This window comes from Myodes glareolus, chromosome 5 (genome assembly GCF_982192425.1).
Source record: "Myodes glareolus chromosome 5, mMyoGla1.1, whole genome shotgun sequence".
In the NCBI taxonomy this organism is placed as follows: Eukaryota; Metazoa; Chordata; class Mammalia; order Rodentia; family Cricetidae; genus Myodes; species Myodes glareolus.
In genome coordinates this window covers 22,819,379-22,891,467 of record NC_142030.1, presented here as the reverse complement: position 1 = coordinate 22,891,467, position 72,089 = coordinate 22,819,379, and the positions used below count along the sequence as shown (strand labels likewise).

The 72,089-nt window shown below is 41.0% G+C and overlaps 1 protein-coding gene across 1 annotated transcript; it reads left to right on the top strand.

The window, feature by feature from the left end:
• The first annotated feature begins 24,706 nt into the window (after positions 1-24,706).
• On the top strand, positions 24,707-59,318 carry Cd48 (CD48 molecule). Its single transcript, XM_048448913.3, has 4 exons — positions 24,707-24,866; positions 47,413-47,712; positions 50,504-50,770; positions 54,975-59,318. The coding sequence occupies exons 1-4, from the start codon at positions 24,791-24,793 to the stop codon at positions 55,052-55,054; spliced, it is 723 nt and encodes a 240-aa protein (XP_048304870.3). The 5' UTR covers positions 24,707-24,790; the 3' UTR covers positions 55,055-59,318.
• Positions 59,319-72,089: the final 12,771 nt, after the last annotated feature.

The window sequence follows — 72,089 nt, the reverse complement described above, 5'->3', positions numbered from 1 at the left end:
AGTTTTGTGCATGGTGATGAATATGGATCTCCTTGCATTCTTCTACATGCAAAGATCCAGTCTGATCAGCACCATTTGTTGAAGATGTTGTGTGTGTGTATTTCTGGCTTTTTTATAAAAGGAAAAAAACAAAACCAGATGTTTATAGGTGTGTGGGTTGATGTCTGGGTCTTCAGTTTGATTCCATTAGTCAATGTGTCTGTTTTTACACCAATACCATGCTGTTTTTATTACTGTAGCTTTGTAGTACAACATGGAATCAGAAATGGTGAGGTCTCCAGCAGTTCTTTCATTGTTCAGGATTGTTTTAGTTATCTCTTTCGACAGCAAGAGAGAGTTGGGTAGCTGCCAATTAGGGAGTCTAACTGCTCTATCCTTAACATCTTTGCTTATTTACAAAACAGATGTCAGAAAGAGTGCTTACAATATAAACTTATCACAAAGTGGCAATTATTTCAACAGACCTCAATAATGCTTTATTGATGCTTAATACCTGTCAACTGCCCAGTGGTGTGGGAGAATTGTCTGTATTCTGTCAATCGTGTATTTTAATAAAACGCTGATTGGCCAGGCAGGAAGTATAGGTGGGTCAACCAGACAGGAAGTAGAGGTGGGGCAATGAGAACAGGAATATTCTGGGAAGCAGGAAGCTCCCTCCGCCATTCCTGCCCAGACCACCGAAGAGGCAACATGTAAGCTGACAGCTGAAAAAGGTACCAAGCCACGTGGCTAACATAGATCAGAATAATGGGTTAATATAAGCTATAATAGTTAACAAGAAGCCTGAGCTAAATGGCCAATCAGCTTTATAACTTATAGAGATCTCTGTGTGATTGATTTTCTCTGGGACTTGCCGGTTGTGGGGTACCGGGCGGGAACAGATACCCCAACAAGCCGGCCCTCATGCTACAGCCCAGGGAAGGATAGATTTTCCTAGTCATCTCAAAAGCAATTTGGTTTATCTCATATATAATATGAAATTACCACCAACACAGAAAACAGAAAGTCACTCTCTAGCCTCATCGTTATACATCCCCACCTCTGATGACTGTGCTCATGCTCATTCTGTGAGATCTGAAAGGGGTATCACTTTCTAGGCTCTACCGCCCTCCAAAAATTTGTGAAAGCTAGCCAACTGCAACATTATGGGACAGCCCTCCAGATTTTCTTATTTCTGGCATTAACTCACATGTTGAGGGACTGCCCCAAACCATAGTCAGGTTACATAATCCAGTAGAAGGACTCGCATGAGTTACAGAAAACTGATACTGTGGTTTGGGTTAATAAGGTTAGTTTATAACCAAGGTTATAAACTAAAGACTAAGGCTACTGAAGGGAAGAGACACTAGAACTGAGTTCAGGAGGGTTCCAAAGACATATATTCTAATTTCCCTCTGCTCATGAACTTACCAAGAACTTTAACGTTTTCTTTTTTAAAAAAAAATCTTATTTTGCATACCAATCCCAGTTCCTTCTCTCCCTCATCCTCCCACTCCTCCCACCTTCTCCCAGTCCCACCTCTCATCCACTCCTTAGATAGGGTAAGGTCATCCATGGGGAGTCAACAAAATCTGTTACATCACTTGAAACAGGACCAAGGGCATTCCCCCTGTATCTAGGCTGAGCAAGTTATCCCTCCATAGAAAATGGACTTCCAAGAGCCAGATCATGCACTAGGAATAAATACTGGTTCCACTGTTAGTGACCCTACAGACTGCCCCACCCACACAACTGTCATCCACTTTCAGAGGGCCTACTTTGGTCTTATGCTGGTTACCTGACTGTCAGTCCAGGGTCAGTGAGCTCCCACTAGCTCAAGTCAGTTGTTTCTGTAGGTTTCCCCATCAGGGTCTTGGCCCCTTTGCTCATAATATCGTTCCTCCCTCTCTATAACTGGACTCCAAGAGTTCAGCACAGTACTTAGCTGTAGATCTCTCTGCATCTGCTTCCATCAGTTTCTAGATGAAGGTTCTATGATGGCAATTAATATATTCATCAATCTGATTGCAGGGGAAGGGCAGTTTAGGTACCCTCTCCACTGTTGCTTAGATTCTTAGCTGGGGTCATCCTTTTGGTTTTCTGGGAGGTTCCCTAGTGCTTGGTTTCTTGCTAGCCCCACAATGGCTTCCTCTTCCAAAGTATCTCTTTCCTTGCCCTCACTCTCTGTCCTTTACCCAACTTGATCTTCCTGATCCCTCATGTTCTCCTTCCTGGTTCCTATTTCCCCTCCCCACTCCCCTACCACCCTCCCCACTCCCCCCACACTTACTAAAGAGAACTTGTCTACTCCCTTCCGAGGGGGATCCACGTATGTCTTTCTTAAGGGTCTCCTTGTTTCCTGTCTTCTCTGGGGTTGTGGACTGCAGGCTAGTTATTCTTTGTTTTATATATAATATCCACTTATGTGTGAGTACATACAATGTTTATCTTCCTGTTTCTGGGTTACCTCACTCAGGATGATTTTTTTCTAGTCCCATCCATTTACCTGAAAATTTCAAAAATGTCAATTTTTTTAACCACTGAGTAGTACTCCATTGTGTAAATGTGTCACATTTCTTTACCTATTCTTCAGTTGAGCATGTAGATTGTTTCCAGGTTCTGGCTATTACAAATAATGCTGCTATGAACAGAGTTGAGCAAATGTGCTTGTGATAAGGGTTTGCATCCTTTGGGTATATGCCCAAGATTGCTGGGTTTTGAAGTATATTGATTCCCAAGATTTTGAGAAACCACCATACTGATTTCCAAAGGGGTTGTACAAATTTGCACTCCCACCAGCAAAGGAGGAATGTTCCCCTTGCCCCACATCCTCTCCAGCATAAGCTATTATTGGTGTTTTTGATCTTAGACATTCTAACTGGTGTAAGATGGTGTCTCAGAGTCATTTTGATTTGCATTTTCCTGATGGTTAAGGATATTTAGTAGTTCCTTAAGTGCCTTTCAGTCATTAGAAATTCCTCTGTTGAGAATTCTCTGTTTAGATCTGTTCCCCATTTTTAATTGGATTATTTGATATTTTTATATCTAGTTTCTTGAGTTCTTTCTATATTTTAGAGATCAACCCTCTGTCCAAAGTGGGGTTGCTGAAGGTTTTTTCCCATTCTGTAGGTTGCTGTGTGTCTTGTTGACCCTGTCCTTGACTTTTCTTTTTGACACGTGACTGCAGACACTTATTGTCCATTACGGAAGCACACATCAAGTCTAGAGTCAGTGTTGGGATGCTGTCCTGAGGGCATTCTTAGAGTCTTACAGCTGGTCTGAATGTTCAGCCCTTCAGGAGTTTGAGCAGATAGTGTATGTGATCCAAAACCCTTACATCAAATCATTTTGCTTGCTAATTGGTGCAAATCTGTGCCATATATACACAGCTCCATCAAGCATGATATTTCAAGGACTCAGATCATTTCTCATAGTCTAAGAACAAATGTTAGTCCTCTCTTTGGGTAAAGTTATAGAGTTACTTTTTTATTGCTTTCTCCTCTTCCCCATCTCCTCCTCTTCCTTATCCTATTTCCCATCACTTCATCTCTCTTCCCCCTCCCCTCTCTGACTACCATTGGACTACATTCCCAGTCCCAAGGAAATTTGCTGTTTTTTTTAAAAAAAAGAGCAATAAGCACTCTTTTTAAAAAATAATTTTTTCTTTTTATTTTATGTGCCTTGGAGTTTTACCTGCATGTACATCTGTGTGATTGTGTCCTAGGAATTATAGATAGCTGTGGGCTGCCATTTGGGCACTGGGACTTTGAACCTAGGCCCTCTGGAAGAGTAGTCAGTGTTCTTAACCACTGTGGCATCTCTACACATAATAATAATTTATTTATTTTTATTTTATGTGTATTGTTGCTTTCCCTGAATGTATGTATGTGTCCTATCTTCCAATTATAGACAGTTGTGAGTTGTCATATGGGTTCTGGGAATTGAACCCAGTTCTCTGGAAGATCAGTTGGTGTTCTTAACTGCTGAGCCATCTCTCCAGTTCTGGTAATATTATTTACTATACAGATTCTTTAAAAGCATTGGTTAAATATCCTTTCCTCAAAAGTTAAGCATATTGAAGTTATTTGACTTTCTAAAGCAAAATGCAGTGAATGGAATAGAGTATATATAATAGAAACTTATTTTTCACAGTTTGGGGCATGGGAAATACAAGATCAAGATGATGCTAGATTCGGTGTCTGGTGAAGCCAACCTCTGTGTTCATAGATGAAGCCTTCTCACTGAGTCTTAGATGGTGTAAAAGGTCAGAGATCTTCTAGGCCTCTTTTACAAGGACATTACTCTTATTGATGAGGACTGCACTCTCGTGATCTAATCTGCTGTTACAGTTCCAGTTTCTTACACCATCAGTTATGAGGTTAGGATGTCTTCAGATGAATGAAAGGAGTGCGAACATTCAGAATAGAGTGTATGCTTTAGTTTTGATTTAGGATGCAAGCAGAGGATGTTCTAAAACTGATGGACTGGTAATGTGAATCCTGGCCCTAACTATCCTTTCTCTATTGCCATGGAAGAGACCACAAGTGTAATGCCATGTCTTCCCTGTTCCTCGAGACCAAGCACAGGATGCGAGAAATGTTTATGCTAACCAGCTGAGCTTCCCCTCCTCGATTCTGCCAGCCAGAGGGGATTAGTTCAGAACCTTGTTTCCCTCTTTGATATGGTAACTTCACCTGCTAAGGAGGGTTCTCACAGGCACCCTGGCCAGCCTATTTTTGAGGGCGACCCCTATGGATTCCTACCTTCCCAGAAACTCGTAACCGGGCACCGCAGATGAGCAGAATGTGGGTGCTTCTTCTCCGATACATCTCGCTGGGGCCTCCATCTGTGGTGGTCGTTTCATGCCACGGGGTCTGCATCACCACCCACCAAGTATGGACCGCGACTCCATACTTTCCACGAGCTCTATAATGTCCTAGGGGTTGAACACAAGACGCACACAACACAGACAGAGAGTTCGAGTCATTCCCCAGAGGAGAATGCCCCATTTATTCAAACTTAATCCAGGGTTAAATACTTTTGCCCCAGAAGTGGAGAGCCCACTCCCAGCTAGGAGTGAGATCAAGGTGTTGAGCACCTGGCGCCAGTGGCAGGAGCTTTCAGCAGGGGGGTACTGAGCTGGGAACCCTGACAGACAGATAGGAGGAGATTCAGGGCGCCTGTGAGAACCCTCCTTAGCAGGTGAAGTTACCATATCAAAGAGGGAAACAAGGTTCTGAACTAATCCCCTCTGGCTGGCAGAATTGAGCAGGGGAAGCTCAGCTGGTTAGCACAAACATTTCTCGCATCCTGTGCTTGGTCTCGAGGAACAGGAGAACGGTTTTCTCAAAATTATATTTTTAGAGTTATAAGCTCAACTGTACCAGATTTAAAATGGTTGGCCTATAAAAGGCTAACAAATTTTCTGTTGGAGGTCTTGTGCCCCCATATTAATAACAATTTTAATAATTTTATCCGGTTATGTGATGACACTCACACAGTGGATCAGATAATTATTTTCTGCCCCTCAAAAAGTTCCAGACAGAGCTAGTTCTAGAAGATGTTTTAAGGTTGGCTATTCAGCCCAATTCAAAGGTCTGCTATAGTGGCGCAGGTCAATAGGATTTACTGTTCGGAGCAGAGACCTACAGGTCTTTATAAGTTCAAGACCAGCCTACTCCAGTACTGGCTGTACTAAATTTTAACTTGAGTTTTTTATTATTCTTAAATCTTAATTTGGGAGAGAAGTTTGTTTATGTTTCTCCTAGGAATGCTGACGTCCATTTGGGTACTGCTGTGCATGCTATGGATTCTCCTGCTCAGAGGTCTAAAGGCGGAACAAACACTGGTGAGAGAGATCCAGCGACACCGACCTGTCAACTAGAGCTGCGGGGTTCCTGAGAAGCTGGCTAAAGCGATCCAGTGCCTGGACTCCACCTTCCCCCACTCTCTACCCTTGATCTATCAGTCATTGTTATACTGTCATTGCTATACACTGCTGTACCACTGGGTTTCCCCTTATCCTGTCAGCTGTTTCTGCTAAACACTGTGGGTACCTTCAAAGCAAGTTACAAAATGCCATGGCCGTTCAAATTAAGCTAAATTTACAATTGGATATTGCAGTTAATCTTTACAAACTGGGTATGGGTTTTTGACCTCTGATGGTCACAAAAAAAAAGCTTTTGCTGTTTTTTCTCGGACCCCCGGAATACAAAATTTACTAATTGGCTGTCATTTAGTCTGGCTAGTTATTCCAGGGGCTCCATTCACCGGTGCTGTAGCCCTACTCAAGGGGCTCTATTCTGAGCAGACTTTTCAGGAATTGTGTGTGCAGGTGCAATCTCCTTTGGGGATGTTTATATATGCTGGAGCATGACCTTCATGATCTCATGAAGCCGGAGTCAGGACTACTCAGGTCAAGTACTTTTGGCATTCGCCTCGAAATATCTTTCAGCATAAATCTGGCTGAACTCAATGATATTGACTAGTGAGCCTATGACGGGTAAGGGTTCTGGCAAGCTTTCCCCAACCTAAGACAGGATTGTGTTAGACCTGGACACCCTCCAGAGATGGGTAAGAGGTCTGTCTGATGCCATGCCACTTAAGACAGGCCCTAGTCATCATATTTTATATAAAAGGGGGACATGTAATGCCCTGTCTTCCCTGTTCTTCGAGGCCAAGCACAGGATGCAAGAAATGTTTATGCTAACCAGCTGAGCTTCCCCTGCTCAATTCTGCCAGCAGGAGGGGATTAGTTCAGAACCTTGTTTCCCTCTTTGATATGGTAACTTCACCTGCTAAGGAGGGTTCTCACAGGCGCCCTGAATCTCCTCCTATCTGTCTGTCAGGGTTCCCAACTCGGTACACCCTGCTGAAAGCTCCTGCCACTGGCGCCAGGCACTCAACACCTTGATCTCCTGGCTGGGAGGGGACTCTCCACTTCTGGGGCAAAAGTATTTAACCCTGGATTAAGTTTGAATAAATGGGGCATTCTCCTCTGGGGAATGACTCAAACTCTCTGTCTGTGTCGTGTATGTCTTGTGTTCAATCCCTAGGACATTATAGAGTTCGTGGAAAGTATGGAGTCGCGGTTCATACTTTGGTGGGTGGTGATGCAGACCCTGTGGCGTGGAACGACCATCACACACAAGAAAATAGTGAAATCCTGGTCAAGTTCTAATGACCTTGGAGGAAGCCATTGCTATAATTAAAACCCATGACCAAAGCAACTTGTGGGGGAAAGGGTTTGTTTGGCTTGTATTTCCACATCATTAATCCATCACTGAAAGATTTCAAGACAGGACCTCAAAAGGGGCAGTAACCTGGAGGCAGGAGCTGATGTAGAGGTCATGGGGGGGTGCTGCTTACTGGCTTGCTCCTCATACCTTACTCAACCTGTTTTCTTATAGAACCCAGGACCATCAGCCCTGGAATGGCACCACCCAAAAAGGGCTTCCCCCTTTCCCATCAATCACTAATTTAGAAAATTCCCTACAGCCAGATCTTGTGGAGACATTTCCTCAATTGAGACCCCCTCCTTTCAGATGACTCTAGCTTATGTCAAGTTGACATAAATCCAGGCTTGTGAGACACACAGCAGTATAGATCAGGTGAAGTGAGGGGGATGTAAATGTAGCCTCCAAACTCAACTCAGAGAACCAGGGGAGTACCACCAGGAAAGGATCACCTTGGATTTTTATTTGCTGCCTCCAAAAAGTCAGGATAGGGCTGAAGAGATGAGGATGCCAGCCTTGAAAGTCAGAAAAGCTGGATTTAGAAACATGCTCTACCAACCATCCCCTTCCTCTCCTTACTTCAGGGCTATGCTAGCAACTCTTCTGTGGCCCGAAGCTTTCACCAATATTTTAAAGCCTATCCAAGTTTATTAAGTGCACGTTGTTTAAACAGTCATGCCGTCTTAAGAAAGACAGGAGCAGATCATCAATAGTGAGACTGAATGACTGAAAAACATTTTTTTATGGAACAGCAAAAATAGTTCTAAAAAATACCCACAACAACAACAAAAAAGCCCCCACAAAACCCCCAGTGATTAAAAATAAAAAAGTGGTTTCAAGGCCAGATTGGTCTTGAACTTCTTATCCCAGCCTTGCCATTTCTAGTACTAAGATTACAGGTCTCTGTCGCCACACCTGAAATTCCAGCAACATCTTTATTCTAACACAGAAGTGTATACCACAGTCCGCTAATGAGAGTGATTTTGCCCTACAAGGGACGTTTGGTGATTTTTGGAGACAGTTTGGGTTATTACAGCTGGGACCCAGAGTGTGTCAGTGGCATGTGATGGGGAGTAGAAGCAAGAGATGACTCTAACATGTTGGTGAAAACACAAAATTTTATCTTACACAATTATATAAGTAGCCAGGAACCTAAAGTGCACACATGTCATGTGATGTCTCTAGCTCCTTCAGTCTTGTGTTCCTAGTCACTCTGTTTGGTATCTTTCTCTTTTAAATAATTTTTCTGATAATTTTCTCCCTTTTTTCCCTTTTTGCTGGGGAAATATTTTCTCTCTTTTCTTTATAGATGCTCTTAAGGCTTGGTTTCTGGCATTGTAGGAGAGAAACTTTAGCAGATAAACTATGATTTACCTTGGTTTTGCATCCATGGGTTGTCCATGAACCTTACTCCTTGCATGGAGGCCAGAAGCATGGCAAGACAGAAATGAAGGATGATGGGATGGGTCCAAAAGTTTTTTTTCTTCCTCTTCATACCGTGGAAAACAAGCAAACAAACAAGCAAAAAACAAACACAGTCTGGGCGGTGGTGCCTTTAATCCTAGCACTTGGAGGCAGAGGCAGGCGGATCTTTGTAACTTCAAAGCCAGGCTTGTCTACAAGAGCTAGTTCCAGGACAGGCTCCAAAGCTACGGAGAAACCCTGTCTCGAAAAACCAAAAGAAAAGAGAAAAAAATCCCACAAATTCAGACTTATTCTCTACCTATTTACTTCTTAATTCCGTGCATAATAATGTTTTTTCTCATGATTTATTTGAAATTAATGATTTATCAAATCCAAAGAAAACTCCTTTTGGAAGTGCAATAACAGATGAGATTAAGAGCACATAGGTGCCAGAGAGATTGCTCAGTGGTTAAGAGCATTTGCTGTTTTTGCAGAGGATCAAAGTTCAATTTCCAGCACTCACATGATGACTCAGAATCATCTGTAAAACCAGTTACAGGGGATGTTATGCCATTTTCTGACTTCCATTGGCACCAGTCATGCACATTGTATACATACATACATACATACATGGAAAGTGCCCATACAAATAAAATAAATATTTTTAAGCAAACATGTTTATTGTAAAAAAAAATCAAGTAACAAGAAAGCTAAAGCTTAATTCAAGCTTTCTATTATAATACTGAACTAGAAACTAGTTTTATGCAAATCCATTAGTGCTGCTTCAATGCATACATAGCCATATTAAACACAACCTTCCCTACACACATGAACTTTAACAAAAATAGGAGTAAAATGGATTTGTCTATAAACTTTCCCTAATAATCTATCAGAGATATTTCCCTGGAAGGACTCTAAAAGTCCTTGTTTATATAAGAATTTATTTATCTAACTTCTTTTTGATTGGTATTCATAGGTCATTTTCAACTTCATTATAAACTACACCAAGTAAGGCAGGTGGATCGCTGTGAGTTCAAGGCCAGGCTAGTCTACATAATGAGTTCCAGAACTGTCAGAGTTATATAGACATACCCTGTCTCAAAACACACACACATACCCTCACACACACACACACACACACACACACACACACATGTTGTATGTGAGATTGTACTTGTGCAAATTTTTTGTGTGCATATGTATGTGTGTTGTATGAATGTACAGTATTGTGTTGTATGTAAGTGCATATGCATAGGAAGGCTAGATATTGATGTTGGGTGTCTTCTTTGATCGCTCCTTTTAGTTCTTGAGATAGGGCCTTTCACTGAACCTGAAACTTAGCAATTCAGCTAGTCTAGTGGGCTAGTTGGCTAGCTTGTCCCAGTGAGTTTCAGGGACCCACCTGTCTTGGCTGCTTTCACAAAGGCTGGATTTTTAGACCTGCATTGCCACCGCAGTGTTTATGTGGGCTCTGAGGGTCCAAACTTGGGTCTACATGCGTATATAGCAGGCACATTACATCTGGGCTATGTCTCCAGGTCTATTATTGTATTTTTCTTTGGTGTGTTGTAAGTACAATGCATTACTAAAGGCAAAGTATAGTTGAAATTTCAGATAACATGAAATTTCCTTCCAAACTGACAGCATAATTTGTAATTCTATCAGTGTATGTGGTTCCTACTACCTTTACCATTATTGGAATCTATTAATTCAGTTTTTTTGAACTTGAAGGGGATAATATTTTTGTTTAATTTGCATTTCTCAAATTTCCAGTATAGTGCTTTTTCTCTACTTCCTTGATATTTTCTTATTCTGACTTGTGTGGCTTTCCCTGGGGCATGTGAAATTAACATCTGCCCAAAGAGTGACTCATACAAGATTATCACCCAGTGGAAGGCATTATCATGGGGTAAATTAAAGGACATAGGACAACTGGACAGCTAGCTACACTTTCCTAAAGTTACCAACTCCTCTGGCTGCTAAACTCTTATTTTATACGATAGTAAGTTGAAACAGAATCAGTGGATACTTCTGCTAACAGTGCTACCCAGTTTTAAAGCAGCAGAGGTGACTCCAAGAGCAGATAACATATTGTACAGATGAAACCAGACTCTGGTTAAACTGTATGTATAAATGTTCTCCATCTTTCCCTTGTCAGGGATCCTGTTGGTTTCAGAAAACATTGTCCAGCTCTGAGAAGGATGAATTATTGGTTGAAGTCTGACCCATAGAGAACCAAAACAGTGACTTGCTGCAAAGTGGAGTTACTCTGGCTAGGATGCAGGGCACTACATGTCTCACTATACCATTCTATAAATTGACAATTTAAATATGTTCCAATGCACACAGCTCCCTTACCTCATCACATCTGATCCATTTATGTTGCATTTGGCAACATCAACATCTCAGTACTTCATGTAAAATTGGTCTCCTCTCTCTCTCTCTCTCTCTCTCTCTCTCTCTCTCTCTCTCTCTCTCTCATCTTTCTATCATCTACCCATCCTTTTATCCATCTACCTATAGACAAGGTGGAACTTTCTGTGTAGACCAGGCTGGCCTCCAAGTGCTAGGGTCAAAGGTATGTACTACCATGCTCACTCAGCTGCTCTCTCTCTTCTCACCAGAGTTTGGACTCAGCTCCCATCATGTCTTTGTCCTTGGATTACTCAATGAAACACAACTAGCACTTGGTGTCATTGGATCTGAGTCCCAGGCACAACCAGTTTCTCAGGTCCATACTGATCTTTGAGGGGAGGCCTATGGGTTTTCGAGATTTAAAAGGCAGAAACTATACTTCTTTCCCCATTCTTATCTCCATACAAAACCAAGTATCGTGCTGGGCCCATTGTGCCCCTTCTCTTCCTGACATTGCCCTACTTTTATTAAGGTCTTCATTATGAATGCTGGACCCATCCTACAGCCTTATGCTCTCTCCTCATTTGTATTCTCATCTCTCTCTTCATCAACATAGTCTTTCTAACTTGTGACACAGAGCAAATCATTCTGCTACTTAAAATCACCCAATGACCTTCCCTCACAAACCTTCAGGACCAAACTGAAACTCCTATTTATTTACACAAAACCTTAGCCATGCCTGCCTTCTTTCCTAAGCTCATGTTTATTGCAGTCACTCTAAAATACCTTCGTTTTTCCAGCTGTTGAAAAGATCTGACTTCACAGACTTTATTTTTCCTTCTTCCTGTGACCAGTTACCTGACAAGAAGCACCATCAAGAAGGTTAACTTGCTGTAGTGTGAAGTGATGTAATCTTTGGTGGTTTGAATGAGATTGGCCCCCATAGGCTCACAGATTTGAATGCTTAGTCACCAAGGAATGGTGCTATTTGAAAGGATTAGTAGGTGTGGTCTTATTGGAGGAAGTATATTCCTGGAGATGGGCTTTGAGGTTTTCAAAAGTCCCAAGCCAAGCACAGGGGCTTTCTCTTCCTGCTGCCTGCAGATTCAGATATAGAACTCTTAACAACCATGTTTGCCTGTGTGCTACCATGCTTCCTACCATGAGAATAATTAACTAAACCTCTGAAACTGTAAATAAGCCATGATTAATTGCTCTCCTTTGTAAGAGTTGATATGGTCATGTGTCTCTTCACAGCAATAAAATGCTAAGAAAGAAGTTGGTACCAGGAAGCAAAGTATTGTGACAGGCCTGACCTTGCTGTTTCTCTGGTACAATGTGGATCTTGGGACTTTGGACTAGAAAAACAGTTGAGAGCTTTAAGTGGAGCTTAATGAGCCATAATAGTAGGTATATGGAAGACAGTGGCGCCAAGAGTAATACAGATTACGATGACCTGGCTCAAGAGGTTTTAGAGGGGAAGAATATTAGTAAATGGCCTAGAGACTGGTCATTCTGATATTTTTGTAAAGAATATTGCTGCTTTCTTCTCTTCTCAAAAAATCTGCCTGAAGCTAAATTGAAGAGCTTTATCTTAATGGCATTGGCAGAGGAGATTTCAAGACAGTCTCATATAGACTCTGTCATGTGGCTATAGTGGTCACTCTCATGCAGATCTATAGTGAAAAGGAACAAGATGGAGAAGAAATTTTAAAATGTACATTTCAAGAAGAAAGGGAACACCAGGAAGTGTAATAGAGCTAAGTCCAATGTTCAAAGAGATAAAAAGTTTAAAGAAAAGTCTGGTGCTAAATGGAATAAAGGGAGTGGTGACCTCAGGGTCTGGCTTCACCAAGCTAAGTGTCCAACTTGTGACAAGGAATTAAAGAAAATCTTAAACGGTGAAAGTATCAGCCGTTTAAAGCTGATGTAATTGAATGAGGGAGGCATGTTCCAGTCCCAGCAAGTAGCAGAACTTACCCGCTTTGGTCATGTGGTTCTGGCATTAGAGTCAAGGACACAAGCAAGGAGTTGTAGAATCCCCCCATGCTAAGGAAAGCTGCTGAGGTCAAGCATGTATCAGGGTGTCTCTGCATGGAGGTCTAGAGAGGTCATTGGGTAAAGGCGTGAGGTTTAAGCATGGATCGTGTTGGAAATGCCAGAGTTGTGAGTTACCTGCTAAGAAAAGCTGTAAACCACATGTGAATGAGCCCAGGAGAGACAAAAGTGTGCTGCAGTCAGCAAAGTCAGAAGGAAATGGAGATCTGAAGAGCTCTTTGACATTAGACATGGGGATGCAGAATTTGGAACTTGCCCAGCTGGTTTTAGGTCTTGCTTTGGTCCAGTGTTTCCTCATTATACTCCCTTTGCTCCCTTTTAGAATTGTAATATATATTCTGTGCCATTGTGTATTGGAAAAATATCATTTTTTTAAGTTTTATTTGTAGGGGGCTACAGTTATGAGATTGGTGTGAGTCTCCAAGAAGACTTTAGACTTTTAAACAGCACGGCGACTGTGATAGACTATGGGGACTTTTGAAGTTGGGCTAAATGCATTTTTGCCTTATGATATGGCTACAAGTCTATGGAGGGCCAGGGAGTGAAATGTGGTGGTTTGAATAATAATGACTCCCATAGGCTCAAGATTTAATGCTTGGTCACCAGGGAAATGGCACTATTTGAAAGGGTTAGAGGTATGGTCTTGTTGAAGAAAGTATGTCACTGGAGATGGATTTTGAGGTTTTAAGAAACCCATGCCAGACCCAGTGGCTCCCTCTTCTTACTGCTTATGGAACAAGACTTAAAACTCCCAACAACCATGTCTGCCTTCATGCCACCATGCCTCCTGCCACACCGATAGTGGACTAAACCTCTGAAAGTATAATCAAGCCTATGTGGTAATTTGAATGTAACTGGCACCCATAATCTCATAGGAAGTGGCACTATTAGAAGGTGTGGTTTTTCTGGAGTGGGTATGACCTTGTCAGAGGAAGTGTGTCACTGTGGGGTGGACTCTGAAGTTTCCAACTCTTAGGATACCATCCAGTGTCCCAGTTGACTGTTTCCTGAAAGCTGTAGGACTCTCAACTATTACTCCAGCACTATATTTGCCTGCATGGCACCATGCTCCCCGTCATGATGATAATGGCTGAACCTCTGAAACTATAAGCTAGCCACTCCAATTAAATGTTTTCTGTATAAAAGTCACCGTGGTCATGGTGTGTTTCTTAACAGCAATAGAAATCCTAACTAAGACACCATAATTAAATGCTTCCCTTTATTAAGAGTTACCATGATCAAAGCATCTCTTCACAGCAATGGAACATTGACTAAGGCACAATCCATCATAGTAAGGAAGGCATGATGGTATGTGGCTCTGTAGTGATAGAAGTGTGAGGCAGCTACTTGTTCATATTGTGGCTGACCAGGAAGTTGGGGAAGGGATGCCAATCTAGCTTTTTCTCCTCTCTTTTCAATCTAGGGCCCCCACTCATGGGATGGTGTTGGCAGATGTCCCTTCCTAGCTGATGTTCTCTGGAAATGCCCTCACAGGCACTGCCAGTCATATGTCCCTTGGGTAATTATAAATCCAACCAAGTTGATAATGAAGCTTAACCCTCACACTGTAACACACTTCCCTGTGTTCTCCAGTGAAGCTGCAATACTCATTCATCTTCATCTTAAGTAGTTAAGAAGTCTTCCATAGGGTTAGAGGGGGAAGGAAGAGCAAGAAGAAAAGAAAGAAGGAGAGCCTTGGTTTTGCTTTTACTAAAATGGTTCTTGTCTGGCCCAAATCATTCATGTGTATACAACTGCTAAATGCTTTCACTGAATTGGGTAAATTTCACTAGAGTGAGTTGGCTTTCTCTTACCTATCATGTCATGTCAATCATGGACTTCATAGCTCTTCTCCATGAAGACATCTGTGGCATCTGTCTTCATAGTCATGACTGTTTTTTGAGACAAGGTTTCTCATGGTCCAAGCTGGCCTAGAACTCTCTATGTAGGTGATGATGGCCTTGAACTTCTTATTCTCCTGCCTCTACCTCCTTTGTGTTGGGATCCCTGGGATTTTTGAGATGTGAATTTCTCTTAGCATCCTTTATGTCTGTCTAGCTGGTTCTTATTATCCTCTTCAAGATTGCTTTGTTAAAAAACAGGGTTATCCCAAAATACTGTATTTTTTCTCTCTTTCAGTAGTACTGCCCTATATGCATGTGCTTCAGAAAATGTTGTGTTATAATGCCCTCTACTGAAGTAGTGAGAGGTCAGTAGGGCTCCTGTCTCAGAGAAGATGACAATAACGTCTTGTAGTTCTGCTTATTGAACCCTCAAATATTTCAACCAGACACTGGGTGGCAGTCTTTTTGACAATTTCAGAAAGAAATATTGCTTTTTTTTTCCTATCTTCAACTTCTGCTTTATTACTCTTATTCCTTGGGGTCTGAATCCTAGAGTGGATGGAGTTTCTTCTGCAACCTCACTAACCTGTTCTCTTTATCTCTTTGCAAGGAGATAGATTCTATTCCTATTTTTGCTTTCACCAAACTGGGGAAATTTCATCGGAGTGAGTTGGCTTTCTCTCGCCTATCATGTCGTGTCAATCATGGACTTCATAGCTCTCCTCCAATTATTGTGCATCTGTCTTCTTTTGTCTTCAAGTCAATAGTAAACACTTGTTTGGTGGTGTAAATGTCCCTTAGTTGAACCTTAGAGCTTTTTACATTTATTTATTTTATTTGTGTTTGTGTGTGTGTGTGTGTGTGTGTGTGTGTGTGTGTGTGTGCAGAACAGAGGAGGGTGTCAGATGTCCTTCCATATTAGTCTCTGCCTTATTTCTCTGAGGCTGGAACCTGAACCTGGAGCTTGTGCTTTTTAAACTAGTCTGAAAACTAACAAGCTACAAAGATCCTCCTGTCTCCACCTTCCTTAGTGCTGGGTTAAAAAGATATACATAGAACATAATTAGCTAATTACATGGGTTCTGAACTAAAGTCAACAGGATTGAAATCATGTATGGTACCAGAACCTGAGCTTCCCAGGGCTAATGAGGCCATATACCTTAGAAGAGAATCTACGACCACCACTTTGTTAGACCAGCACAATTCCTAACTCCATTCTGAATCTTTTCCTTACACCCACGGAGAAGTGTAACTATCATCCCCCATCAAAGAAACTTCTTTTTCCAGCAAATAAAGACCACAGAAAAGCACAATCTGATACAATGCAGAGATCAGTGGATTGTAGGAAGCTCAGCCCCAGTGCATCTATACCATTGTTCCTGCATTTGCCGCTCAGGGAACAACCCAGAATAGGGGCAGAAAATATTGTAAGAGCCAAAGACAACAGTCTTTCCTACAAATGGCTACATAAACAAGGTTTTAACAGTGGAAATATCAAGACACACACTAATACTGAAAGGGGTACATCTCATGAGATCACAGCCCTGGACAAAGATCTACAGGCAATGGTGACTCTTGAGAGAGGGCAAGTTAATCTCTCCCAGGGATAAGCCGCAATTGATTGTCCCATACTAAATGATCCATCTTGAAACCAAACAAATAGCAAAATGGTCTTAGCACATAATATTTATGTATTTGTGCATACATGTACATATAAACACATATACACATATATGTAATAATAGCAATCAAGGAAGAATGTGGAAGCTAGGAAGGAGTTAGAGGGAGGAGACTTAGGAGGGGTTGGAGAGGTAAAAGGGGAGAGGGAAAACAATGTAATTACATTTTAATCAAATGGTATAAAATTTAAAATGAGCTGATTTTATAGTAAAGTGATTGCAAAATAATTTTAAAAATTAAAAAATTATTTAATGCCTTGAGGAAAGAGACAGATTTGGTGACATACTTTCCCCATTAAAAAATTATTTAATGCCTTGAGGAAAGAGACAGATTTGGTGACACACTCTCCCCTCATTACCATCCCAGTCCATCTCTGGGCCCCTGACAGGAGGGTTATGTTTAGGCAGAGTGTCAGTTATGTACAGCTAAGCAGCTCCAGTCAAGTGGTTGATTGTGCCCCCATTGCATCTCACCTCCAATCTCTCCTGCAAGGTGACAAACCCTCAGTTTTCTGGGAGACAAGATTCCCACTCTGGCTGGCACTAGACTTCAGCCTTCCAACTACCAGCTTGTGACTCCTGGATTGAAAATCCAACTCAATGGTTTACCTTGTGTCAATAGTATGATCACCAAAACAAGGGATACAGTGTCTCTTTAGAACATTTTCATTCCTCCAATTACCTGCTTTTACACAAGACTTGGTATTTGTTTCTTGTGGCTTTCAAAGGATTTGTTCTACTCCTATATATTTAGTGTTTTAACTGTAATATGATGTGGGAAGTTTACTTTCTTATATTATCCATTTGGTCTTCTAAAGGTTTCCTTTTTATAGATAAGCACCTTCCCCCTAGATCTGGAACATTTTCTGCTATGATTATATTGAATTTTTTTTCTGTGCCTTGGCATGAAAGTCTTCTTTCTTCTAGAATCAGATCTTGTCCTTTCATGATGTCCTGTGGCTCTCACATGGCCCATTTGTACATTTTTATTGGTCGATCGTTATCAGGAGCTAAATGTTCAAATTTCTCTACTTTGTATTCAAGCTATGATATTGTGTCCTTCTTGTTATTAGTTCTATTAGCAAGGCTTTCCCTGGAGTCTTCTTATTTAGCTTACTGAAATTTTCGTCTCTAGCGTTTCAATATGTGCTGCTGTGAGGACCAGATTCCAGCAGCAGTTTAGGAATTGAGGGGGAGCCATGGAGTTGGTGAACTAATCACTTAATTTGACTTTTCTCTCTGGGGGAGTAAAATTTAATTCTCTGGGGCCAATGGGTGAGGCAAAAATTAACTCTCCATGGCCAGCAAAAAAGGGAAGCACGCGCACGCGCACACACACACACACACACCCTACCTTTGGGTTTTTCTATCATCTCTCTCTCTCATCTTTTTATTTCTTTTCTCATCTCCATCCAGGTGAATCCTTTCTGTGCATTTTTAATTTTCTCATTACAGGTTATATACCCTAGAAAAATCTTTCAAGCAATATAAAAATTTCAATGTGGTTATGTTCTATTTTTCAAGTGAATGATTATAATAAACACAGGTTAAAAATAAACATGTTTCTCATTTCCATAACATGATTAAACATTTTACATATTACAAGTGAAAAACAAATTACTCCCAAGAGCCCATATACATTCATATGCAAGAAACTTGTTATAGATTAACAAAGTGTAAGCCAGCAAGGTATTTTTCCTCAGTCAGTTCTTTTACTCACAGGCTGCATTTTGCAGTTACAAAGAAAGGATCAATCATTTTATTATTTATCTGAAAAGGTAACCTGTAAAATCTTAAAAGAATCGCAAACCTAAACTTTTATATATAAAAACAATCAGTCGATTCTACTTTAAATCCTCAAGTGAATACCCCTTCATCAACAGTTTTTTATATCAAGCAGAGGGCAGAAATGGGCACAAAGAATTCATCATCACCTTTGATCACCAGCCCATCCTAGCAAGAAAGGTACACCAGTCAGCAATAGCCAGGCTGCCACTATTCCTGTTCCCTGATCTCAGTGAGTCCCTGAAGCATGATTAATAAAAACTCAGGGTCAGAAATTGGGGCTCAACCTGAAGATCTGAAAAGCAAAATAGTCAACCACTGGCTCTTACCTGGACCTCAGTTGAGATGGTGATCTTGCTTCCTGGAATCTCGGAATGAGACTGTGTGTTGATAACTGTTTTTTTCCCACTTTATAATCCTCTCTAGGGCTGGGATTAAAGGCATGCACCACCTGGTTTCTATGGCCACTAGTGCAGCTACTGGGACTAAAGGTGTGTGTCTTTATGGTTACTGGGATTAAAGTGTGTGTTATCATAACCTGGTCTATAAGGCTGAACAGTGGGACTGTTTTACTCTCAGATCTTTAGGCAGTCTTTATTTATTAAAATACAATTGAAATGCCACTACAAGTCCCTTGTACTTGTACAAGGTACACTAAAAGTGTACCTTTCTAAGCTTTAAATTGTTCGCCAAGATTTGTACCTCAAATTCATTAACAAAAAACCTTAACGTAGCCTTACTAACAATTATACACATCTAAATTCTTTCTGAGGGTGGCGGTTGAATTACTAATCTGCTCCCAACAGCAATGCTTGGGAAAAGTCAATCATTATTATTGTAAGTGCCAGGAACACTGCCCAGGGAGGGGCTAGAAATCCCTAAGAGTTTTCATACAACCTACAGATTATGAGGGTGTGGTGACCACGAAGGCAACAGCCAGAGCTATGTTCAATAACAGCATGAGTTCCTCAGGACACATAGTCCTTGGGACTTTGCCTTTCCAAGACTCACGCAGGCATGACTTTGCCGACTGTCAGCTATGTTCCATCAGTTCCAATGCTTCCTGTGGATCCCTCGCATGGCCCCCGACAAATATGGTTTTTCTTTAGTCTTTCCTTTATTGAATTTCATTTTTATGTCCTATATTGACTCCCTTTTTTCCATCAAACTGTTTGCTATATTTTCCTGACATTTATTCAGGAATTTGTGTTCTCTTGAAACTGTTTACAATCCTTTTTTAGAAATGTGTCTGGAATTTCATCTAACTCCTTCTCATTGCAGGTGTTACTGTGGGGTTGGTGATTTTCGAAGAAAACTTGCTGCCTTTGCTTTTTACGTTTATTGCAATTTTGCATTGGAACTTATACATCTGGGATTAGGTTATTGATCAAACTTGGAGCCATCTTTCTTCTTTCAGTGGATGTGTTTGCAATGTTCTAGAGAGCCTGAGTTACAGCGGGGCTGATGTGTCTGTCGTTTTCCTCTGCTAGCTCAGTCCCCAGTGCTCTCCTGATTACTATCTGCAATATCAGTGTCAATGGGTAGACCCAATAAGAAAACACAGTAATATAAAAAAGAAAAAAATATATCACCCCTTTAACCATCAGTAATTTTAGCGAATATAGGTGGGACTCTGACAGTACTATGTACACTGATATCTGTATTAGTTACTGTGGGTGTGAATAAAAAGAAAAATTGCAGAGTAAGACAACTGATCAGTTTGCGTAGGTAGAGAAAATACGGGGAAGAAAGCAAGCGGAATATAAACTTATGCACAATACGCTGGAGCCAGATGAGGCGGAGAGGCCAGAGGTGGACTGAAAACAGAGAGGGAAATAAACACGAGCAGCTCACGTAGAATAGTTCTAAACCCCAGGAGATGAGAAACAGGGAACCCACAAACCAGACCCAGTCCATGTACTCTGGAAGAGGAAAATTAAAGAGGAAGAAGGAGGAGGAAGGAAGAGCAGGGGAACAAGAACAGAGCAGAGCAAAGTTGATTTGTTAGCTGGATTCAGGTTTTAGCCTTTGCACGCCTTCCTAGGCTCTTAGAAGCTCATCTCATCCCTGAGCATTTTTTTTTTGAATGCTGACATACTTGTGGGTGGTGTTTTTCTCATCTTTGAGTCTTTCTTTGAGAAACTGCACTGCAGATTCTGGTTGGGTCTTGTGGTGTTTAAATGCAATTGGCCCCCATAATCTCATGGCGTTATTAGGAGGTATAGCTTTGTTGAAGTGGGTATGTCGTTGTCGGAGGAAGAATGGCACTATGGAGGTAGGCTTTGAGGTTTCCTATTCTCAGGATACCACCCAGTGTCTTAGTTGACTTTCTATTGCCTGCAAGATGTAGGATTCTCAGCTACTACCCTAGCGCCACATCTGCCTGCACGGCACCATGCTTGCTGTCATAATGATGATGGACTGAACCTCTGAAACTGTGAATGAGCCTCCCCAATTAAATGTTTTCTTTATAATAATCACCCTGGTCACAGTGTCTCCTCACAACATTAGAAACTTTAACTAAGGCAGGTCTCTGAGTGTGGTTTACAGACACTGATGATACCTCTGAACAATTCTTCAGGAGTCTGTTTGTGAATACTGCATGCCCCCACAGTGTGATCTTTCCCCATGTTTAGGGCACTGCCTGCAGCCTGTGTGAAGGCTCCTTACAACCCTTCATTCCCCAGGTTTCAGCTTGCTGAATGCTGCATAGTTCTGAGTCATACTTTGATCTCCACCGCCTAGCTGTGTTCTGCAAACAGTCCCTTAACACTGGCCCTGAGTTTCCCACGTGTGTGGTCTACAGAGCACCCCAGGCTGTCAAGTCACCAACACAGCAGGGACCTTTCTAAAATGGTGTCTGTTTCATTAAGTGCCAAGTACTGGATGCTGAGTCCTGAACACCAAGTACCTAGAAAGGGAGGGGATTTTTCAGTATTTTCTTCTGTAGGAGCTGTGGCTGCACCAGGTCCCCTCCCCATCCTTTCTTGTCCTTAAAATGTCTGTGACTGTGAAGATCTTCTGAACCTCTCTGACTCCAGTGATCTGATGATGGTGATCTCATTGTAGATGTGAAGCTTCCTAAACACACCCCATCCCACCAGACGGACTCTGAGCCTCTCTAATAGGCGTCTTTTTACTTTCTCTGAACTTTAGGGGTTTCTGGTTTGTTTTTAAAGCAGGGTCTCATGCAGTCCAGACTGACTTGAAACTCTCTATATAGTGTGTAGTCAAGGATGACCTTGAACTTCTGAAACCTTCTGCTTCCACCACATAAGCATATATCACTACACCTGATTTATACAATTCTGGGTATCATATTCATGGTTTCTGCATGCTAGGCCAGTGCCCTACCCACTGAGTTACCCATTTATATCTTTGAGGACAAATATTCTTGTCACTACCATGCAAAATTCTCTGGAATATGTTAAACTCAGATCAAGAGTTTTTACCAACCCCAAAGCTAAGAATGTCACCAGAGAGCATTGCAGAGATTACCCTATTTATATCAAAATATTTCAAAACTGTCTTGATTCATGGCTTCTTTTCATATGTAACTGTAAAACTTCTATAAACAGTTTCTGCCTTGTACATTCTACTGAGGGTTATATGAATCTGTGTTCCTGAGCTATGGTCTCTCATATTTGACACAATATAAAACTATTTTATATTCCCTTTGAGGTTAAAAATGTATTTTTTAAAAAATATTAATCTATTTATTCTTTTTATTTTATTTATTTTTAATCCAATCATTTCTCATTTTACATAGCTATCCCCATTCCCACTTCCTTCCCTCCTCTTGTTTCACCCTTCCCCCTACCCTACCCCCCACCCCTCAGAAAGGATAAGGCGTCTCACGAGGAGTCAACAAAATCTGACACATCACTTTGAGGCAGGACCAAAGCCCTCCCCTCATATCTAGACTGAGCAAGGTATCCTTCCATAAAGAATGTGCTCCAAGATGCCAGATCAAGCACTAGGGATAAATCCTGTTCCCACTGCCAGTGTTCCCATAGACTGCCCAAGTCTCACAACTGTTTCCCACATTCAGTGGGCCTAGTTTGATCCTATGCAGATTCCCTTGTTATCAGTCCAGAGTCAGTGAGCTCTCACTAGCTTAGGTCAGCTGTTTCTGCGGGTGTCACGGAAGGGCTTGACCCCTTTGTTCATATTATCACTCCTCCCTCTCCTGGGCTGGTTTCCAGAAGCTTGACCCAGTGCTTCACTGTGGATCTCTGTATCTGCTTCCATCAGTTGCTGTCTGGAGATTCTAGGATGACAGTTAAGGTAGTCATCAGTAGAAGGCACTTTAGGCAGCCTCTCCACTGTTGCTTGGAGTCTTAGCTGGGATCATCCTTGAGGATTCCTGGGAATTTCCCCAGTGCCGTGTCTCTCACTAGCTCCTTAATGTCTCCTTCAATCAAGATATCTCTTTCTTTTTTCTCCCTCTCTGTCCTTTCCCCTTCTTGAGCATCCTGTTTTCTCATGTTCTTCTCCTCCTTCCCCTTCTCCCCTCCCTCTCCTTTTCCACCCTCCCATCTCCTCCTCCCCCCACACACACTCCCAATTTTCTCAAGATATCTTTTCTGTTTCCCTTTCCAGGGGATCCATGTATGTCTCTCTTAAAGTTCTCCTTGTTACCTAGCTTCTAATCTATTTATTCTTACGTGCATGAATCTTTTGTCTGCCTGTATGCATGAACACCATGTGTGTGCCTGGTGCCCGCGTCGGATCCTCTGGAACTGGGGTGGTTCTGAGCCACCATGTGAGTGCTGCGAATCGAAACTGGGTGATCTGCAAGAACAAGTGTTCTTAGCTACTGAGCCATCGTCTGCAGCCTAAGAAGAGTGTTTTGTACTGTCTCTTTACTGACTGATGCTTCTGATGGTTCCCCACACAGGTTCTTCTATTTTTGCAGCCCTGCCCTTTTTCCTCTGTCTTTCTTGGAAGACTCTCCTGAGATTGGTGGGGTGATGGTTTTGAGAAACCCCAGGGCTAGACCAAGCACACCCAGCTTATTTCCTGTATGTTGCTCGCCCTCTCATTTCACCCCACCCCCTCGTCTTCAGTTCCTTTTTAAGGTTTGATCTAAAGTCTGCCCTACCTAAGTCCACTTTAAAACCTTGCTCATTTGTTCCTGCCATAACTTCTCATCTAGTTCAAAGCTTTGTTGTCTCCTGTGCTGGAGGATAGGCAGAGAAAAGAGCAGGCACAGTGCAAAGAGACATAAGGGAAAAGGGTCAGAGGCTGGCCAGGACTGATCTCTGGAGGGCATGGGCCAGAATCATAACCTTGACATATTTCTGCATGTGGAGAATACAGGGGGAATTCACAATAGCTGAAACATAACTCAGGAAAAGTCTGACCCTGAGTTTCAATAAGGTGCAAGTACTGATGCCTGCCATGGCCACTTCATAGGTCCCTGGTGTGATCAGGATCATGGGGCATCGTGTCCAATGCCAAGTATTGAGTTGGCCTGGTGTCTCTCCTCTGCTGACCGCTTGCGATGATGGCTACGAGAGTTCACAGGATGAAGAGAAGCCATCACCTCGATCTGAACATCAGAAATATCTTCACTTGTGAAATGATTACACATATTCTGTCTTGGGGACTATGACTCACTTCCTGAGTCTCCCATAGTGTCGTAGGTTAAAAAAAAAAAGTTCATTTAGACTCGATAAATTAGAATGAGACCACAAAGGTGAGAAGAAATCCATTCTTTCAAGCTAAGAAATTGCTCCTGATGATGTCCAGTGGAGAAGAATTTAAAATTTCACACCATGAATTTACCATGAGGGAAGATTGCCAGACAGGAGAAACAGGACTAAGGTGTGGATCTGGTTACACAGAGTTGTAAGACTGTGATGGTGTGCAAGTCTCAGGGAGAGGAGCCGGCCCTGTGTGGAGATCTGAGCGACACTCGTGCCAGACTTCTCTGCCTGGTGTTCTTGGCACAGACTGGCTTCAGTCTAGACTGTCTGCAGTACTCTTTGTAATTTTCTCATGGAGTTTCTGCCCACTCATGCTTGGATGGGCACCTCTATGTCTTAGCTCCTGACTGAATCTCTATGGTTGGGTTTTAAGAATCAAAGGTATAATACTACATACCATATTAAATACAGTGCTTTTTGTGTGAGGAGAAAGCTCATAGCTTCGTTTGCGTTTTCTGAGTGGGAAACCCTCAGGACAGACTAAAGGTACCTTTAATTCGCAAGCCAGGTGTGGTGGCACATACCTTTCATCCTAGCCCTCAGGAAGCAGGAGGCAGGCAGATCTCTGTGAGTGCTAAGCCAGCTGGTCTATAGAAGTTCCAGAACAGCCAGGAGAAAAAAAGAGAAGGTCCTCCCACCCTACCGCACCGCCTCATACAACTTCCTGCTTCTGCTGGGGTTTGTTCCCTGCCTGCTCTCACAGTTGTCGCCGGTGTTCCTGAGACGCTTTGCAAAGTAGCATGTGCTACTTCAGAAAACAGGAATGGTGTCTGGTCCTGGAACTGTTACTCCTGCCTGTGATATCGGGACTTCAAGGTAGTTTCCACCAAGTGTCTGCTTGTGGCTGTGCACTGAAGGCATGGCCAGCCAGGAAAGGGGAGATGGGACATAGTTCAGCTTAGAAATGGGTGGGATCTTGGGCAGGGCGCTTCCATGCTGGCAGTAGGGCTATGGGGAGGCTGGGGAGCCTTCTTTAGCTCTGGAAAAGCGGGCCCCGTTTCTTTTCACGAGGGGACATGAAAAACAGGACTCAGGGAGATGGGGAAATAGGGCCCCCTGTATTGTAACTCATGGCTGTTGGCCTACAAAATTACAATAAGAGAAGCTCTCCGCGGAGCGGTGCTCCATTGTTCAGTTGCCATGTTTTATGTTCAGAAGCAATGTGTCCCGTTAGGTGTTTGGGATTTTTTTTATGTAAAAAAAAAGAGTCCTACCCTGAGCTAAAATAAAAGGTAAACAACCATGTCAGAGACAGATCCAGATTTCAGCACTGTGGGTAAAAAGTTACACAGCATTATAAGACTGTGATGGTGTGCCAGTCTCGGGGAGATGAGCTAGCCCTGTGTGGAGGAGATCTGAGCAACACTTATGCCAGGCTTCTCTGCCTGGCGTTCTTGGCACAGACTGGCTTCAAGTCTAGGGATGCACTGTCTGCAGGACCCTTTGTAATTTTCCTGTCCACCTTGGGTTGCTTCAGCTCATAGCACAGTATTAATGGCCGTTGACATGGGAGCTGAAAGGAGGCGTTGGTCAACTGCTGAGACCAAGTTGGCCGAACTTAACTTTGTTGTTTGCCTAGAATGGAGCATTCTTCTTAACTCTGGGCCTTTCTGTCTAGAATTCTGTGTACCCTCAACTCATCCTGCCTCACCACGGTCTGTCATTTTCCTGTGTCTTCCTCCAGAAAACCCTAGGGCTCAGCTTTATAAATTGCTTTCTATTTCTTTCTTGAGTCAGCATCCAGTATTTGCCTGGAACACAGCAAATACTTAGTAAATAACCGTTAAACAAATGAATGAGTAACTTCAAAATCTTCTTTCTGTTCTATGTGTCCATAGCTTCATGAGCGTTTGACAAGCTTCTTCTCTTTTGTAATGTTTGCCTTCAGAGTAAAGTCTGAGAAACACTCTTTACAACTCTTCCCTTTAGGGTTCTAAGCTGTCCATTTTCAAGGAGATGATTCAGGAGTGCCCTCTGCTCCTGAGTAGCATTTTGCTGTCTCCCTGCAAGTAGAAGGGTGCACTGGAAATGGTATTATACTGGGAACCAGAAGAATTGGTTTTTTATTTTTGGGGGTTTTGTTGTTGTTGTTGTTGTTATTTTGGTCTGGGCTGCATCCTGTAGGGCCTTGTAGAAATCTCCTCCACTCTAAAATGGGCATGATGTCACACTTACTATGTCTCTGAGGAATTTCTAGTCAGACTCTATGAAGTTTTAAAATGTGAAGCTGCAGCGAGGACACACATGCAGCAATGAGGTAGAGGGGAGTGGGGGATACGCATAAATGAACTCTCATACGTCCAACTCTTGCTTGTGCCTCAGATCTGAATTTCTGTTCTTCTTTTTTTCAAGCGTCTACTCTAGACATTCCAGAAATGTCTTCAGAATTTGACTCACCATTTTTGTTCTGACTTTTTCTTGCTGTTTAATGAGCCCCCAAAGCACAAGTGCCGAAAATAGTAGCTACAATTGATTTCACTCATGAGTCGGAGGCGGGTTTCACTAGGTTACTTTTCATTTAAAGAATCTCTCCTAATTGCCAACAGGACCATTGTGGAGTCTAGAGTCATTTGAAAGGCATTTTATTCATGTGGCAAGTGTCTACCTAACTGTAGTGACTCCTACGGTCAGTTAAGACAAACCAGTCAATAGTGTCTGTTATTTCTCACCTAGCTTTGTGAGTCACCTCTTAGCACTCTGATCACTAAGGCAGTCATGAAGGCCAATTCGGCTGCAAGAGCAGGGGACATCATCGTTATTTTTCCTTTGAGACAGAGTCTCTTGTAACCCAGGCTGGCTTCACATTTGCTGTGTAGCTAAGAACAACATTGAACTTGCAATCTTACTGCCTCTCCTTCCCAACTGCTGGGATTACAGATTTGAACCACCATACCTGACCTCAAGGGGAAGGGACCAGAAACCCATCTACTGATGGGAGGGGTGTTAAAAAGGCAAAGTTGGAGAGTAGGGCCTCTGACATGTCAAATACTCTATCACTGAGCAACGTCCTCAGCTCCAACTCAAAATAAAAATTCCCATAGCCAAGCGTGGTGCTGCATGCTGCTAATCTCAGCCCTTGGGTGGATCTCCGCGAGTTCCAGGCCATCTTGGTCCACACAACAAGTTCCAGGATGGCCAGGGCCACATAAGAAAGGTCGTGTGTTAAACAAACAAAAATAAAAATTAAAAACAAAAGCCCTTCCATAGTTTCTCTCCTCCCCAAGTTTTCTGTTCTTTCATAGTTATCTGCCTTGACTAATAGCACGTCCATTTCTGCAGTTTCTCAAGGTAGAATTCTAGTAGTTCTCCTCAGTCTTTCCTTTCCCTTGCCTCTCACAACCAGATACATGCTAGTTCATCTATCTCCATTGTCTTTCATCCTGGACCAAATGATCACTTTCTGGTGTTGACCAGCAGTAGCACGACCAATCTTAATTGCTCTTTTTGGTCCATTCTCTGTACCTACCTGATATGAATACTACTATTGATGTAAATTTTCTAAAATAGTTATGTTTATTTCACCTTTAAAGTGAAACTTCTCAATAACTTCTATAACAAATGAGAGAGCCCAAATTTTGTTTTATTAATTTATAAAAATTTCCACTTCCTCCCCTCCTCCCAATATCCTCCCACTGCCCCCACTCCCTCTCCTCCTCCCTCTCCAGTCCTAAGAGCAGTCAGGGTTTCCTGCCCTGTGGGAAGTTCAAGTTCCTCCCTCCACCCTCCAGGCCTAGGAAGGTGAGCATCCAAACAGACTAGGATCCCAAAAAGCCAGTACATGCAGAGGAAACAAGTCCCAGTGCCATTATCAATGGCTTCTCAGACAGTCCCCATGTCAGCCACATTCAGAGAATCCGGTTTGATCACATGCTCGTTCAGTTCCAGTCCAGCTGGCCTTGGTGAGCTCTCATTAGATCAGTGGATGAATGCACCCCTCGCGGTCCTGACTTTTGAACTTTTGTTCATGTTCTCCTTCCCTCTGCTCCTTATTTGGACCTTGGGGGAGAGCCCAGATTTTGAGTGCAAAGTTCACCTCCTGCCCTCACCTAGCCTGCGCTCATCTCACTTTAAATAAATTTTGTCTTTGTCATCTTTGAACGCTGGGTGCTATGATTAGTTAATCAGATCATTAGATAGGAAGAACCACCCTAAATTTGTCCCCATCTTCACGTGGTACCCCATATAAAGGACAAGGAAAGAGGAAGATTTGCTCTTTGCCTGCTAGTCCTCATTCTTCCTGGGAAGTCCATCCCTTCACTGGTATTGGTGCCTACTTTTCAGAATTCTTTTGTATACTGAAGGCCAGCTTAGATATTCACCCCCATGAACTGATAACTACCGAATTCTTGGACTTTCTGTCAGGAGACGGGCATTGTTGGGCCACAGTCTGTGAGCCATTCTAATAAATCCCCTTTCTATCAGTTCTGTGATTCTAGAGAACCTTGATTTATACAATTTAAGCCATTTTAGTCCCTAAACCAAGCAAACAAAACGGAAACCTCTTTTCACCTTCTATGACTTTCCTCGCGCTCTATCCTCCTTCCCATTCACACTGTGGTACCTCGAAAGGATGGCTCACATCTGCTTCTCCTTTTCTACACTCGGAATCCATATCAAATTGACCTACTACATTCATCCTATTCCCTGTCTCAGAAAAGATCACCCTGGGTATTGTCACCAAGACCTAAATCTAGGGTCTTAATTGTTCCTAAATGAGTTTATATAGGCTTCTTAAATGTTTGGTCTCCAGAGAAACCCTGTTTCAAGAAACAAAAAACAAACAAACAAAAATGTTTGGTCTCATCAGAGCACTCCAGGTGACACCATACCCATTCCTTCAAGATTCTTCTTCATTTCTTCTTTAAGAATTTTACTAAAACTACAAGATTCGTTGTTTTGGTAATCAAAATTTCTTTTTTAGAACATTTTTCTCTTTCCTGAGTAATGCCTTTGTTTGAAACTCCCCCCCACGTACGTGTGTGTGTGTGTGTGTGTGCATGACTTAAGGGGCTCACCATGTAGCACAGGATAACCTTGAATCACGATCCTATTGTCAAATTTTCAAGTGTCGGGATACATTCACTTGTTATCTCAACAGATATAATTATGCCATTCTAACAGACAGGTTAGGTGGGTGGACAGAAGCAGGATTATCTTCATTCCTATTATGAGCTACAGGGAAACACTGTTACTTTGCCCTCAGTGCCTAGGCACACCACCAACTGCTTTGTCGTCTTGCCAACAGTCATCATCCCCTTTACTCCTATCTCATCTGTCTTCTAAAGAATAACCACGACCATTATAAAGGTACAGCAAGACTTTAGCCACCAATGGACTACTTCCTCCATTTTGCAAGCAGCCATCCCCGGTGATTAGGTCAGCCTTTTTTAGAGTTGCTACACACAGCTAGCTGAGGGAGGCAATGCAACATCCTGTTCACCATGGCTTCTCACCACACTCCCATGTGGGAAGGGGCTGGGGCTCAGTTTCCTCTTTATTCTATCATGAGTTTTTCCATCTCCTGAGTGTAAGCTGACGCTTGTCTGAAAGGCTGTCCCGGATGACTAAAGTGAGTTCTTCATGGATGAGGGTGGGGGACTTTTGTCCCAGTGCCTGTGATACTTTCGGTTATCTCCACTAAGGAAGTGCTACAGATGTCTGGTGGGCAAAGGACAGAGTTACTTAGAACCTTAGACTCTTAGAATCACAGAACAGACTTCTCTTTTACCAAAAACAAAAAAAAGTGTATTATTTGGCCCTAAATACCAAAGTATCAATGGTAAATCACTGACTGAGGCTGCATATTAAAACCACATGGAAATAAGAATGAGAGGAAATATGGAATGTATATCCAAAGATTTAAAATCCTGGACATGATGGCACATGCTGTTACCCTAGCATTTAGGCAGCTAAGGCAGGAGAGTCTGTTATTTAAGACCATTTTTGACCACATGGTGAGTTTGAGCTCAACCTAGGTTACATGATATTTTATCTAAAAACAGCTATAATAAAAATCCCAGTGGTAATATTCTCTTATGCTATGCTCTCTAATAGGCCAGGCACCTGCATTGGTGCTGTCAAAGCTCAGAGATACCAGGGCATATGACTGTACAGTATCTGTTTTTTTAGACTTAAGTGATTCTATGAAAGATATGGTAAAAAATATGGACTGGACCAGTCAGAAGCAACTTGGAACCAAGTGTCTGTCTGATTACATCTCATAGGTAAAAGGACAGAGAAATTGGTATGAGCAAGTGCAGGGAAACCACCAAACTAGATTACCCCGTGGCTAGAAAAAGTTTAGAGTGGGACGGACATCTCAGAGAGTAGAGAGCAGTGGCTGGGCAGGAGAAGAAATTCTATATGACAGGCAGCAGGGTGGGAGTCTCTAGAGGCCACAGGCTTTTGAGTTAACTTTGCCTGCAGTGGTCTACCATTAGGGACAAAGAAGGGAAATGGTGGCTTTTCCTGAAGAACAGAGACCCAACTCACAAGGTGTCTGAGGTGTGTTGAGCTTAGGTCTCAGTTTACCTGGTAGAATTCTTCTGTTCACCCAGGTTGGGCCATCGTCTTAGGACATCATCAGTAGCACTGCCGTTTTTGGGCCTGCTTTGTAACCTAACAGATAAGTTCTCTTGTAGAAACAATAGGTAGGTCGAAAGAATGAATGGATCCTGAAATGACAGGCTGAATTTTGAAAGCTCTGGGGTCATAGATGTTTCTATCTTTTGGTAGTTGAAGAGGAGGCTCTTGAACAGCCCTGATGCTATGTGGCAGGGACACAGCATGGGGATGTCACCACGGGCAGAGGGGATATTCCAGGGCATCATGTATTTGCCTACATGGGTGGCAATACCTTACATGGAAGAGTGTATGAAACACGTAATTATATCCTTTTGAGCTCAAGCTAAACAGTCCCCAATTCTAGTTCCTCTTAGGCAGATCTGAAAATACCCACAAATTTGAAATCACCCAACATAAAAGTGAGGAAGACACTGGGCTGTTGGACTGAAAACAAGCAGTAGTCCTCACTGAATGTGTTTAAATTGCTATTTAATAAAACTTGTTAATACAGAAAGACACTGTTAGGGCACCGACAAGCACATAAGGGATTGTCCTGGTCAGGTTTTTGTCAGGCGGCATAAACTGGAGTTATCCAGGAAGAGGAACCTCACTTGAGAAAATGCTTCCATCTGTAGACCGTTTCTTAATTAAAGATTATTGTGAGTGGGCTGAGCCAGTGGGGTCAGTGTCATCCCTGGGCAGGTGGTTCTGAGTTGTATAAAGAAGCAGGCTGAGCAAGTCACTCAGTAGCAATCCTCCGTGGTTTCTGCTTCACCTCCTGACTCCAGCTTCCTGCCTTGAGTTTCTCTTCTGACTTCCCTCAGTGATGGGGTGTGACCTCATACTTGTAAGCTGAACTCTCTCCCTCCACTTGCTTTTGGTTACAGGACTTTGTCACAGCAACAGAACACAGGAACTCGGAAGCTTCAGCGACATCCCTTTACAGTAATTCTGCCTCAAAACTAAACTTCCTCAGATAATTCTTTATGAAAATCATCAGTTCGTACTTTCTAATGATTTGCGTTTAAGAAAATGCAAGTACTTATGTTAACATCAGCCATTTTACAGGAAATTTTGAAAAAATAATTTAAAATTTTTATTTGTTTTATTTTATTATTAATAATATAATTGATTTTCTGTTTTTTTTTATGAGAGAATCTTGCTATGTAGCCCAGTATAGCCTGAAATTCACTATATAGCCTGTCTGACCCCCAAACTCATGATGTTTCTGCCTCAGCCTCTCTAGTTCTGGGATTACAGGTCACTGTGCCTGATTGAATTCTTTTAGAGCAAAAGTAAAAGATTACTAAAAGAAAGATACCTTAACTGATTCTCTTCAACGCTTTCACTACCCCCATTCTTCATCCATTCCCCTCCTTCACTCCATGTGATCTTTTTGGTGTTGGTTAAATATGGCAGGCACACTCCCCATCACAGGGCCTTTGCTGTAGATCTCCTTCTACCTGGCTCAGTCATGGGAGATACCTGTTAGGTTTCCTTTCTTCTTGAAGCCTTTGCTCAGATGCAACAAACTCACTACCTTATACATGACATCTCCCTGACCTAACTCTCCACCTGTATTCATAACCCTGCTTTCTCATTTCTCATAACAGTCATCACTGCCTAATACGCTGTATAATATATTCAGTTATTATATTTCATTATTCTTTTTCTTTATATTGAAAGCAGATTTTTTTCATATAATATATCCTGATTATGGTTTCCCCTCCCTCTGCTCCCCCTAGTTCCTCTCCACTACCCCTCCCAACTGGATCCACTCCCTTTTGGTCTCTTATTAGGAAACAGACAGGCTTCTAAAGGATAATAATAAAAATACAACAAAATAAAATATAGTGAGATAAAAATGATCACACTGAATTGGACAAGACAAAAACAATTAGAATGAAAATAGCTCAAGAGAACATACAAGAATTGGAGACACACTTGATCACACACTCAGGAATGAAAAGACCTTAAGAGAATATACGAGAATTAGAGACACACTTGTTCACACACTCGGGAATCTCAAAAAAGCACTACACTGGAAACCATAATGTGTACACAGAGGACTTGATGCAGCCCCATGCAGGCCCTTTACATGAAAGCTTTTTCCTGTCTGAGTTCAAATGAGATTTGATCATGTTGATTTAAAGGATCTTCTTTTCTTGGTCTCCTCCATTTCCTCTGGCTCTTACACTCTTTCTGACTCCTCTTCCATGAAGTTACCTGAGCACTGAGAAGAAAGATTTGATAAAGACATTCCATCTAGAGCTGAGTATTGTAAGGTTTTCACTCTGCATAATGTGTGGCTCTGGGTCTCTGCATCTGGTCCCATGTGCTGCAGGAGGAACCTTCTTTGATGACGACTGAATAAGGTACTGATATAGCAGAACACCGTTAGGAGTCATTTTATTGATAAAGGGTTTTTGTTTCATTTTGTTTTTCTAGAACAGTAGCATTTGGTTTTAACCAAAGTCCCTGGGCTATCTAGTCTCTGGTTCTTGGTGAGTCAAAGAGTTCAAGTATGGGTTCCATCTCATGGAGTGGACCTTAAGTTAAATCAGGTATTGGTTGGTTACTCCCACAAGATTTGTACTACCGTTGCCCTAGCATATCTTGCAGGCAGGATACCTTTGTAGATCAAAGGTTTGTGGCTGGATTAGTGTTTACTTTTCTTTTTTTGGTAGGGCGAGAGTACATTCTTTTTTTTATTATTAAATTATAAAAGTTTCCATTTCCGCCCCTCCTCTCAACACCCTCCCACTCCCCCCACTCCCTCTCTTCCTCCCTGCGAGAGTACATTCTTATACCAAAGATGCTAGCACACAGAGGGGAAGGCTCTCTCTGTGGGCACAAGCTCATCTTCTCCATGTCCAATGAGTTTTGTAGGTGTTGTTTTCAACAATGGAGATTTGCTATCTGTTTGTGGAAAGCAACTTATAGTCTTGGCAATGGTCTGAGTTTTTTTTTTTTTTTGGAATTCCCATGAGATGTTCTATTTTGACAACAACTCAATTCAGCATAACCCAATCCTGGTGCTGGAAGCTTCATTTAGTGACAAAAGATGATCAGTTGGGACTCGGTCTCTCCCATTATTTGGTGATTTTTAATTTATATCAGTTTCATACATGTATATATAATAGGAAGATTCTACTGTATTAGGTTTCCAAAACACCCCTCAAATTGCCCTTAATTTTAGGTATTTCTCCCCATATTCCCTCCCTCAGGACCTTTTACCCTCAGTCTCCTTACTTGGTCCTTCTGTCCTGGTCATATCTACCCACAACTATCTATTCTATTTCCCTTTCCTAAGGAGACATATCTGTACCCCTAGTTCCTTGCTCTATACTTGACCTCTGTGGCTCTATGAATTGTAGCTTGGTTATCATTGATGTAACAGCTAATATAAGTGAATTACATACCTTATTTGTCTTTATGTGTCTGAGTTATCTCCCTCAAGTTGATTTTTTTCTGGTTCCATCCATTTACCTGCAAAATTCATGATGTTATTTTTTAAGCAGATGAATAACACTCCATTGTGTAAATGTACTACTTTTTTTAAAAAAAATCCATTCTTCTGATGAAGGACATCTAGGGGATTTCTAATTTCTGGTTGTCCAGAATTTCCAAATTCTGGCTTTTATTAATAGAGCAGCCATGAATACAGTTGAGCAAGTGTCTCTGCAGTAGGATGAAGCATCCTTTAGACGCCCAAGAGTGGCATCTTACTTAGGGTTTCTATTGTGAAGAGACATCATGAACATGGCAACTCTTACAAATGAAAACATTTAATTGTCTGGTGCAGGAGAATTGTCTGTATTCTGTCAATCATGTTTTAAATAAACGCTGATTGGCCAGGCAGGAAGTGTAGGCGGGAAAACCAGACAGGAAGTAGAAATGATGCAAGGAGAGCAGGAGAATTCTGGGGAGGAGCAAGTTGATTTCTCCCACTCCTGCCCAGATCACCGAAGCAACAGGATGTGATCTGCCCCACTGAAAAAGGTACTGAGCCACATGGCAAACATAGATAAGAACAATGGGTTAATATAAGCTAAAAGAGTTAATAAGTAGCCTGACCTAATGAATCAATCAGCTTTATAACTTACAGAGTCCACTGTGTGATTTTTCTCTGGGACTAAACAGCTGGGGGGCCGGGCAGGACAGAAACCCCAAAGAGCCAGCCCCTCATGTTACAATTGTCATAGCTGGTTTATAGTTTCAGAGGTTCTATCTATTGTCAAGGTGGGAAGCATGGTGGCAGGGAGGTGGACATAGTCCTGGAGGAGTAGCTGAGAGTCATACATCTTGCAGGCAACAGGAAATTGACTGAGTCACTGAACTGTATCCTGAGCATAAAAAAACCTCAAAGTGCACACCCATAGTAACTTACTTTCTCTTACAAGACCACACCCACTCCAACAAAGCCTCACCTCCTTATAGTGCCACTCCCTATGAGATTATGGGGGCCAATTACATTCAAACTGCCACAAGTGGTAGATTCATTTCCATCTTCCTGAAGAAACACCATATTGATTTCCATAGGGGCTGGACAAGTTTTTAACTCCCACCACAACGGATGAGTGTTTCCTTTACTCCACATCTTTGACAGCATAAGGGGTCACCTGTGTTATTGCTCTGAGCCATTCTGATGGGTGTAAGATAAAATCTCAAGGTAGTTTCACTTTGCATTTCCTGGATGACTAAAGATCTTGGACATTTCTTTAAGTGTTTCTCAGCTATTTGAGTTCCCTATGTTGAGAATTCTTTGTTTAGATTGTGTCCTGTTTTTTTTATAAACAGATTTTTTTAATTTAAATAATGTTTTTTAATTTATTTTATATACCAACAAGTTTCCCCTCCTGCAGATGGATGCTAAAAAGAAATCCCACACTAGCTCAGAATTGAGTGTAATAAAGGGTTATTTATTTAGGGGTAGACTCACGTATCACAGTCCTCTGCATAAACAGAGAACAGGAACCAAATCCAGCACCTGGAAGAGAGAGGGAACATGTGCTTTACATCAGCATTGATAGTATAAGAGGCCACGCCCAAGTAAGTGGGTAACTTAAAGGCTACTGGCTGTAGGATTTCCTACAGCACCCTTTCTACTCTCCTTTTATCCCTTCCCCTTTCCTATCTACCCCTCCTCCCCATCCATTCATCCTCTATCTCCATTCAGAAAGGGATGGACCTCCTATAGGCTTGCACAAAGCATGGCACATCAAGCTGAGACAAGAAAAGCTCATCTACTTATGTCAAGGCAGGACCAGGTAATCCAGCACAGGGAACAGGTTACCAAAAGTCAGCTAAGTGCCAAGGAGAGGCCCTACTCTCACTGTTAGAAGCCTTACTAAGAGACAAAACTACATGACTGTTACACACATGCAGTACCATTCAAGCTCCCTGATTTTTGGTCCAGTATCCATGAGCTCCCATGAGCTCAGGTCTGCTGAATCTGTGGATTTCCCCATCATGATCTTCCTGGCTGGTATAACTCCCCTTCCCTTTCTTCCACAAGACTCTTGGAGCTCAGCACAGTGCATGTCTGTGGATCTTTGCCTCTGCTTCCAACAGTGATTGGATAGAGTATCTCTGATGACAATTACAGAAGTCACCAATGTGCTTACAGTAGATGACCAGATCAGGCACCCTCTCTGCCATTTCTAGGAGTCTTAGTTGGGGTCATTCTTGTGGGTTCCTGGGGGGTTCCCTGGCACCAGGTTTACCTACAGATGGGAAAAGATCCTCACTGAGGGGCGCATCCTGACCAGCAGGAATGAACGCCACCAAAAACGAGAATTCCTTCCCTGGTCACATCTTTATTCGGAGCATTCCGTTGAGGAAAATTGGGGGAAGGGAAGATAGAGCAGGGACAAGAGAAAGCTTAGAGAGAGAGGGTTGGGCCCAGAGGCAGCTGCTTTTAAGCGGTGGAGAGGCTTGAACGCTGTCCTGATTGGTTAATGCCATTCTGCTGGTCTGAGCATGTGCAAGCAAGGGTGCAGGCAAGGGTGCTCAGCCCCACATGGCTACCTCCAAACTGCAGGACCACCTGTGCCTCCAGGTGGCTCCCAACACCTCATCAACCCCACATCTGACAGATATCCAAAATATATAAAGAAGCTAAATATCAAAATACCAAATAATACAATTAAAAGGTGGGGTACAGATCTAAACAGAGAATTTTCTACAGAAGACTCTCAAATGGCTAAAGAACAAAGAATTGCTATATATCCTTAGTCATCAGGGAAAAGCAAATCAAAACAACTCTGGGATACCATCTTACATTTATCAGAATAGCTAAAATCAAAAACTAATGATAGTTGTAAATGGAGACTATGTGTTCACTTCACAGCTGCCCAGACCTAAATAATCACACACAAACTATATTAATTATAACCCTGTTTGGCCAATAACTTGGGCATATTTCTAGACAACTCTTACATCTTGAATCACCCCATTTATAATAATCTATGTATTGCCATTAGGCTATGGCTTACCAGTAAGGTTCCAGCCCCTGTCTTCTTCAGCAGCTACGTGGTGTCTTCCTAATTCTGCCTTCTTTCTCCCTGCATTCAGTTTAGTTTTCCCGCCTAGCTTTATTCTGCCCTGCCAAAGGTCAAATCAGATTCTTTATTAACCAATGGTAATAAAAAAACATTCATAGCATGCAGAGGAGAATCCCACATCAGACAGTTTATGTTAGAGAGGATGTGGAGTAAGGGGAATATTCTTCCACTGCTGGTGGGAGTGCAAACCTGTACAGCCACTTTGGAAATCAGTATGGCAGTTTCATGGAAAATTGGGAACCAATCTACCTCAAGACCCAGCTACACAAATTTTGGCATATACCTAAAGGATGTGCAGCCATACCACAAGAACACTTGTTCAACTATGTTCATAGCATCATTATTCATAATAGCCAGAACCTGAAAACAACCTAGATGCCCCTTGACTGAAAAACGAATAAGAAAAATGTAGTACATTCACACAATGGAGTACTAATCATCTGTAAAAAGTGATGACCTCATGAAATTTTTGAGCACATGGATTGAACTAGAAAAAAATCATTCTGAGTAAGGTAATCCAGACCCAGACAAACATGGTATGTACTCACTCATTGGTGATTATTAGGAATAAAGTAAAGGATAACTAGCTTAAAATTCACAGCCCCAGAGAGGCTAGATAACAAGAAGGTTCCAAAGAGTGACCCTGAGAAGGGGAAGTAGAAAAGATCTCCTGAGTAAACTGGGGAAGGGGGTTGAGAGATAGAAGGATGGGAACAAGAGGGAGTGGGTTAGGTGGGCTGGGTGCAGGAGGCAGGTTGGAGGCAGGATAGAGGGGTAGAGTAACAAAAGAGATGCCTTAATGGGGGTCATTTTGGGGTTAGGGTACCCTGTTTTTTAAATGTAGCATTTTGTTTGTTTATGTCTAGTTTCTTGAGTTCATTATATATTTTGAATATTAGTCCTCTGTTGAATGTAGAGCTGGAGAAAAACATTTCCCATTCTGTAGGCTGCCTCTTCATCCAAAACAGTGTCCTTTGCAGTACAGAAGCTTCCCAGTTTCATGAGGTCCTATTTCTCAATTGTTGATCTTAGTGCTTTGCTCAGTGTTCTGTGCAAAACATCTTTTACTGTGCCAATGAGTTCAAGGCTATTCCCCACTTTCACTTCTATCAGGTTCACTGTATCTGATTTTATGATGAGGTCTTCAATCCTTTTGGACTTGAGTTTTGTGCAGAGTGATTAGTATGGATCTCACTGCATTCTTCTACATGTCTACACACAGTTTGACCAATATTAATTGTAGAAGAAGTTGTCTTTTTTTTACCCAATGTGTGTTTCTGGTTTCTTTATAAAGAAACAGTTGTCTGTTGGTGTGTGGATTTATGTCTGGGTCTTCAGTTCAATTTTATTGATCTATATGTCTGTTTTTGTGCAAATACTATGCTGTTTTTAGCTTTTTATGACAGTTTGAAATCAGGATTAGTGATACCTCCCATAGTGTTTTTATTGATTCAGGATTATTTTAGATATCCTGTTGTGTGTGTGTGTGTGTGTGTGTGTGTGTGTGTGTGTGTTTTCCATATGAAGTTGAGAATTGTCTTTTTAAGCTCTGTAAAGAATTGTGTTAGAATTTTGATGAGGATTGATTGCATCTATAGATGGCTTCTGGTGTGATGGCCATTTTTACTCTGATAATCCTACAGATCCATTAGACTGGGAGACTTTCTATCTTTTGATATCTTCAATTTCTTTCCTCAATGATGAGGTTTTATCATACAAGCCTTTCACTTGTTTGGTTAGAGTTAACACACTTTATATCATTTGATGCTATTGTGAAAAGTGTTGCTTTCCTGAATTGTTTCTCAGTCTGTCATTTGTATATAGTAAGGTGTCTTACTTAGGGTTTCTATTACTGTAAAGAGAAACCATGACCATGGAAACAAACATTTAGTGGGGTGGCTCACTTACAGTTCAGAGGTTTAGTCCATTATCATTGTGGTGGGAAACAAGGCAGCAAGCAGGCAGACATGGTGCTGGAGCTGAGAGTTCTTACATCTTGATCAAAAGGCAACAGGAAGTGGTCTGTCTCCTGTCCATTGGGTGTGGTTTGAGCATATATGAGACCTCAAGGCCTGCTTCCAAAGTGACACACTTCCTCCAACAAGATCATACTGATGTGGGATTGCCCTCTGTATACTATGAATACCATTGGTTAATAAAGATACTGTCTTAGGCCTGTAAAAGGATAGAGTTGAGCTAGGTGGTGAAAACTAAACTGAATGCTGGAAGAAAGAAGAAGGCAGAGTAAGGGAGAAGCCATGTAGCCTAGCCAGAGACAGATGCTGGAACTTTACCCGGTTCCTTGTGGCAATACACAGACAGATTAATAGAGATGGGTTAAATTAAGATGTAAGAGTTAGCCAATAAGAAGCTACAGCTAATGGGCCATGCAGTGATTTAAATAATATAGTTTCTGTGTGATTATTTCAGGAGTTTGGGAAGCCGGGAAACGAACAAGCAGCCTCCTACATCATACCTTCTCTAACATAGCTACACAACCTAAGATTGCCTCTCCCTTTGGGGGACATTTTCTTTCAAACCACCACATTCCACACCCTGGCCCTCAAAGGCTTGTAGCCATATGATAATGCAAAAATGTATTCAGTACAACTTCAAAAATCCCACAGTCTCAAACTTATTTAAAATCTAAAGTTTAAAGTCTCTTCTGAGATTCACGCAGTCTCTTAACTGTAATCTCTTGTAAAATTAAAAAAAATCAGATCACATACTTCCAACACATAATGGCACAGGATATACATTACCATTCCACAACAAAGAGAAGGAAGCAGAGTGAATAAATACTGAACCAAAGCAAGACCAAAAACCAGCTGGGCAAACTACAAACTCTGCATCTCCATATCTGATGTCAAAATGCTCTTCAAATCTCCAACTTCTTTCTGCTTTGTTGACTACAGCATACTTTTTTTTCTTGGGCTGATTCCACTCCCAATTAGCAGCTTTCTTCAGCAGGTATCCCACAACTCTGGCATCTCCAACATCTTGGAGTCTCAAAGGCAATCCAAGCTTTATCTTCACAACTCCATGCAGTGGCCTCTGTAGACCTTCATTCAGGGACACCCCTGACACATGCCTGATCGCAGAGGCTTTCCTTAGTTGTGGAAGAATATTCCACAGTCCGTTTCTTCTATCCTTAAAGCCAGAACCACGTGGCAGAACCTGCCAAGTTCTGCTGCTTACTGGGACTGGAATATGGCCCCCTCATTCAATTGCATCCTCACCAACTTACTGTTTTCAATTATTTCCTTCACTGCCTAAGCTTGGCTGTCTTGAAATTGGATCTGTAGACCAGGCTGGCCTCAAACTCATAGAACTCTTCCTTTCTAATTTGAATACCCTTGATCTTCTTCAGTTGTCTTATTCCTCTAGCTAAAACTTCAAGTACTATATTGAATAGATATCAAGAAAGTAAACAACCTTGTCTTACTCTTGATTTTAGTGGAAATGCTTTGAGTTTCTCTACATTTAATTTGATGTTGGCTGTAGGCTTCTTGTAAACTGCATTTACTATGTTTGGGTATGTTCCTTGATCCCTAATCTCTCCAGGACTTTTATCATGGAGGGATCTCTGAGTTTGAGGCCAGTCTAGGTCTGCAGATATAGTTTTAGGACAGTCAATCTTAGGCAGTGAAGGAAATGATTGAAAACAGCAAGTTGGTGAGGATGCAATTGAATGAGGGGGCCATGTTCCAGTTCCAGTAAGCAGCAGAATTTGGTAGTTTCAGTCACATGGTTCTGGCTGTAAGGATAGAAGAAAGGGATATTGATACTGTCAAAGGCCTTTCTGCAACTAAGATGATTATTTGGTTTTCCCTTCAGTTTGTTTGTTCATGTGGTGAATTATTATATTTATTTATATATGTGTATTGGCCATCCCTAAATCTCTCGGCTGAAACCTAATTGATCATGGTCGATGATATTTTTTGATGTTTTTTGGATTCAGTTTGCAAGTATTTCTGCATCTATGTTTGTAAGAGAAGCTGCTGGTCTGCAATTTTGTTTCTTTGTTGAGTTTTTATGTGGTTTGAGTATCAGGGTAACTGTGACCTCATAAAAATGAATTGGGCAATATTCCTTCTGTTTTTATTTGTGGAATGATTTGAAGAGCATTGAATTAATTCTTCTTTGAAATTCTGATAGAATTCTGAGCTAAAACCATCTGGCCATGACCCCTTTTGATTAGGAGACTTTTAACAACTGCTTCTATCTCACTGGATCTGCTTATCTTGATTAACTTTGCTAAACAGAATGTTTTGGGGAAAAACGTATCCATTTATTTTAGGTTTTTCAATTTGGTGAAAGTACTGGGTTTTTTCAAGTTTACTCTTATGATTCTTTGTATTTCCTCAATGTCTGTTGTTATGTCCTCCATTGGTGGAGGAGGTTCTTCTGTCTACGTGTTGCTTTCATTGGTTGAGTAAAGAAACTGCCTTGGCCTTTTGATAGGGCAGCACTTAGGTAGGCGGAGTAGACAGAACTGAATGCTGGGAAGAAGGGCAGAGAGAGAGCCGCCATGAAGCTGCCAGGTCAGACATGCTGAATCTTTCCCAGTAAACCACAACCTCGTGGTGACATACAGAGTATTAGAAACTGGTTAAATCAAGGTGTGAGAGTTAGCCTATAAGAGGCTAGAGAAAATGGGCCAGGCAGTGATTTAATTGGTACAATTTCTGTGTGGTTATTTCAGTTAAGCTAGCATGGCAGCTAGGACAACAAGCAGCCCACTCACTCCACTCTCCCTACAACACCCCATTTTTGTTTTTGATTTGGTTAATTTGGACATTTACTCTCTGCCTACTAGTTAATTTAGATAAGGGTTTGTTGATTTTCTCAAAGTATCAACTTTTTGTTTCATTGATTCTTTGTACTGTTCTCTTTGTTTCTTTTTTATTGATTTCAGCCCTGACTTGATTATTTCTTGCCTTGTGCTCCTTTTTGGTATGGGTTCTTCTTTTGCTAAGTTACTAGTATGAGATTGCCCCAAATTTTTCATGTAGACCCTTAGTGCTATGGACTTGCCTCTTGGAACTACTTTAATTATGTTCCATAAGTTTAGGCATGCTATGTATTTGTTTTCATTCAAATCTAGAAAGTCTTTAATTTCTTTCTTAATTTCTGTCTTGGTCTATTTTTCATTCAGCTGCGAGCTGTTCAATTTCCATGAGTTTGTAAACTTCCTGTTGTTTATGTTTTTGTTGATATCTAGCTTTAATCCATGGTAGTCAGAGAGGATGCAAGGAGTTATTTCGATTTTCTTTTATCTTTTGAGACTTGCTTAGTGTCTATGTGATCAATTTTGGAGAAAGTTCCATGAGGTGCAGAGGAGAAGGTATATTCTTTTGTTCTTGGTTGAAATGATCTTTAAATATGTGTTAGGTCTATTTGTTTATATGTCAGTTAGTTCTAGCATTTTTCTCTTTAGTTTTTGTCTGGATGACCTATCCATTGATGGGAGTGAGATATTGAAGTCTCCCAATATCAGTGTGCAGGAGTGAATGTGGGATTTAGTAATGTTTCTTTTACAAATGGTTTTGATTATTAGGTGCAGAAGGAGTTTTCTTTTCTGTTCCAGTCTATTTGATACTCTGTGTGCTTCTTATACTTTGATAGGCATCTTGTTCTTTGGGTTAGTGAAATTTTCCTCTATGATTTCATTGAAAATATTTTCTGTGCCTTTTACCTATATTTTTTCTCCTACCTCTATTCCTATTATTTGTAGAAATGGTCTTTTCATGGTGTTCAAGGTTTCCTAGATGTTTTGTACAAGGAGATTTTAGATTTAACTTTTTTTGAATGATAAAGTATTCACTTATGTCTTTGATGCCTGAGATTGTTTCTTCCATCTCTTATATTCTGTGGTGAAGCTTGCCTCTGTGGTTCCTATTTGAGTTCCTAAACTTTTTTATTTCCTGATTTCCTACAGTTTGGCTTGATTCTATTTCTACTTTCAGGTCTTGAAGGCTTTGATTCACTTTTCTCCACTGTTTATTTGTGTTTACATAGATTTCTTTAAGGGACTCATTCATTTCCTCTTTAAGGAACTCTATCATATTCATAAAGACTGTTAAGATTGTTTTCTTGTGCTTCGGCTAGGTTGGAATATTCAGGGTCTGTTGTCAGAGGGTTGCTGGGCACTACTGGAGCCATATTATTCTGGCTATTGTTTTTACAATGGCATCTAGGCATCTGATATTTGGAAGATTGTAGCACGAGGTGTTGATATCTGTTGACCAAGGTTTCTATCCCACCGGTTCTGCAGCCATTAAGCCCCAAAGAAATATACAGAGGTCTAAATTAGTTATAAACTGATTGGCCCATTAGCTCAGGCTTCTTATTAACCAATTCCTACATCTTAAATTGGCCCGTTATTCTTTTCTATGTTAGCCACATGACTTGGTACCATTTTTTGCAAGGCAGTCACATCTTGTTTCCTCTGCAGCTGGGTCACGACTATGGACTACACTTCCCTCTTCCAGCATTCTTGTTGCCACACCTCTACTTCCTGCCTGGTCACTGTCACCCCATCTATACTTCCTGTCTGGCTACTGGCCAATCAGCATTTTATTAAAAATAATACAAGTGACAGGTTAAAAGATCATTGTACCACAGCACTTCCCCCCCTTTTTTTAAAACAAGAACTCTGAATCTAATATCCTTTGTTTAGCTTTTCTCCTGACCATTATCCATAACAACTTGTAACCAACATTCTAGTCAAAGGAAAATATCCATAGTCCATTTTTTTGGGAAACGTGGGTGTAGTTTTCCATGATACTTCCTGTTGATTGGGGGTGCTGTTATGGAGGACCTAAACAAAATTTAGAATTATGATCAGGTTGTAACTGGAGTATCCTGTGAGGCTTAATCATCTCAGGTAATAGTCTTAAATATGTTCTGGATATAAAACTCAGACATCTGGGCCGCTCTTACTAGAGATTTATCAGGAGATCTTCCTTGATCAAACCTGATTTTTTCTTAGCCCAGAATGAATCCACAGCCTCTCATTTTCTGTGGAAACAAAAGCAAAACCTCTGCTCCAAAGTAACATACCTTTTGACTTCAATTTTAAAGTCAAGCCATTTTCAAAATACCCATCTTGGATTAATTCAGTAGCATTTATATTAAAATGTCTTTTAGCATCTTTGTTCCTTCCTCAGCCATCAAACAATTTAAAAACAACACAATAACATGCAATATTCAGACTTTCTGTGTATTTTTCATCTTTACGTACTTTATTCTAACCTCTCTTTCTTTTATTTTTAATTTTTGGTTTTTTGAGACAGGGTTTCTCTGTGTATCTTTGTCCTGGAACTCACTCTGTAGACCAGACTGTCCTTGAACTCACAGAGATCTACCTTCCTCTTCCTATCAAGTGTTGGAATTAAAGATGTGTGCCACTACACCCTGAATTTACAAAGATCCCTCTGCTTCCACTTCCCAAGTCTTGGGATGATTAAAGGTGTGAGCCACCACACCCCACTACTCTCTTTTTTATTTTTTAAAGGAGTTTATCCTTTTTTCAAGCCTACATATATTTTTAAATACATAGTAAACCATTTAGAGGTTTTCTTCATCTTTAAATCTTTCTTTCCTGTATATTTCTCTTTATTTTTAACCACGTGAGTCTTTAATTTGCTAAGTTATATGGCTAGAATTAAAGCCATAGCTTTGATGCTGGATCCAGTTCATTCCTTAGCTTTCTGAGAATCTAGCTTCATGGTGGAGGTACTGGTCAGAGTTATATTTATTACCACAACTTTATGGCATTTCAAGGTCCATGCTGCCACCAAAAAGCATGATGTTGGCTATTCATAAACACCATTTAAGTGTTTTGTAGCAGAGCCTCTTAAAAAGGCTGCAAAGTTTTTGTAGATAAAGCTGAGTCAGGAAGCCTCTATTAAATGAAATGCATTTGCCTCCAGCAAACAGAGCCCACCTGAGAAAATGCTGCTAGCAATAGTCCATGCTTAACTCTATTTTTTTCTGTCTAGAATTACTTCCCAAGCTCTCTCAGGCTTTCTGTGGATGCAGTTTCCACATTTGCTAAGACAGGGTAAAACAGTTTTGAAAAATTCCTACCTCTGAAAGTGCTCTGTCAGTTACTCTAGGCATTAGCCAAAGTTGGTTGTTTCAACATTGCAAATGAGACTTTGGGTGATTGCTTAAGCAGCCAGTTGTCTCTGTCATCTATTGTACATTTTGGAAGCTGCTTGATTGCACTTCCTGCCTACTCAAGTAATATTGTCTCCCTTCTCAGGCCTTCAATGGGGTTGAATATTAGATAGTCATAGTTACCATCCACTTATGATCTGGCCAAGTCATTTCCAATATAAGACTTAGATTCCTTAGGACAGGATGTTTATTAAAACATTTGTTATATGTTCCTTGCTTAATATTGTTTATGCTGGTTGTAATTCTAATCTTATACTTGATGTTTGTTCCTAGTGTATATAGTTTTGTATTGGGTTTGGAACTCTCTTATTTAAACAAAAGGGAAAGGTGCTGTGGGAGCTCCTTCCACTCCTTCAGCCAATATCCTTTAAAATACCAGCCCACTTGGGCATGGTCTCTTACACTATAAATGCAGCTGTAAAGCATGTGCTCTGTTTGCTTGCTTCTGGCTCTCACTTCCAGCTGCTCGACTCTGTTCCTGTTCACTATTTGTAAAGAGGACTGTGATCTAGGACAGTGATCTGTAAGTCTCCCCTAAATAAATAACCCTTTATTATAAGTAATTATGATCTAGTATGGGATTATTTTGTAACTTCTGCCATCAGATATCTGGTCTTGTCTTGTTGATGGGTTTTTTTTTGGGGGGTGGGGGGTTTGGTTTCTTTTCCTCTCTGGATTTTGGGAGAGCGTGGTGGCTGTATGTTGTCTGATAGGAAATTTTTCTGGTGCCCTGATAGATGTGACTACTGGGGATTCCAGTTAAAATGTCTTTATGGGTATCAAGAGTTGAGGTCTAGATTATGGTATGAGCTGGCAGGGCTGGGAGTATCCACAGAATGGAGGGAAGCAAGGTATTTCATTGGGATATGCTTAGTTCCCTAGAAAGGTGTGCAGTGTGTGAGGAGAGGACACAGCAGAAGGTCGACTACAGAGCTGGGGATATGACTGGAAGGTTGGACTTGGAGGAATGGAAACAGGGTAAAGCTCTGCAGCTAGTTCACTTCTTCTCTGGACAGAGTGGCCTGTGGGTCCCCAGGGAAGGCCTGCTGGAGGTGGAGACTGGAACAAAACAATGGGTGGAGGCAAGGATGTTTGGATGGGGATATCTGTGTGATCAGTTGGAGATGGGGGAAAGGGGACCTTCAATTGGTGTTCTGCTGCAGATCTGGAGATGAGGTTGGGGGATTAAATCCGGAGGAGCAGAAGGAGGGGTGAAGATCTTCAGTCAGCCTACCTGCTTCCCTGGCAGGAATATTTATTTCTTACTGTTAGCTCAAGGGCCTCTTATGTTTAACTCACTGACATATTCCCACCTCCTCATATAGCACATGACACCTGGTTTGCAACAAGTATTATCTTTTAAACATCTTCTAACTCACATTGGTGGCCATCACTCCAAAGAGCTTCTCTCAGCTTTCCTCTATCCCCCATCCTATGTGACTTAGTCCCACACTACCTTTTCCTTGTCTTTACTATACTAACAAGTTATAATACTGTTTTTTTTGAGACAGTCTCATGTAGCCCAAGCTGGCCTCGAGCTTACTGTGTAGACATTGAGGACCTTGACCTTGTGATTCTCTTGCCTTTATCTCCTGAAGGCTAGAATTACAGTAAAGTATTCTACTAAGTAAGCTATACCCCAAGCCCAGGTTGATTTGTTATTCTGTTCAGTTCATACTTGTGTATTAAATCTGTTAGAGTATAATTATATAATAACGATGTCTATGACTAGTGTGTTTGTTGAATAAAACTGAACAAACAGGAAACAAATCCACAGAAAAAGATGACTTGGAACCAATTTATTTGAAACTCTATGAGAGGTGGGGGCTATGAACAAGAAAGTGCCAGTATCAGCTTAGTGCCCTTTGTCTTTTTGGATGAGAACAGACATTTGAGATTATAATCAGTATGTTCTGTCCCACCCTGTCTCACCCCGTTTCTCAGACTCTAACTTTTTCCTCCTCTACCAGCTCAAGCTAACGCTGGGCCACTGGACAGCACTGCTTTCTCCAGAATGAGTCTCACACTCTGAATTTCATTGACAGATCATTCAGAACTAGAGATTAATGCTAAAACCGGCAGCAACATAACCCTGCAAGTCTTCAAGAACCCGCTTGAAACCTACAAACTAATCACCTGGCTTTATACTAAGAAACAGAAGATTTTAGAATATGAGTATAACAATACAGAGATTACCTATGCTGGATATCGGGGCAGGGTCGACTTTGACAAAATAACTGGTGCACTTCTAATCTACAATATCCGGAAAGAAGACAAAGGTCACTACTACATGAGAGTGTTGAAGAAAACTGAGGAAGAATACGAGAAAATCTTGAATGTATTTGGTAAGTTTTAGAGTCAAAGGAAAATGCCTATTCAAGGAGTTTACTGGGAGTTGGGGGTGCTGATTGAAAAAGGAGAAGAGAAGAACATCACGACACACTACATTTCTCCCAGAGACACATCTACTTGTGAGTAAGCCTGATCCAGCAGATATCAAATTATGTTAGTTTTTCATTACTAAGACAAACTCCTCAGATAAAGAATTCAGATAGAGAATTCAGACAGGGTAAGATTTATTTGGGCTCACAGCTTCAGAGGTTGTATGGTCCATTGTTAATTGGCTCCATCACTATGGACCTGTGGGAGGTGCAGCATCATGGCAGAGCAGAGCAATGAAGCAGAGCTGCTCACTCCAGGCTGGGAAGGAGGTACTAGAACGAAGGGCCAAGAACAGAATATACCTTCCAAAGATATGTTCCTAATGACTGCTTTCTCAGTTGGGTCCCTCCCACTTCCCAGTAGTCCATTTAATTATTAATCCAACAAAAAATCAATTAATTGATGGGCTCAGAGATTTTTGAACCAATCACTTGCACAAATATTGCCTACTAGTGACCAAACCTTCGATGTGAGGCCCTTTTGAGGAGCCACAAAGAGGAAGAAACAAATCATGGTAAGACTGGAAACAGTAAAGACTATTTCTTTTGTAGTTTCCTCACTCTGTCATGTAAGCAACCCAAATTAGTTTTGCACATACTTTAATTCTGTCTGAACTCGGATTTCATCAGACTTATAGAAAACAAAAGATATTAAAAATAAATTGAGATAGTTCTCTGGGAGAGTTCTCTCAGATTTAGTATGACAAAAATTTTCACTTATGGCTTCAGCCTAACCAGTTTCTGTGGAAATAAGAGTAGGGCATTATCCTTGGAGTCAGACGGATTTAGATTCAAAGTGCCAATTTAACAAAATAACTGTGTATGGAAAGACAAACTCCCGTGTTCTCACTAATTTGTGGAAGCCAAGAAATATGACTTCATAGTCACTAGAGGGAATTTGAATAATGGAAAACATCATAAAGTTAAATAGAAGGGGTCATCTCTGGGATTCCACAGCACACTATTTCAAAGTAGCTGGAAAAGAACATCCCAAAGATCCCAAAACATAGAAATGGTAAATATTTGAAGATGCAAATCTCAATTTTTTTGAAGTAATTATTATACTGTACATTTAATTATCACATAGTACCCCACAAGTATGTACAGTTATTATGTATCCATCAACCCTTTAAAATCCCTCTGGCTAGTTCCCTAGTAGTCATGGCATCATGGTGTAAGATATTAATATCTCTTTGTCCATATTAAGGTTCTTTGGAGGGAAGTGACAAAAGCCAACTCTTTGTACATTTCCCCCCCCCCCAAAAAAAGGAGACATGTTCCATTGGAGCTCAGTAGAGCAATTCAAGGGAATGTAGAAGAGCTAAGAAGGCCTGAAGGATGGAAGGTGAGAACAGGGCCAGTTCAGTCCTGAGCCTCAGGAATCTACAGATCCGGGCATCAGCATATTAACACAACTTAACTCTCAGCGCTTGGTTTTGTGCCCAATCAGAACCTTATAAAGAAAAATGCATTTATTTATGGTTTGCCTAGATTATTTAATGTCTTATGCTATGTGATCTTCTATCTAAATACTTAATAAATGCGCTAACTTTGCTTCATTCTGTTTGATTATGGAATTCTTTTCTGTGGGTCATCAAGATCCATCTTTATCCAAATGGGGATCCCCCAAAGGGAGAGGAAACTCCTTTGGCCATGGGTGACTGTGTTATGGTGTGTCTCCCTGATAAACTAGCAGAGCTACAAACAAAAAAATCTCTGAGGCCAAGAATGTGTAGAACCCTACAACTTTTCTCTTTCAAAATGGGTGGGCTTCAAACATTTCCTTGGGCAAAATTAAATAAAAAATGGTTTCAGAAGCAACACAAGGTCCAGGTTCCATTTTCCTCGGGAAAGGACTGTTTTACAATTAAATTTAAATGTTCTAGCCACTGTCTCACAGCTTGTTCCAATCTGTAAGATGGCCACAGGCATGGGGTGTTTTGGGGGTGGGAGATAACTGAACAGCCACCAGTAGCCCAAGGAGTTCACCTTCCCTTAGGGGATTTCCGCTCAGGTAAAGTTGGATCCTTGACTACCCCACGGAAAAGAATTCATGGTGAGCCAAAATGAAACAAACTTAATGAGTTTATTAAGTACTTAAATAGGGTCATATAGAAATAAAGACATTACCTCATCTGGGCAAACTAGTCTATTTGTCTTTCAGAGCTTCTGATTCACAACGGAGACAAAGATGGCAGGTTTATAGACCTAAGCATCCTATAATGACAGTGTGAAGGACTTTGCTATGTACAGGTTGAGGCCCTTTAGGATTCTCCCTGAATCTGAACTCCAGAATTCTTGAGGGACAGAGTGGTCCCCGCTAATGCTTGCTGTGAGCTTTTGTTAGAGAACAGGCCCTGAGTATCCCAGATAGTTAGGAAACACAGTCAGAAGTCAGCTGGTCTCCCCTCTAACACTTAGCTTACAGATGACCATCACCCTTCTTTGTTCCTAATGGCATGTGATGAACTCTGGCTCCCCCTCCTGGATCTACCTTAGCATCACCACCCAAAAGTAGCCTCCTGAAGACAAAGTTGCTCCCTGGCTCCATCTATAGGAGTCTCTTATTCATACCCACCTTGAACAGCAATCATGGCCCCTCCCTGGTTCCCTTTGTAGTCTGTTGGTCAAATCCTTGCATCATAAACACCACAAAAATGTACAAGCCCATTGTCTCATAACAAGTCTTTTTCAGATCCTGTGTCCCAGCCTACCATAAAAATCGAGAAGACTGAAAATCTGCCTGACGCTTGTCACCTGATACTATCCTGCAAGGGAGAGCAACAGAATGTTACATACACTTGGTTTGACGACTTGGGGTCTCTTCCCCAAAACGGGGAAGGAGGTGTGCTGGAAAGAATCATCACCCCACAGAACAAATCTACATTTTATACCTGCCAAGTCAGCAACCCTATAAGCAGGAAAAATGACACTGTGTACTTCACTCTGCCTTGTACTCTGGGTAAGAATTACCTTCCAGGGAGCTGAGGTGGGCACATGATGACGGGTTTCTTTTGAATGAAGAAAGATGTGGGGTTTCTGCTTGGCCTTCTGGCAGAGACTGTGGTGGGAAGTCTCAAAGGTGTCATTGGAGTTTGAGACCTGGCTTCCACCTGGCTCTACAGCCACCTACCAGCTAGCTCACCTTATCCTTCCTTAAAGCTGAGTCCTGAGTAGTTATAGGACAGTCTGAGATACCAGAACGATTGGGGGAAGTAGGAAAAGAGGGAAAAGTAGTCCAGGCAAGGAAATAAGGAAAACTGGATGGGTGAGAGAGAGGTTGGTGAGTAGAAGCTAGGTTCCCATCCTCAGGAAGGCAAACTCTAGGCTTCACGTCTCAGATTTCTCTGCATTGCTTAGAAGCATCCTTTTATACAATGTCACTCCCCCTTTAATACAGACCTACAGAGGTGCCACCAAAGTCCTGGGTTTTAGAGTTAGTCACACCTCTGGTTACTCCTGATGTAGTCTCTGTATTAGTTATTTTTACTGTTGATATGATAAAATGCCTTACAAAAACAACTTAAAGGAGAAAAGGTAAGAGTTCAACCCATCACGACAGGGGAGGCATGGCAACAGAAATGTAAGAGAGCAGTTCCTGCCATGTCCACAATCAGGAAGCAGAGAGATGAGTATTGGTACTCAGCAGGCTTCCCCCTTCCCACCTTTCATTCCCCAGGTTGTGGAAGGATGCTGCCCACATTTAGTGCAGATCTACCCTCCACAGTGAAATACCTCTAGAAACACCCTCAACAGACACTCTCAGATGTGCATCGCCTAGGGGATTCCAACTGAGTAACTACCGTAGTCACTTAGTGGATAACTAGGTGCCTTAGTTTCTCCAAACTATCTTTCTCTTAAATGTAAGACTAAATAATGCTACAAGAAATAAATAAATGATACATGTAACCTTTCTAACACTGGTGGTAATTAGTAATTCATTAGTGGTGAATTCATAACATCTAAGTTAGCTTTGCTTCCTCTAACTCTGGAGACAACAACTCTGGGGGACCCCTTAATGAATTTGTTTACAATCTCCAGAACTCTAGCCATTCCATCCTCCATGTGTAAAAGTGCCGTGCTTCAACCCAGATATACATGTTTGTTTGTTGTTTGTTTTTTCAGATTAGCTCATACCTGTGGTTGCAATGCTTTACTGTGATCCATGTCATGTCCATGTAACTTTCTGGCAGAATAAAGATATTCTGAGGAGAAATGTGGCTCTCCATTTGGGAACAGGCAATTTCAGTATTAGTTGTTGAAAGTGGAGTATGTTGGCTCATCTAATTCTAATACTTGGGAGACTGAAGCAGGAGAGTAAAATAGTTTGGTGCTAGTATAGGCTTCACCATGAGACCCCGTCAACAATAAAAATGGAATCACTTGAATCAATCATTCCAAAAGTAACTAAAGCCAGGGGTTTATGGAGGAATTATTCTTGGGCACAACTACCTGACAGTATCTTCTGACTGCAGCTCCTACTTGTATTTTATTTGTGATATTTATCTCAGAGGCAAGCATATTTTACTTCAAGATTGAGGTGTGCCAGAGCTCAGGGAGCTATGCAGGAGAGGAGGCAGAAATGTAAGAGTCAATGGGGATGGAAGACACCAAAGAGACAGTGCCTTCCAGACATAACAGGGCTGATATACATATGAACTCATAGAAACCATAGCAGCACGTATTGGGCCTACAGAGGTCCACGTCAGATGGGGTCCCAGCACTGAGAGGGGGAAGCTAACATGGACCCCCATCCCTAACCCAGAATCTATCTCCAAGTGTCAACTGCTTATAAAGGAAGCATTAGTTTTCTGTGAAGGAGCCTCACGGAATACAAGCCATACTGGAAGGCAGACCCATGCCAAGCAGTAACTGACCAACACAAAATTAAATGGTATTTGAGTTTTGGGGTTTTTTTGTCTCATAATGGTTTGTTTGGGCATTTTTTCCTTTACTGGTCTTTTGCTTATATAGTGTGGTTTCTGATGTTATGTGTCTGCATGTATATGAGTTTCTCGTGCTTTTTCTTTGTTCGTTTTTTCTGTTTATTTTATTCCGGTGTGTTTGTTTTCTAAAGAGACAGAGAATAAAAGTGTAGGGTTGGATGGGTGGGGAGGTAAGGAAGATATAGAAGGAGATGAAAGAGTGAAACCATGATCAGAATATATTGTATGAAAAAAAATATTTTTCAATTGAAAAAGAAATAGGTATAAGAACAGAGTAGAGAAGTGTAGAAATGTATCCATCTTGGCAGGAATAAAGATATTCTAGTAAAGAGATGATGTTAACTTCCTTTTGAATATTAGACCATTAAAACAATGGACACTGTGGTGGTTTGAATAGGAATGGTGCCCACAGGCTAATATATTTGAGTGCTCACTCATTAGGGAGTGGCACTATTTGACAGGGATTAGAAGGTGTGGCCTTGTTGCCGTAGGTGTGCCCTTATGGGAGGAAGTATGTCACTGGGAGTGGGCTATGGGAGGAAGTATGTCACTGGGAGTGGGCTTCGGAGTTTCAAATGCTCGTTAGGCCCAAAGTCTCTCTCTCTCTCTCCCTCTCTCTCTCTCTCTCTCGGCCAAATGTATACCTCTTAGATCTTTCTCTAGCACCATGTCTACATGCTTCTGTCTATGTTGATAATGGACTAAACCTCTGAAACTATAAGCAAGCCCCAATTAAATGTTTTAACTTATAAGAGTTGCCATGGGCAGGGTGTCTCATCACTGTAATAGAACGCCAACTAAAACAGACCCCAAGAAATTAGAATTTCTCCAGGAATCTGATATTGGCAGAAGAAAAGGCTATAAAATCAGGCACCAGCCAGAGGTAGTACTTGTCTCCAGGGAAGAGACTTCACACAGTTATGACAACTTGTCAGAGCACCTTACAGTAAAGATTAAAACCAGGACAATGACACGTGGGACCATACTTGAACTAAGACAGGTTATGTATGCACACCTCTTGCCTTCTATTTAAACCTGAACTTTATGTTAAACCTGAATATGGACATTGCCGTGGATTATTACAGACTTCTTTGTCCCTCTTTCCAATGTACGTTTCTTTAATAAAATCCCCCTTTATGCTTTCACTATTACTTTGTGCAAATAATATAAAGTATATAATAATGTGAATATAAATATCATTTACCTTTATATTTTACTTTGGCTCTTTAATTGGCTTATTAAAAATGAGTAGCTAAGCCTAGGTTCTTAAGGCTACCAGAGCGCAGATCCTAGCCATAGCAACTTCCATAATATCCTATCACTAGAGATTCTGGGTCCTGGAGACATGGCTCTTCTGTGTTTTTCAGGGATTGGTCTTGGGGCTGGATTCTTTGCCTCTGCTTTCTGCACATGGGCTGTAGGGCTGGATATTCTTGTTCTATCTCAGCTGACTGGTCACATCTTTTCATCCTCTCCTAACATGATCTCTCAGTACAGATACAATATAACAGACATGGGGTAATGAGAGCACAATTGGACTGGCCATCAATACAATAGTTCTGAGACCTGAAAAAAAGAAAGGTGTAATCTTGTCCCTTTAAAAGTGGGAGCAACCGCAGAGAAAATAAAATCACCTCCCTGTTTTGAGAAAGGGTAAACCAATCTTGACATTCTTTTGCCAGTTGAAATTTCCTAGAAAGCACTCCAATTCCCCTTTTCATTTTTATCTCTCATTTCCCTTTCCTATGATCAAACTTCTCCTTCTTGTCCCTTCATTGGGATGTTTTCTTTCCTTCCCTGCCACCTCCCTCACTTTCCTCCTAGTTAATACAAATGACTATTGAGAAACAGGGAGAAGTGGCCCCTCTATCCCTACACTCAGCGGTTCGCATCCTCAAGGTCCTCTATCTACACCTGACATGGCCTTAGCTCATTGCTCTCCAGGGTATGGGGTTGGTTCTTTCCTGGTCCTACAGATAAGTCAAGGAAAGTGTCCATCACGGGATTCAACCAAGCTAATGACATTTAAGGAATTTCTAAGGTCTTTACATCTGAAGAGAATGAGTTTTTGCAAAGAGGAGGATTTCCCTAGGCAGCTGGGACTAGGTTTAGGGAGGTAGCCATTCTCCTGTTTTAAGAGTGCCATCCTTATGCCTAGTCTTCCCCTTCCTTCTCAACACAGTGATCAAGGTCTAAGTGTTTGGGGTTTTGTTCTTTCAGCCAGATCCTCTGGAGTACGTTGGATTGCAACTTTGCTGATGGTCATGGCACCCATCATTCATACCTTCCTGTTGACCTGAGATGAACTCTTCTCACTTGAGAATGAAACTTTGAGGCCACTGGACCCTGCCTTTATCATCTGGAAAGCAGCTCTGACTCTATGGGACAGAAGAAATTGTGCTGTTGAACATTTGTGAGGGTTTGCATTTTCTTACCATCCTAGAGTTAAGTACAGGGCCTTCTTCACGCTCCAAAAGTGCTGGGCCACTGACCTATGTGCCAATCCCTTTACAAAAATTTTATAGTAACCTTTTAAAAGTTGTGGTTAATATCTAATTTTATATACACTATTTGTTTTCCAACATTCATTAAAGATAAATGTGTTATTTTCACCAAAATACATAACTACATTATGTTAATGGTTTTCCTTTTTTTAAAATTGATTCTTTCCTCAAACAATATATCTTAATTAGTTTCCTCTCCCTTTAATTCTCCAAGTTTGTCACTACTTCTAAGAGGCAACAACAAAGCATAACAAAATAAAATAAAATAAGCTAAAACAAAAACCATCACATCAAAGTTGGACAAGGCAATTTCAAAAAAGGAAAAGTGCCCAAGATCACACATAAGAATCAGAGATCCACTCATTCACACACCCAGAAGTCCCATAAAAATGTTAAACTAAAGGTATAATGTATATGCAAAGGACCTGATACAGAGCTGTGTGGGCCCTGTACTTGCTGCTTCAGTCTCTGTAAGTTCATAATGACCTTGTTCAGTTAATTTAGAGAGACCTTGTTCTCCTGGCATCCTCCATCCTCTATGGCTTTTAGCCTTTCCACCTCCACTTCCACAGGGTACCCTGAGCCCTGGGGGAGGGATTTGATGGAGACATCTCACCTCTTTCAGAGCTCTCTCTCTCTCTCTCTCTCTCTCTCTCTCTCTCTCTCTCTCTCTCTCTCTCTTTTCTTCTGCATAATGTCTGGCTGTGGGATTATGTATTTGTTCCCATCTACTGTAGCAAGAAGCTTCTCTGATGGCTGAATAAGGCTCTGATCTATAAGTGTAGCAGAATACCAATAGGTATTTTATTGTTACTTTTTTGTTGTTGTTTAGACCAGTAGTATTTGATTTTACCATAGGTCACCCAAGCAGTGTCAGGTTCATCTCATGGAGTGAGCTTTAAGTCAAATCAAACATTAGTTGGCTACTACCGCAATCTTTGTGCCCATCATTGCCCTAGCATATTTTACAGGCAGGGCAGATTGTAGGTCAAAAGTTTTGTAGCTGGGTTGGTGTTTACATTTCTCTTTGGGTTACCTGTAGAGTGCCTTCTTCTACCAAAGACCCTAAAATGATGGGGTAAAGTTTCAACATAGGTCCTGCTTGACAGCTCCATGTTCAATGTGTTGTGTAAGTGTTGTCTTCAGTACTAGGACCTTACTGGTTGGTTTGTGGGGATCAACCTAGTTGCTTGGTAATAGCCGGGGTTCTTTGGGTATTTCTATGTCACCTTTTTGGCCAACAACTCAATTGGATGTAAACCAGTTCAAGTACTGTAAGCTTCATTTGAAGACAAGAGATGGCCAACTGGAACTCCATCTCGCCCATAATTTGGAGATTTCGTTAGAATTATCTTCATATAGCTTAAGAAGATTCCAGTGCACCAACTTTTTATACCACTCCTCAAATACACCTTAATTCCATCTGATTCTCCCTATATTCTCTCTCTCAATCCTATTTCCCCTATACCTCCTGCCTGATCCTCCTGTTCCTGTCCTCCAACCCCCAGTTTATCCATAAAATTTATTCTATTTCTCCCTCCCAGGGAAATTTATGTGTCTCCTCCTCAAGCCCTTCCTCTATACCTAACTTCTCCAAGTCTTTGGACTGTAGTTTGGTTCTCATTTTTTAAAAGGCTAATATCTACATATAAGTGAATACATACCGTATTTATCTTTCTGGGTCTGGGTTACCTTACTCAGACTGATTTTTTTTTCTAGTTCCATACATTTGCCTGCAAATTTGGTGATATCATTAGACTTGTCATTTTTAACAGATGAATAATATTCCATCATGTAAATGTACCACATTTTCTTTATCCATTCTTAAGTTGAGGGACATCTAGTTTGCTTCCAGTTTTTGAGTATTATGAATAGAATAACAATGAACATGGTTTTGAGCAAGTGTCCTTGTGATAGGAAGAAGTGAACTTTGGATATATGACCAAGAATGGTATAGCTGGATCTTGAGGCAGATCAGTTCCCATCTTCATGAGGAACTGTCATATTGATTTCCACAGTGGCTACACAAGTTTGCACTCCCAACAGCGTTGGAGGAGTGTTCCCCTTACTCCACATCCTTGACAGCATGAACTAACTTGTGTTATTGATCTTAGCCATTCTGATAGGTATAAGATGAAATCTCAAAGTAGTTTTTATTTGCATTTTCCTGATGACTAAGGGTGTTGAACAATTATTTAAGTGATTCTCAGACATTTGAATTCCCTATATTAAAAAAATTTGTTTAGATCTGCACCCTATTTTTAATTGAACTATTTGGGCTTTTGATGTCTAGTTTCTTGAGTTCTTTATACATTTTGAGTATTAGTCTGCTATCAGATTTGGAATTGATGAAAATTTTTTCTCATTCTGTAGGCTGCTACTTTGTTCAAATGACAGTGTCTTTCACCTTACAGAAGCTCTTCAGTTTCATGAAGTCCCATTTATTAATTGTTGATCATAGTGCCTGTGCTATCAGTGTTCAGTTGAAACTCTTTTCTTAGCCAATGAGTTCAATTCTATTCCCCATTTTATCTTCTATCACTCAGTATATCTAGTTTTATGTTGAGGTCCTTGATCATTTTGGAGTTGAGTTTTGTGCAGGATGATAAATCTGGATCTCTTTGCATTCTTCTGCATGCAAACATCCAGTTTGACCAGAACCATTTATTAAAGAAGTTGTGTTTTTCCCCCAGTGTGTGTTTCTGACTGCTTTAATCAAAACCAAATGTCCATAGGTATGTCAACGTCTGGGCCTTCAGTTCAATTTCATTTATTCATGTTTGTTTTTGTGCCAACATCATGTGGTTTTTAGCTTTACAGTACAATTTGAAATTGGGGATGGTGAAAGCTCCCACAGTGCTTTTATTATTCAGGATTCTTTTAGAAATCCTGTTGGATTTTTGTGCGTGTTCCCATATGAAGCTGAAAATTGGCATTTGAAGGACTTTAAAGAATTGTGTTGGAATTTTGATGAGGATTGCATTGACTCTGTAGATGGCTTCTGACAGGATGATCATTTTTATTATTTTAATCCTACCAATCCATGAGCATGGGATATCTTTCCATCTTCTGCTATCTTCTTCAATTTCTTTCTTCAATGAGTTGAAGAATTTTTTTTATTATACAAGTCTTTCACTTGTTTGGTTAGAATTAAGATAGACCTGGAGAGGAGGAGAAGTGGGGAAAAACTAGAAGGAGTAGAGGGAGGGGAAGCTATAGTCAGGATATATTATATGAGAAAAATAAAGAATCTATTTTTAACAAAAAGAAAAAATAAAGGGAAAATTATAAATTTCTTTTAGGTTTTCCAATTTGGGGGAATATAGGTTTTTCAAATATGTCCCTATGATTTTCTCAGTATCTGTTGTTATGTCCCCTTTTGATTTGTTTTTTTATTGATTTTTGTTGAGCTCTACATTTTTCTCTGCTTTCCTCCTTGCCTCTCCCCTCCCCTTCAACCCTCTCCCAAGGTCCCCATGATCACAATTTACTCAGTAGATCTTGTCTTTTTCTTACTACCCACGTAGATGACATCTATGTATGTCTTTCTTAGGGTACTCATTGGTGTCCAGGTTCTCTGGGATTGTGATTTGTGGACTGGTTTTCTTTGCTTTATATTTAAAAACCACTTATGAGTGAGTACATGTGATAATTGTCTTTCTGGGTCTGGGTTACTTCACTTGAAATGATGTTTTCTAACTCCATCAATTTGTTTGCAAAATTCAAGATGTCATTTTTTTTTCTGTTGTGCAGTACTCCATTGTGTAAATGTACTACATTTTCCTTATCCATTCTTCAGTCAAAGGGCATTTAGGTTGTTTCCAGGTTCTGGCTTTGAGAAACAATGCTGCTATAAACACAGTTGAGCACATGTCTGCTATAGGAAGTCTTACAACCAGTGGTTACCCACCCACTAGGGCATGGCTCTTATACTATTTAAGCAGATGTAAAACATGCATCTGGCCTCTTTTCAGACTGTGGGATTTCGATTCTCAATTCCAGCAGAGGATTCTGACTTGTGAGTCTATTCCTAAATAAATAATTTTCTATTTTGTCTCAATTCTGAGTTAGTGTGGAATTTCTTTTAAGCTTCCTTCATCATCATCTGGCACCAAACATGGGTAACTACATCCACATAAAAACCTGAGAAATCTGAAAAATTAATTCTGGACACAAAAGAACAGAGTTAAGTATGGTTTGCTGGTGGCATTTTCTTGGATGAGCTCTGTTTGCTAGAAGCAAGCAAAGGCATAGCTCCTTTAAGAAGGATTTTCCTGATTCAGCCATGGTAGGAAAAATGCTGTGGCCATTATAAAATGCCAGCTTTCTGGGCCCTGCCAGTGCAAACTCTGACTCTTTCAGGCAGGCAGTATGGATACAGAGTATTTGACTGGGGTTTGTGAGCAGACTGCTGAAGCTTGCTTAATGGCAGTTCCTGGAAGTGGGGCAGTGTACTTGGCTCTCAGAGGAGTAGCAGTTCAGCCACGCTGGACTGGGCGGGATTAGATGGCAGTACCATATTTGACCTAGGAATGTCACAGATTAGATTCATAAGTGTTTAGCATTTTAAGAAGCGCTTCTGGTCAGAAAATAATTATAGATATGCAATAAAGACAAATCCAGATAAAAAAGACCTATAAATGGGTCACAGTGTTGGATTAGTGTACATAGGCTAAGGAGAGAGGAGGAAAGAATATAGAGAGTTGAAAAAGACAGTCATAGATTAAAGGAGTAAAGATAATAAAATAAATATTAAAAATCAATAGAGTAAAAATAAGCCACATAAAGATGGAAAATTCACAGAGAGTCTGGATTATGTATATTATTGTGCTATCTTTGAGTTTTTTGACTGTGAAGGAGCTAACTACTGAGAGACATTTCATTGTATGGGCTTCTGAGATAAAGCAGCATGTATATTACAAAGGTATCATGACTTTCAAATTTGGGTCTAAGGATATGTTTCTTTGGAAAAGTTCTTCTCTTGTTTCCACAGAAAATGAGAACCTATTGCTTCCAAACCAATATGGTTTCATGGAACAAGACCCACTGAGAGACTGCTGCAAACACCCCCACAAAGAAAATACTTTGCCTAGAAGACATCAGGAAGCAGTTTGGAGAGAAAAACTTCACCCATATTCCCAAATATTATTTATAAATGTTTCTTTACATTTAAAGGAGTATATGATATAGATATGAATAATTTGCATTGGTATGGATCTTGGTTTATTGATACAAATTTAAGGTAATTTTGTTATACTGTTTATTTCTGCCCTTTATTAAGGTATTGTATTTGTATAGTTCATTTTAAAATGTAATGTATAATTAAGAAATACAGGTTAATAGATAGTCATCTATAATAATCAAGCTTGTAGTAATGTTATTTAGATTTTCTAGATATATAGAGATATATTTCAGTTAGTTAGGTATTCTTCAAATCTTTCAGAGACCTTCAGAATACGGCATTTAAATGTTTTAAAAATTTAGAACTTTTCATGACAGTGAGACACATCTGCTCCTGTCAGCACCAGTCTACTTCAAGAGGAAGATGGGCATTGAAGAGCCTCCTTATGTAGTTTGTTAGATGAATTAAACATACAGGATCCACAGAGAAAAGACTGTTGAACTTGCCTAAAGGTGAGATGATCCTTTGGGGTTCCTGCTTCATGACAGAGTCTGTGAGACATTCTGCAGGATACAAAAGAAAGTGGCTGAACTGTCTTTGAAAGTTCCTGCTTCATGGAAAAGTCTGCCAAATACTATGGGCCTGTAGGCTATAGATGGATGCACCAATGGTACAGAAGAACTTTGGGTAAATGTCCAGGCAGTGAGATGTCTCTGTCATTTCTAGAGTTTTGGAAGTTGCTTACAGTGCAATTCCTGTTGACTTAGGTAATATATCCTTCTGGAGTCTTTGATGGAGTTGAAGAATAGATAGATAGTTATAGTTATAATTTTCCTAAGTTATGATAAAAGATAAAGTAAATAAAAATATTGTAACTGTAATTCTTGCTTAATAACTGCTTTGTTATATGTAATTTTACTATGTTTAAGTTAAAGCCTGCCTTTTTGTTTAAACAGAAAGGGGGAAATGGTGTAGGAGGCCCTTCTGTCTATGTGTTGCTTTCATTGGTTAATAAAGAACTACTCTGAGCCTATATCAGGGAAGAACAGAACTAAGCAGGCAAAGCTAGGCTGTATGCTGGAATGAAGAAGGGCGAGTCAGAGAGACACCATGAATCTGCCACCAGAGATAGATGATCTGGAACTTAGCTGGTAGGTCACAGCCTCGTGGTGATATACAGATTAATAGAAATGGGTTAAATTAAGATGTATGGGTTAGCTAATAAGATGTTAGAGCTAATGGGCCAAGCAACAAATTAATGAATACAGTTTCTGTGTGATTATTTCAGGGCTGGGTGGCCAGGACAAACAAGTGTCTCCTTCCCTTGCAACACATGTCCTTGTGGCACAATTGAGCATCCTTTGGATATATACCCAAAAGTGGTATTACTGGGTCTTGAGGAAAGTTGTTTCCTAATTTTCTGAGAAATGACCACATTGTCTTCCAAAAGGGTTGTATTAGCTTGCATTCTCACCAGAAATGCAAGAGTGTTTCCTTTACCCCACAACCTCTCCAGCATAAGTTGTCATCAGTGTTTTTGATCTTGGCCATTCTTACTGGTGTAAGATGGAATCTCAGAGTTGTTTTGATTTGCACTTCTCTGATGACTAAGGATGTTGAACATTTTCTTAAATGTCTTTCAGCCATTTTAAATTCCTCTGTTGAGAGTTCTCTGTTTAGATTTGTACTCCATTTTTTTATTGAATTATTTGTTCTTTTGATGACCAATTTCTTGAGTCCTTTGTATATTTTGGAGATCAGACCTCTGTCTGATGTAGGGTTGGTGAAGCTCTTCTCCCATTCTGTAGACTGTCATTTTGTCTTGTTGAAAATGTCCTTAGTTTTACAGAAGCTTTTCAGTTTCAGGAAGTCTAATTTATTAATTGTTTCTCTTAGTGTCTGTGCTACTGAGGTTATATTTAGGAAGTGGTCTCCTGTGCCAGTGCGTTCAAGTTTACTTCCCACTTTCTCTTCTATGAGGTTCAGTGTGGTTGTCTTTATGTTTATCTTTGATCCACTTGGACTTGAATTTAGTGCTTGGTGATAGATATGGGTCTATTTTCATTCTTCCACATGTTGATATCCAGTTATGCCATCACCATTTGTTAAACATGCTTTCTTTTTTCCATTTGATACTTTTTTGCTTCTTTGTCAAAAATCAGGTATTCAAAGATGTGTGGATTAATATCTGGGTCTTCGATTTGTTTCCATTGGTCCTCCTGTCTGTTTTTATGCCAATACCAGGCTCCCCTTTTCGTTTCTGATTTTGCTACTTTGGATATTCTCTCCTGTCTTTTAGTTAGTTTGGATAAGGGTTTGTCTATCTTGTTTTGTTTCCCAAAGAACCAACTCTTTGTTTCACTGATTTTTTGTATTGTTCTCTTGTTTATATTTTATTGAATTCTATCCTGAGTTTGATTATTTCTTGCCATCAACTTCTTTTGGGTATGATTTCTTCTTTTGGGTCCAGAGTTTTCAGATGTGTTGTTAAGTTACTACTGTGAGATCACTCCAATTTCTTCATGTAGACACTTAGCACTAGGAACTTGCCTCTGAGAACCATTTTCATTGCATTCTGTAAGATTGGATGTATATTTCATCCAATTCTAGAAAGTCTTTAATGTCTTTTTTAATTTTTGTCTTGATCTGCTTTTACATTCAGTTATGAATTGTTCAGTTTTCATAAGTTTGTAAGCTTCCTATTGTTTCTGTCTTTGTTGCTATATAGCTTTAATCCATGGCAGAGGGGATTCAATGAGTTATTTCAAATTTCTTCTATCTTTGGTGACTTGCTTTGTGACTGAGTATGTGGCCAGTTTTGAAGAAAGTTCTTTGAGGTACACAACTGCTTTGTGCTTGGTTGAAATGTTTGTAAACATCCGTTAGATACATTTGGTTGGCATGTCAGTTAACACCAGCACTACTCTTGTTTAGTTTTTGTCCAGATGATTTGTCTATTGGTGAGAGTGGGGTATTGAAGTCTCCAGTTATAAGTATGTGAGAGTCAATCTGTGATGTAGTGGTGTTTATTTTATGAACTTGGGTACCCTTGTGTTTGGGGCATAGATGTTAAGAATTGCAATGTCCTCTTAGTGGATTTTTCCTGTGCTGAGTATGTACTGTTCTTTCCTAGCTCTTCTTATAAATTTTGGTTTGAAGTCTATCTTGTTAGATATAAAAATAGCTACACCAGCTTGCTTCTTAGGTCAATTTGCTTGAAATATCTTTTTACAACCCTTTACTCTAATCTGATGACTACCCTTGATATTAAGGTATATTTCTTGGATGCAGTAAGTAGAAGGATGAATCCTGTTTTACACTCATTCTGTTAGATAGCAGTATTTTGTTATACCATATAAGCCTTGCAGGATACCATCCATAGTAAAAACAAAAAGTTATTAAATCCTTTGGTGGTGATACTGTCTGCAATTATATAACTTTCAAATTTATTGAATTATTTATTAATTAAACAAACTTAACCATTGTGAGATTTCAGTAAATTGTTGTAGGTGTAATAATCTTTATTGGCCAGCAGGTGTCGCGGTCACAGCACATGACTGGTGAAGGCATGAACAGTCTCACTCTGTTCCACATTGGTGCCTGATTAAATACTGACAAATATGCTTGACAAATTAAGAGCAATTAAACCAATTCCGTACACCAAGAGAGGTTTTTTGTTTGTTTGTTTTGATTTTTTGGTGGCTAGAATATCAAGGAACCCTGAGCTTGCGTACAAGGAACACAAACCTGAAGCTGGGAATACAAACCTGAAGCTGGGGTCTGGGGTGGGGGAGTATGTGTAAAACCCGGAAATTGCCAAGTCACTGCGCAGTGGGCCCAAGGGGTAGCTCCACTGTGGCAGGGTTTTGGGAAAAAAGAAAGAAAGAAAAAAAAAACACTTAGTAGATAAAATCAAGCCAGGAGGGTAGGGGTAGGAGACCTTCAGTTTCAGACCTTTTGAGTTGGGGGAAAGGAAGTTTGGAGAAGTTCTTTGTGAACTTAGAGATGGGATCAGAGAGGAAAGGGAGCCCACAGCATGTGTTCTGCTACAGACCTGGGGATGAGATGCTGTTTTTCTGGGGGGGGGGGGTGTTTTTTAGAGATAATTGATTTTTATTTTGTGTGAGGGTGAACTTGGTCTTGGCCTATGCTAAGCAGGTTCCCTACTGCTGGAACTATATGCCTCCTCCTGCAAATGTTTTCAAATCTGTTTAAATAAATATTTGCTATCCTGAAGCAGAATTTTAAAGTAGTTCTAATATTTTCATAAGCACTAGTTTTGGAAAACATAGGAACCACACAATGCAGAATCAGAGATCTTGGTTCCTGTGCATAAGCACATCTGAAGAGTCAGTTGTGCCACCTCTAACATCCATGCCAAGCCAGGGGTTCCAGTTCTTCCAAGGCTCCCTCCTTCCCACCAAGTTCCAGCAGTGGTCTCCTGTGAATAGAAGTCCTGTTCCCTGAGAGCTGAGCATGAGATTTGTCACTAAGTCTTGGCCCAAGCCTTTCAAGGGAACCTGAATGCAGTAATAAGAGTAATATGATGTTGCCAGGTGGTGGCGCACACCTTTAATCCCAGCAGGTGGATCTCTGTGAGTTCAAGGCCAGCCTGGTCTACAAGAACTAGCTCTAGGACAGGCCCCAAAGCTACAGAGAAACCCTGTCTCAAACAAACAAACAAACAAACAAACAAAAATGAGTAATACGCTGTTAAGCTCTTTGGGCTCTTTCCGGTGGCCACTAGCTCCTAGATGAATCACACATGGAGTCTTATTCTCAGTTATAAACATCTGACTTTAGCTTGGCCCATTTCTTCCCAGCTTTCTCTAACTTATCCCATCTACCTTTTGGACTCTGCGTTTTTCCCACTTTCTTACTTCTATAAATATTACTCTTAGTCTGTGGATTACTGTGTAGCTGGGTGGCTCGTCCCTGACGGACTCCTCCTCTGGGGCTACTTCTCTGACCGCCCACTCCTGAGAGTTCTCCTTCTGTCTATTGTCTCTGCCTGCCAGCCCCACCAATCCTTTCTCCTGCCTTGCTATTCGCCAGTTCTATTCTTTCTTAGACCATTGAGTGTTCTAAACAGGCAAAGTACCACAGCTTCACATTGTGAAACAAATACAACATAAACAAGAGAAACACACCTTAACATAATATTCCCAACATCTGAGTGCTTGGTTCTCTCTACACGATTGTCTCTGTTGAGCAGCAATTCAAATATTAGTTGTGTCATTAGATACAGTAAAAACATCAAACTGCCCTGGTGTCCTCAGCGTGCTCTTCTGCAATAAGCAGACAGAAGTTCCAGACTCACCCTTTAGTAACTCCCAGGATTTATTCTTTCTGTTCCCTCTTCTAAATCTCCTTATGGGCTTAGAGGTCACTAAAGGATGCTGTCTCCCTACAGGACACTTCCCACCACAGACCACCTTCTGCTTACCTCGATCAGCCTCCTTCACCTCTCCTTTCAGTGGCTACAAAACAATAAACAAACAAACAAATAAGTAGAGTCTTTCCCTTCTCCACATATCCTATTGACAAGCCTATGCTACTTGTTCACCAAACGGTCTTGTTCACCTTTGGTCAACAGGAAAATGTCTTTTCCTTTGCATCAGCTTCTGTAACGTGATTGCTTCTAGTCAACAGAAAGCATGGTGCTGATGTGGCAGTTAAGGAAGCAGAATGACGTGATGCAAGGAGCTTGAGTTTGAACCCCTGATGGTTGGAGAACAGCTACTTTGCCTGCATTATAAATGCATGCAAGAAAGTTTGGAATTTTGTCTTGCTCCCTAAGACAGCTGCTCCCTCTACCTCAGCCCAACCTATGGTCCCATTCCAATCTTTGATCTCAGCAGACTGCTTCCTCCTGTCGGGCTATCTCAGCCTGTCTTCTGGAAGTAGTATTCTTTTCTCCCCGCCCCACCCCTAGTTTTCCTGGTGGAAAAGGAGGAATGGGATGAAAAGACATACTTTGGGAAAGCATGAATGAGAAAAGAAATGTCTGTTTATGTCACAAATGAGCATGCTCCTCAGATGCCAAGGCAGGTATGCGGCTCTAGGAACCACATTGCTATCCACTCTGATAACGTGGAAATCTGAGGCATGACCCACTTTAGATGGTCCAGGTCATAAGCACCAGATACAGAATTTCTGCTATTCAACACAAGCATAAAAATGTGAGCCCTTGGTTAAAATGCAAGAAAAAGATATCATTTAAAGTCTAAAATAAAAAATGTTTCCTTTTCATCTGCAGTTTCTCTTTCCAACAGAGACATTTTTACATTCATTTTTTAATGCTGCTATCAATAAAACACTAAATTTTAAATCACTATCATAAATTTAACTGTGTATATCATAAAGTTGGTTTTAAATGAAAATAGAAGAACATTTAATTTATATGTGAAATCATTGAAATTACCCAATTCATATTTTATAGTTCATGTATACATTTGTATTTTATAATAACAATGTAAATGCTAATCAAAAATGGTCCACAATGATCACTAAAAGCCAGTGGTTTCTGGAATGGAATTGCTTTGACCTCGCTTGAATTGAAATGCACTCCCTTACACTGTGAGTCCACTAGGATGCTGTGTTCACAGGGTATCATGAGTAATGTGTAATGTTAATGAGGCAGCATCTTCCATGTATGTCCTCCTCTCACATGCATGCTCCATTCTCAAGAGATGGCTCAGAGGTTAAGAGTACTGGCTGCTCTTCCAGAGGTCATGAGTTCAATTCCCAGCAACCACACAGTGCCTCACAACCATCTGTAATGAGATCTGGTGCCCTCTTCTGGCATGCAGGCATACATGGAGGTAGAATGGTACATAAATAAATAAATGAACATGTAAATAAATAAAATATGAAAAAACTCAAGTTGAAGGATGAAATGATTGAGAATTTACAGATGGTGATAACAGTATTAACTCAAGTGCAGTATGACTCTGAACATTAGATCCTATGTGATATGTGACATGCTTATAGGCCCCTTTTGCATGAGCCAGTCAGCAAGTGATGCTCCTCTGTGGTTTCTGTCTCTAGTTTTCTAGAGTTTCCACTCTGCCCTCAATGGACTATAACCTGTAAGATGAAATAAACCCTTTTCTCCCCTAAGTTGCTTTGGTCCGGAGTGTTTTATCACAGCAACAGAGATGAAAGTAGAATAGAAATTACTACCTGTTGTTATTTGACTTTCTTTTGGGACCACCAGCTCACAAATAATGACATAGAAACTTCTTATTACTTATGAAACCTCGACCTTTAGGTTAGGCTTGTAACCAATTATCTCTTACAACTTAAATAAATCTTCTAGTAAACTATTTTTTGCCATGTGACTTTTTTACCTCTCCTCCACCCTGGACATCTGACTCTGTACTCTGTACTCTGTAAATCCTTGGAGTCTCAGCACCGAGAAATCCTGCCTATCCTCTCCTGCCTAGTTGGTGACCATTCAGTTCTTTTCTAAACCAACCAATCAGAAGGCACCTTGTCAAAGACACATCTTCACAGAGTACAAAAAGATTATCCCACAAAAACCAATGTTAAGACTTCTTTAGAAGTTTCAGGGCAAAGACCAAGCCTTGGTCTCATGTGTTTCAAGCCTCTTGTGTGTCTGTATGACCAAAAACTACTGGGGGAAGGGTAATGGCTAGGAAAGAGCATCAATAAAGTCTAGGTGTAAGGCTCAGTGGGGGGACCTGCTCCAGCCCTGCATCCTGTGCCTACCCTAGAGTCAGTGCCTACCAGGCCAGTCTGACCCAGCCATAATCAAAGCCCTCCCCATCTTCAACAACTGCAGGAAGCTAAAGCTCTCCAGCTCTACCAGCCCTGCTGTGGAGACACAGCAGTCAAGCATCAGGGAGGCTTTCCACTTAGTGTCTAAGGGAAGTGGAAATAGTCATAATTTCCTACAAGGATTATACATTAGAAGACCTGACAACAAACTGACTTATAGGCTTTATGCAACACTGTATTTGTCTACTGTGTGGATTCCTTAGCAAGCATACTTGGCATTTTTTTTATCTAACTTGAGCATTGGTAGATACATTAGATAAATGTTAGAAAATGCATGTGAACTGGCTTGAGTATTCTGTGTAGACAAGGTTCATGGTATTCTTGCAGAAAAGGTGATGGGGGAATGGTGCTGGAGACCAACATAGATGAGACTGCTATACAAACTAATGCACAAAATAACCTGGGGGGATCTGAGGCTGGCTTAGCAGGGACGCTAGCCTATGCTGTGTTGCTGTAAAGAATAAGGATCTTCCTGAGATGTATGATACTAACATTGATGATATCATATGAAAGTTCAGAGCCTGCTTCTTCTAAATAAAACATCTAAAAGGTCAGTCCCAGGTAAAATCCAGGGGGAGAGTCACCCGAGTTTACCATACAGCTGTTTTCATAACTTTGCCCTTGGATTTAAGACAAGGCAGTTCATAGAGGCTGTATAAAATCAACAAGGAAGTTCAATGGTGCTTTTCTTACATAGTGATTGTTTTTTAAAGTGAGTCATTACAGTGTGACTTTTTTCAGGAATTATATTCTTAGGGTAACATAAAGGCATTTTTCTATGTATTGGTTATAACAGTATTTTGGAAAATGAGGTACTTACTTCTTTAATTACGTACAATCCAAAGTATTGATGTTTTGTCTGAATCTTAAAAATGCTGTGTTAAAGTGCAACATTTAAACAATTAAAAAATTTTATATGTATGAATGCTTTGCCTCTGTATATTGCAACACATGCATGCCTGGTGGCCTCAGAGGTTGGAAAAGGTTGTCAGATCCCCTAGGACTGAAGTTATAAGTTAGAGATAGCTGTGAACCACCATGTGAATTCTGCAAAATTAAGGCTGGGTCCCCTGCAAGAGCAGCAAGTGCTCTTCAGTACTGAACCACCTTTGCAGACCCCAAGGACAGTGTTCTGAAATTATCTCTGTTGTTTGTCACAACTGTTATTTAAAGAACAAAGTATATACGGCATGAAAACATTATGACCCTTTTCTTAATTTAAATAAACTCCAAGGTTATTGGAAAGACAAAACATTTAGTAGATTAGGGGGCTAAAGAGATGGCTCCGAGGTTAAGAGCACTGTCTGTTCTTCCAGAGGTCCTGAGTTCAATTCCCAGTAACCATACAGTGGCTCTCAACTAACTGTAATGAGATCAGGTGACCTCTTCTGGCATGCAGGCACACATGCAGGCAAAACATTATATACATAATAAATAAATAAATCTTTAAAAAATAAATCCACAACACCAGAGAGATTAGGTAAAAAGGTGGACCCTAAGAAGGGCATACATGGAGGGCTCTAGGAAAGGGAAATAGTTAAGATCCCCTGGGCAAACTGGGAAGGGGAGTAGAAGCAAGGGGATAGGAATGGGATATGAGGGCTCAAGATGACTGAGTTTGGGGAAGGACAGAGAGCAGGAGCAATGAAAGAGATATCTTGATAGAGGGAGCCATTATGGGGTTAGGGCGAAACCAGATGCTAGAGAAATTCCCAGGAATCCACAGGATGGCACCAGCTAAGACTCCCTAGCAATAGTAGAGAGGGTGCCTGAACTGGTCTTTCCCTATAATCAGATTAGTGATTACCCTAGTTGTCCTCATAGAACCTGCGTCCAGTAATTGATGGAAGCAGATGCAGTGATCCACAGCTAAGCACTGGGCTGAGCTCCTGGAACCTGAAGTTGAAGAGAGGGAGGAAGGATCATATAAACAAGGGGGCGGGGGTCAAGATCATGACTGGGAAAACCACAGAAACAATTGACCCGAGCTAAAGGGAGCTCACGAACTCTGGACTGACAGCTGGAGATCCTGCATGGGACCAAACTAAACCCTCTAAATGTGGGTGTCAGTTATATGGCTTGATCTCTTGCAAGGGACTGGGGGGACTGGCAGTGGGACTAGGCCTTATCTTAGGTATATGAACTGGCTTTTTGGAGCCCATTCCCTCTTGTGGGATACTTTGCTCAACCTTGATACAGGGGGAGGGGGTTGGTCCTGCCTCGACTTAGTATACCAGATTTTGTTAACTCCCCACAGGAGGCCTTACCTCTTTGGAGGAATGGATGGGGAGGGGTGGAACTGGAGAGGAAGGGGTGAGAGAAGAGGAGGGAGGGGGTGCTGGGGCTAGCACATAAAATTTTAAAATTTTTAAATTAAAAAAATAAAAAACAAAACACTTAGTAGATCAGGCTGGAGGGATAACTCAGTGGTGGAGTACTTACTGATGCCCTTTACACACAGTGAAGCCCTGGGTACAATTCTCAGTACTGCAAGGTAACCAACCCTCAAGGCACTTGGTAGTGAACTCAAGCAGCTGACCTATGTGCAAAGAGGATAGACCAGCATTCGCCTGAAATCTTTACCAAGAAACCTCACCAAACTGAAGTCGCTCACCAGGCTCCAATGAGCTCTGTAATACTGCCCTCTGGTGGCTCCATTGGGACAAGCTCATACAAATAATGTAAACTCTTGGTGTTGAACCCATGCGCCTCACTGAGAGATCACTTGCTGGTCATGCTGACAAGGCAGACTCTGGATTTGCAGGGGTCTCTGTAAATACCAGGACTGCAGAGCAACAGTTTGTGTGAGACAAGAAGGAAGTCCAATTCAACACAACTCAGTAGCCCGTGTTGGTTCAGACTTCTAGAGTTGGACACTGAACAGTTTATTGTGGACGTAATTAAGTAGAGTACAATTTGGAAAAAAGTTTCTGGTGTATTGCAATCCCATGTGCATATTAAGGTATAATTACATCAAAACTCTCTACAAAGTACATGCCACTGCTTCTATGGAGATGGGTTCTATAAGTAGACTTCATGTATTGTCTTAGAGATTTGAGGGAGAATTTGGTGTATTCTTGGTCATGCAGGTAGAGCAAAGGACACCTCTGGTCCTGTTAGCAAGAATCTTGAGGAGTCCCTAGCTATACAGATAGCACAAAAGTCACCTAAACTATTAACTACCTCTGGTCCTGCTTATGAGAGCCTCGGGGATCCAAATGTGGCTTGGCCCTACAGGTAGTACATAGATCACTTAGACTATTAATCACCTCCATTCCCAGCCTGCTGGACAGAAAACAAGCTATACATCTCTTCCTTTGAAGAGACAACTCTGTGTGTTTAATATTCCTGGTTTCCCTAGGCTTATCTGCAAGCACAAGGACCTCTGTTCTCCCAACATGAATCAATAATTTTGAGGGAGACTCCAGGATTTAGCATTCATAACATAATCTCACAAGATGCTCACTTAGGCATATACAGTGCCTGCTAGTACTGCCTTGGTTGGTTTCTTTCCTCCCTGAGTGAAATAGGAAATGGGGTCTTTTTAACAAGTGCCTTCCTGACTGATGATCTTTGAGGCCTGGAGCCCAGCTCGAGCTGTGGCTCCCTAAGGCACAAACAGTGCATAAAGCACGGTGGTTGGGTCTCTTAGCTGGTGTTTGTTAATGCTGCTTCTCTGGGACCAGAACCAAGAGACTTCACATTCTAAGGAGAGTTGCTGAGTAATGCGGGTAGGGTCAGCTCTTGGACTTACAAAGGAGTGGTTGAACTGGTTCTCCTATGACGTCACTCCTCACTCCCACTCAATATAAACAGAGGGCTCTAGAGAGAGTAGGGAATTCTTGGGGCTGAAATTATTTCTTGGAATCAGAGAGCTGCATGATTTCATCCCACCCTTCCCAGGAT

Coding starts and splice junctions, on each gene's coding strand:
- Cd48 (XM_048448913.3), top strand. CDS start 24,791: ATGTGCTACTTCAGAAAACAGGAATGGTGTCTGGTCCTGGAACTGTTA. Junction 24,867..47,412: donor TGTGATATCGGGACTTCAAG/GTAGTTTCCACC, acceptor TTTCATTGACAG/ATCATTCAGAACTAGAGATT. Junction 50,771..54,974: donor CACTCTGCCTTGTACTCTGG/GTAAGAATTACC, acceptor TTGTTCTTTCAG/CCAGATCCTCTGGAGTACGT.